Below are 68559 nucleotides of genomic sequence, written 5' to 3' on the forward strand. Positions count from 1 at the left end.
TTTTGCATCATTTTACTCAGGGAAATTTGATTCAGAAACATATCTTAAGTTATTTGTTTTTATATGAGCAACTAAATTTTTTGTCTTTGTTCAATAGATGTGCAGGTGCAGGGCATCTACGAGATGATATTCTTTATTATTATAAAAAATTTGAAAAGTTCACGGACGGTGATGACGAGGAACGTGCATATCTTATGGATATGGGTATCAAGGCTTTGAGGTAAACTTATCTACCTCATCCACAGTTCAAATTTACTTCTCTCACTTCACTTTCGACAGACATTATTCAACAATAGTGTTACTTTTGCTGCAGATACACCATTCAATAACTCAACAGAAATGATTTTGGCCAATACATATATAATAAAGTTATTACATAGATCTTGCATGCCAAGTTTTAGAAAGTTTGAACAATAATAAGGATATGATCATATGACTAATACCTTAGTTTCTATAAAAAGTATAATATATATTAATGGCCTAAATATGTTTTTAGTCCTTCACTAATTTTTTATTTTCATCTGTCTAAAATTTTTTTGTAGTTTTGGTCTATATGTTTATGCAACTTAGGTGTTTTTGTTGCTCTCATTGACATGGCTGCCTAAATAATCAATTATGAGGTAACCTTTCTGTTGGTCACGTCATCATTACATAATCATCCATTAGGGACCAAAAATGGTGACTTTGGAGAAATCAAGGACTAAAACCGTAGAAAATTTAGATAAACTAAAACTGAAAATTGGTAAAATTCTAAGTATAAAAAACATTTTTAAGCCTATAAATGTTGTACATTTTAATATAATAGAAAACAATGCTTGATTATGTCGTTTGTTAACTGGTGCATGAAAAACAGTTATTGTTGAGCATGATGTACATGATGTAAAGTTCAATCCAGTAATGGGTTTTGTAAGAAATTAATGTATGAAACTTTTTAAGTTTCATTCAACCCTATGTATATTTTCATTAACCCAAGCTGGTGAATGGTGACTTTTATATTTGTTGGATGTTGATGTAGGTCATATAATTTGTTGTGGTTTATGTTTCCCCCCATCATTTGCAGGCGATACTTTTTCCTTATCACGTTCAGATCTTATCTTTACTCCACCTCTCCAGCCAATATGAAATTTGCTGCATGGATGGGTGCAAGACCGGAGCTTGGTCATCTATGTAACAATCTTAGAATTGATAAATAATATAACAATGCTTATAATTATATGTCGATGTACAGTTAGCGGTTCCTGTTACAGGTTGTTCAGCAATACCCTCTCCGCCCGCTACCCCTTGTCCCTTGCCCGCCCAATGCCCTAAAATGTCGCCGTCATATGCTACTTTGCAAACTTCTGGCTCATGTGCAAACGACGCATCCTTTAGTCATTGTCTTTCTATCCTGTTCGTATGTTACGAGAGGCTGGCTCTGACATGGGACACAAATATGGTACATATCTGCCGAAGGAGCAATATCTGATTGCTAAATCAAGAAGTCCAGAGGACAATAATTTAGTGTTCGCTGGAGTCATCAGGCATTAGTTATACATTATGTATTGTATTGTACTCCTATTTTAGTGAGATTTGATTATAGGATTTATAGGTTTAGTTCATTAGATTAATTACGAGGTCCTCCTTGTCTTTGATTTCTAGTTTCAGATCCATCACACTGTAGAAACATTGAAACTAATTTAGGTTGTAGTTCTGCCCATGAACTTAGATATCGTATGAGAAGAAATGATTGTTGGAACGCTTCTTCCAATTCAAATTCCCTAGTTAAAATGAAATGAAATGAGGATTCTAGATTATTCTAATTATGATGATATGGATGCTATTCACTTAGATATTAATTATTTTTATTAATTCAGATAAAAAAAATTGACAATCTCATTGGATCTTACTTAGAAGTTTACAAATCATAATAAATTTTTTTATTTAATATTAATGGTTAGGCTATCTTGGATCAATTATGATATGAAAAAAATTGAAAACTCATGTCGGTATTTATTAAAAATAAGAAAATTCTTCAATTTAATAATTTTTTGTGTTGATAATTTTGAGAAAAATTATACTCAACTATTACTAGCTAAAATTGAAAATGAATCTAACATTTTTTTGTATATACAAGGTGATATTTGTATACCAATACATCTATTATGTGGACTATTTAGATATTTTATAATTTTAATTGATGTATCAACTAAATGATTATATGTTTATTTGTAGTCAACTTGAACTCCAAGAAAGCTTGCTTGCTCAAATAATTCATTTTTTTATTATCCAATTAAGAAAATATATTTTGATAATATTGACAAATTTACATCTTGAGCTTTTAATTATTATTGTACATATATTAGAATTGATATTGAGCATCATGTAGTATACATACTTAAAATAGACTTGTTGAATTATTAATCAAGCATCTAAAGTTAATTGTAAGATCATTACTAATGAAATCAAAACTTTCAATTAGCTTTTGATCAATAACCTCATATTTTTCATCTAAGAATTTACAAATATGTAGTTTATGTTCCTATTGCTCTATCACAATACACTAAGATGGGTTCTTAAAGAAGATTAGGAATATATGTTAGCTATGAATCTTCATCTATAATAAAATATCTTGAGTCAATGACAATGGATTTATTTACTGCTCGATTTACTTATTACCATTTTAATGAATCAATTTTTCTTACTTTAGGGGGAGGGGGGGAGAGAAAATAAGCATTAGGAAAAGGAGATAAGTTAGAATAAATTATCTTTATCTCATATTGATCCTCCAACAAAACAATGTGAAATAAATATTCAAAAAATAATTTATTTGTAAATATTAGCCAATCAACTACTAAATGTGTTTACGGATCCAAAAGGATGACTAAATTATATGTCTCACTTGTTAATGCCTCCAATCAAAATTAATGTCTTAATTGGGCAATCTATTATTGCAAAAAAGTTTGAAACACATATGAAGCATGGTAAATGTTTTGCTTCCAAAGATAAAAATCTCTAAAAATGAAATAGAGCTAAGAATCAAGGTGACCAAATCAAGAATGTAAAGATTCTAAAAGAGTAATCAGACATAATTAATATTTCAATTTTTAAAGAAACACAAGTATCTGAAAATCATGAAAATAAAAAAATCTCAATAAATCATATCATGAATAAAATATAATGAAATCAAAATGAAGTCAATGTTGATAATTTTTTTTTTTCATTTAACATAGTATTGGATATGATAACTGATATAGAATTGAGACAAAATTAAGTTGAAGTGACTAGCAATAATGAAAAGATTCAATTGAGACAAAATTAAAGTCGCTTACAAAACGTCAAGTTTTTGGACATATTGTTGGTACACCTAAAGATGTAAAGCCAATTGGATCAAATGAGTTTTTGTGTAGAAACAAAATGAGAAAGGTAAAATTGTGAGATATAAAGCACAACTTATTATCCAAGATTTTTTGTGAAGACTTAACATTAATTTTGAATAAACATATTGACCTATAGTGGATGCAAGTTTCGATACTTAGTTAGTTTAGCAGTACATGAATGACTTGATTTGTCTTTAATGGATATTGTTATAACATATTTATATGACTCACTTGATGTAGACTGTACTAGATAGGATATTAGTCGATTTTAAAGATAAAAGAAGAAATCTGAATATCCCTTCGATCTCAGCAAGATAACTACCCCATCAGTCAGATTAAAGAATAATTAAATCAATTAAGATAAATAATTAAATCATTATTTACTTAATTACATGGCTAAAATCAAGGCTGATTCACAAAGCCCATTAGCCCATAATATTGTCTATAAAAAGAAAATAAGAGGTACAAGTAAGGGGTTGACTTTTGAATATTAAATAGTATTTACTACCTAACTTCATCATTGGAGTACCTTTTGCATGTACACCTCCTACGTCAGATAAGGAAAGACTTATAATAAAAAGGAAGACGTCATCTTATCCCGTAGTAGAAGGATATTCTGAAGATTGATGTTTTCTTAACAGGAATATAGACATTTATACGAAACTCCCTAAATATTTTAATTTGTCGAAAGCATAAAATTCAAATTATAAAGAAGGTTATTTAATTAAATTGAATAAATCACTTTATGAATTAAAGCAATTTAGATGCATGTGGTATAATTGCCTTAACGAATATTTGTTAAATGAATGATATAAAAATGGTCTCATTTGTCCATGTATTTTTACCAAAGATTTGACAATAGTTTGTCAAAATTATTGTTTATGTTGATGATTTAAATATCATTGAAACTTCTAAAGAGATTTAAAAAATAATAAGTTGCTTCAAAAAAATTAAGATGAAAGATTTTAGAAGAACAAAGTTTTGTCCAGGATTATAATATGAATATGTAAAAAATGAAATTTTTATGTATTAAGAAGTTTACAAGAAAGGTGTATCATTAAATGTAGACAAAGATCATTTCAAATCTCAAGAAAATGATAAAAAAAAAAATTGCTCTTGAAGTACCTAATCTTAGTGCAATTAGAGCACTAATACTTCTTACTTGTCAGACATAACCTAATATATCATTCACTGTTAACTTATTAACAAGATATAATTCTTAACTTGAAAGAAGAAATTAAAATTGAGTTAAATATATATTTCACTACCCTAAAGTATGATGGATGTGAGTTTATTTTACTTAAATGAATCTAAGTCTGACTTGAATGGTTTAGATAAAAAAAATATGTTGTGATACAACCATTTTATGGAAACCCATGAAATAAATTGTAATGATTACACCATCTAATCATGCATAAATTATTTTAACATTAAGGCAAGTCAAAAATGCATCTAATTGAGCTGTGTAATTTGACATGTGCAAAGAACTTGTAGTTTATCTTTGAAAAAAATTACCCTAAAAATTATATGTGAAAATAATATTGCATGTATTACTCAATTGATTAAAGGAGATACAATAAAGTATATTTCTACAAAATTTTCTTTTACTCATGATCTTCAAAAGAATGACGATACAAATATTTAATAAACTCATTCATGTGAGAATTTAGCAAATATTTTTACAAAGTTATTATTAAGTAAAACTTTTGAACAACTACTTCTTAAGAAAGAGAGAATTAAATATATTTTGTACTCTTTTTTTCTTATCTATTATTTTTTCTTATTGGATTTTCTTGACAATATTTTTAATGAGGCAGTATCTAATAACATATTAAAGGATAATGTATTTTTGTTCTTTCACTAAATTTTTATCATGTAGAATTTTTCTTCTAATAAGATTTTATGAAACTTATTCTCAAATAATAGACATCTAAGGGTATAAATTACCTGTTTGGATATACTTGTGATAAGTCCTTGTATAAAATAATATAAAATAATTAAATTTTTTTCTGTAAGATATAAAGAATTTATCTTTTTAAGTTTTAGATAAGTAAAATGAGAGTAGCTTTTAAAAAATAAAGTATAAGATAAATTTAACTTAAGAAGTTTTATTCATTTTTTTTATTTTTACAAGAATTTATCTATAAGTCTGCCCAAACTGGACCTGTTACTATTTATTTAATTCACTTCTAAAAAAATAAATTTTTTAAATTATAAATTTAAACTTATAAATAAGCTATCTCATTTATTTTAAAAATATCTCTAATTTTATTTTTCTTTTATTTGACTTTTACATTAATTTTATAACATATAATAAATCTTTTTAGTCTCATTTATTTTTGTAAATCCAAATCAAATTAATAACTCATAATCGAAATTCTCAATGTCATTTGGCTAAAAGAAATTATTATTCAAATAACTCAAGTTTCTTCTTTTATTTTATTTATATACATAACATGATATCCTTTTAATTAAAATAAGTTATTATCTAAATTAATAACTTTTTTTCTATAATTTTTAAAAACAATATATTACCTGATCAGGTCGTGATGGTAGAAGGCCCAAACCTATAGTATCTCTGCGTTTACCTTGTAATATGCTTTTTCTTTTAAAAAAAAATAATAAAAATGAAACCCCTACTCCAGTCCGTTACGAGAAAACGCGCGCATTTCAAAATCCGCCACCAGAGATGTTTCCTTTTGAAATCCAAATAAATAATAGGGCATCTGATTCTGATTGCCTCTACGGAATTGCTCTTTTCTGTGCTCCGATCCTTCTTTCCCAGTTTTGACATTCGAACAAACAAGCAACACCAACGGTATAAACATTTTTAAACTTTGTCGTCTTCTTCGATCTTTTTTTTTTTGTTCTTTTTCTTTTCTATGAGTTTCTGGCGATTAATTGTATTCATGCTAGTTGCTACTCAATCAATCACTACACAAACCTACTGCTTCCTAGCGTTTTTTATGTCTTCGATTCGGCTATTGCGTTCTCACTCAGTTCAATATTATGTTATTTGTAGCGGCTCTATACTGAATGATTTTACCTTGCCTTTCTAGTTTGGAACCTTCAGATTCAATCGCTGTGCTAGGGTTTCGCTCAAGTTAATTGCAATTCAGTTTAGTATATGCTGATTCTTTGTTCTTAGATGACTTTTATAAATGTTTTTGGTTATACGCATAAATTCGTTTTTAGATTTAGAACACGAACTTCATATACTTGTACCTGTAGGCGTAACCTATGTCAACTCAAAGGGAAAGCACAGAGAGCAGAGCTACGAGGAAGCGCATGAAACCAGCGGTATTCGTTTTCGTCTTTCAACCTTTTTTCTGTTTCGTTCTTTACAGCATCCTTTACCGTTTCATTTTTTTTTTTTTTTTTTGGTCACAATAAACAGGTGGAAGAAAAGGCAGGAGATGAAGCAGAATCCATAACTGAACAGGAGGAAGAATTTGAGACGAACATTACTGGACTTGAAGAAATGGAACTCAGTATCTCTCTTATTCTTGAGAAGATTGAAAATTATACTCAGAGGGTAGCTCTATATAGTTAAACATCGTGTGAGGCTTGGAAACATACTGTATAAAAAATTCAACTCTTTGATATATGATAAATGATGGATCGCATGCAGGTATCTGAGCTCCTAGAATCAGGGAAAACCATGTTTAAGGAGCTAAGCAATGAATTTGAAGAAAAACTGATTATGTGGGATATGAAATTACCACTTCTTTCTTTACTTTTAATATTGATGTTATTTGTTTTTCTGTGGTATGATCCTGTTAACTTCCTAATGTGCAGGATTCATAAGGAGCAAGTAGAAAAATGGCAGGAAGAAATCAAAGAATTGCGTGCACTTGATGCCTCAAACGAGGAAGCGAATGCTCTCTTGCTTAATGCTCGATATCTTCTTCAGATCACTCGTAATGATTAGTGAGGGTAATCTTCTAATGTCTAAGTGCATTCGTAAACATAATCGATCACCCTGTGTTGAGGCATTAGGAATTTAGGATTGAATTAAATTGACTTGGACTGTGGTCATCATCTGATTAATCTTATTCTGCAAAATATATACTCATCACAATTGATTAATCTGGTCGTGGGAACGGTAGAAATTTTAGTAGTAATACCAACGACACTCAACTCAAGCTAATCGGTAGCATTTCAGTATTTCAGTTTGAGAGATGGCAATTCAAGAACAGGAAAGGTGGTGTTTAAAATTTTCGAAAAGTGCTGCATTGTAGAAAGACGCTTAAGTTCAGTCCTTTTTAAATGCATCTTTGCTTTCAAAGTTATTCTTAATATGTTCTTTTTCTTTACACTAATAACATTTTATCCTTTTTTTTTTCACATAATTTAGAGTGTGAACGATTTCCTGATTTTATGCTCCTATCTCTGTTAATTGTCATACTTATATAATTTACAATAGAACTATTATGGTTCATCTTCTGTTCTTTAGATTATATATTATCTTTCACATCATTAATAATAATGTTATTTTTACCCCCACCGTACAGTATCAATAAAATATTCAAATGATTTTAATAAAGAATATAACAGAATGATAGTTTGGTCTTTATCATTAATTTTAACCTTGACACTCTGAAGATTCAAGATAATTCGATTAAAATTATCAAGATAATATTTTACTAATATATTCTTGTACAACTACAACATATATAGACGTTGCTTTTAAGACAATCAATTAGTTAAATATTTCTTTTGAAATCTTTCTCGTTTTATATTTCCAAAATCATTTTTTTGTCAACTACTTACAAAATTTCATTAGTTAGCTCAATAAAATTATACTATACACCTTTTTTAATATATCTTTATTTACTTTATTTGTCTCAGTTGCACATGATTTTTATTCACTATCTAATGCTATTGTAGTTGTACATCCTTGATATGCCAAAATTGTCTTCATCTTCAATTTTTACAAAGTAAAATCATTCAATCCATTAAATTTCTCAACATTGAATTTGTATAAAAACATTATGATCACCAAATTTGGTCCTTGAAAAAAAAACAAGCTTTTAATACCGGTTGTTACAAGAGAAACAAAAAAGCGTAATATGAAAAATAAAAATACTCTAATTCTTGAAAATTTTCCATTTCTTGTTCCTTAGAAGTGTTTGGAGGGAGAATTTTAGAATTCATTAGAATTTGACATTAATAATTAAGAATGATTAAAATGTGAATCAAATATGAGAAGAATTATGAATGATAATTACAAAAAGTTAAATGTAATAAGTTATTTTAAAAAAAAAAATTTCTAATGGCATGTCATTTAAAATTCTTTATACTTGGCATAAAAATTCTCTAACTAAAATTCTGAAGTATTTTATAATTAATGTGGTTAAGTCAACATAAATTAATCTATAATCAATGGAACTTATGAATAAAAGTGTTTTTTCAACTTTTAAAGTTTATCTACATAATAATTCATAACTAACAATAACAATTCATAACTCTCTCTTACAACCTATTAAAGAGAACATTAAGTAAATGAAGAGAATGCATTCAAGAGAAAGAGCTAACTGTCTTTAATTCCTTTCTTTGTTACTACTGCTACTAAAATAAATTCTCGATATTAGATTCCATCTCAAGAACATACGATGCAGCAATTCAAGGCCTTCAAATATTTTGCACCATTCCTTACTATGCTAATGTAAGCGGTTCTTCTAATTCAGTATTTTCAGAAAAATTGAAGTTTTATTTTTCCGGGAAAAAATATTTTAAATTATATAGGAGGGTAAGTAATTCCCATTCAACAATGACCACCGTGACTCTCGTGTGTGAAGGAGTAGTTTGGTGAACATGGCAAGGGAGGGATGCCATCAGCCATGTGCTGTGAAGTAGCTCCACGAGATAAGGCATAATATATGGCATATATTCTTGGGCATTTTTATAGCTGACTTGTTCATGTTTGTCAAAATTTTGATAGTTGCTAATATAAAAAGTTTCCATTTCCTGATAAACAAGGTAAGACCCTCGCACATAATAAGGCATTGCACGTTACTACTGCCACTGAAGCAAACGTTTGTAATCATATTTTCTTCAACTATTGCGTGCAAGAATGGACTTCGGGTCATACAAAAAGTAGCAATATAATTTTTATTACAACTTTTGTTATTAAATAAATTTATATCATTAAATAAGGCGTTAAACTAAATAAAAAGTGAGATTCACTTCATTTCATGATACTTACCAAATTTTTATCTAATAATTAATAAGGTGTCCAGAATTGTCTCGAAAGGTATGTCATTAACATTTTTCTTTCTAAGATATATGAGTACAAGAGAAATAAAAATGGGTTAAACTTTTAACATTAGTGCTTTCACGATTAAGTGTTGACAAGTTTGATATCTTAAAAGGACTTTTCCTGAAATATTTATTTTAGCTTTGAGCTTTCAAGATTACTGTTTTAAAAACTAAGTCAGGGTTAAGCAAGATTTTGAGGCAAGGGACGAATTGAGGAAAGTACAAGCGTGGGCCAGATTCCTCTATTTTTGCAATTTTTTAATATATAAGTTGATTATGTATTCTAAAATTGTAATTGTATAATTTATAAATATTATTTTATATCAAAATTTGTTCACTTATAATTCTTCCCTCAAAGGTTTTCTCGATCTATCCTTGTATATAACTCTACGTTGCGGTTCAATTGTAGTTTTTAAATACTATTTAAATAGTTGATTTTTTGACAACGAGAATGGAGAAGAATCTTCTATTTGCTAGTTTGTCATTAAAAGAGTATTATTCTGACAAAATTCACACAATTTATGTAATGCATGTTCCTTCAAAAAATCAACTATCAACTATTTTATGCATGTTCTTTTAAACAATACAATTTACTTCGAAGCAATCTGAGCTGCAAATTGAATTTGATTGTACCAATTACGTACCACGGATTCTATGACCGACAAAGCATGTTCCTTCACTGCACAATGAGGCTAATCGAACCATTTGAACAAAGTGTAAGATGTAGAATTGAATATTAATCTAATTACGTTTCAAGCGCGTGTTCAATAGTTAGCATCCATCGTTTCATATAATTTAGATGGGTCGAGTCTCATTCACAGCCACCTATCCAAGCCTAACTCACTCCCCTATTTCTTTAATGCATGTATCACACACTACCTCTTTTTATGATAAAAGACCGATTTTTTATCAACATCACATTTTTTGTTAGAAAATATGATTTGAAGTCAATTATATCTATGGGCTAACTAAACGTCCCTAACCGCTGTTATAAATATCCCCTCACAATCTGTCATCTTAAGCAGCAAATTAAGAAAGTCTTTGTTCAGAAAGAGAGATAGAGGAGATGGAGAAACAAATTTTCAATGCTCTAATATTGCTTGTGGGGTTATTCACCACAGAGCTTAGAGTAGTATCCGCAATTTGGCTGCAAGCTCATGCAACTTTCTATGGTGGAAGTGATGCCTCAGGAACAATGGGTAAAATGCATCTACATTTAGTTTTAAGTAGAAAATAAGAACAATGCAATTTCCACATGATATTAATTATGAAACGAGTAACTTGTTTGTACTTGCTTTAGGAGGAGCTTGTGGGTACGGAAATCTCTACACAGATGGTTATGGAATAAAAACATCTGCATTGAGTACTGCTTTGTTTAATGATGGCAAGTCATGCGGTGGTTGCTATCAGATAGTTTGTGACGCAAAGCAAGTGCCTCAATGGTGCCTCAAGGGTACTTCCATCACAATCACTGCTACAAATTTCTGCCCCCCAAACTATGCACTCCCTAGTGACAATGGTGGTTGGTGTAATCCTCCTAGACCTCACTTTGACATGTCACAACCTGCTTTTGAGATGATCGCCAAATACAAGGCTGGCATTGTTCCGATTTTGTACAGAAAGTATGTTATATTATGTTATATTATTTCCTAACTCAGTGTTCATTTATTTTCTAATAAGTGAAAATTATTTGAACTTATCAAAATGATTAATACAGCTAGCTAGCTAACCAATAATGTTGAAATTTGGGGTGCATCTATGCAGAGTTGGGTGCAAAAGGAGTGGAGGTGTAAGATTTACCATCAATGGGAAAGACTATTTTGAACTAGTGCTTATAAGCAACGTGGGTGGAATGGGAGAGATTTCACGAGTTTGGATCAAAGGGTCTAAAGTGAGTAACTGGGAAACCATGTCAAGGAATTGGGGAGCTAACTGGCAAAGCTTAAGCTATCTCAATGGTCAGAGCTTGTCCTTCAGAGTTCAACTCAGCAATGGAAGGACTCAAACAGCATATAATGTGGCACCTTCCACTTGGACATTTGGCCAGTCTTTCATCAGCAAGGTTCAGTTCTGAATGGAACAATAAATATAAATATTATTCAGCAATAGCATTCTTCTACTTCATCCCTTTATAGTTATGCCCTTGTACTGATTGGATGCTTTTGAAGGGGTTGTGGCTAGATAATTTTAGCATTTTGCGATGGGGTTGTGGCTAGATAATTTTAGCATTTTGCGATGAAGTCCACAGACTTAGGTAATGTGTTTCTTTTTTCTTTTAATGTAAAAAGAAATTGGGCAAATTTGTAAGCTCAAACATGTGAAGCTAGTTACATACTTGAGGATTGCAATGATATACCTTGTAAAATGATCTGCACACCTCGTAGCACTTTTCTTTGTTAGAGAATGAAGGCTACTTATTCAGTTCAATCGCCCCTTAAAAGGCTTTTAGATCGGATAAACTGATAAAAATATACCCGCGAAGCAGAACATCAGCCTGTTCTAATTGTTTTTAATCGCAACATGCCCACTGGGCCTGAATGTTTTTCTGTTTGTAATGTTCCAAACGGAGTTTCCAGGTAGCATGAGAGATACTTGACAAAAAAAAAAAACGGTAGCAAGTGATAATCACCATCATCCAACTTCATTGTCGGTGCATCAGAATTCGTGTAAATTGTTTTCAACGAATAAACAAACAAGCACCTTGCTTGTTTAAAATTCTTGTAGGTTTTTTTATAAGTTATTTTAGATTTAATTGAATTGAAAATGATACTTTAATCCTGATAAAAAATAATATATAATTAATAAAGTAAAATTATATTCACCTTATTAACAATGAATGCAATTATTAAACATTCAAAAAGAGAACTTTATCGTTTATAATAATAGACCTACCGAAACAGAATTACTTCCGGCAGTAAAAAATAGCTATGATATAAACCAAAAAAATATTCACCTTTACAGTAATTCATTTTATCAACATCAATTTTATTCAAATTATTTTTGAGAATCTAAAATATAAACCCAACTCCTTCAATTGGTTACTTTAAAAAGTGATTTTGGTTGGGCAAACATAGCTGTTGACATTATGAACGACTAACACGAAACTTTCCAGTGGGAAAAAAAAAATACTTTTAGGTTTCATTATAATACATGCAGATCGGCCTACAAGGAACCTGATAGCAGCATCACCACTTTGGCCATTGCCAAAATTGTTCATACTTACAGGCTAACAACAAGTTACCGATGTCCAACCAAAAAGATGTGCCAAGTATCACAATTCTCTAGTTGCTTCTTATCATAGGCCACTTAATAGTCAGACTTGATGCTGGCAGTGGCTAAAATAATACATTCTTGTTACTTAACAGTTTTTCTGAAAAAGAAACGACAACCAACAAAAATTAACGCTGGAGCAGCTGTACGATCTTCTGCTGCAATTTTAACACTGAAGAAATTGGTGCAAATCAATGGCATGCCATTCAACAGAAGTTGGGGTTCTACCAATCCTTGATGGTATGTTTGTAAAATATGCCAGAAAGTATAGCCTTCATGTCATCTTCGCATTACACGGTGACGTTCTCGTTTCCTGAAGCGCTCTAACATGAATTCATCTGTTGCAGCCTGCCTCCTTACTGCTCCAGCTGCATCAGTGCTGGAATCATTTTGTTTGGATCCAGAACTGTCATCCTGTACACTTCTATCTTTGTACAACTCTGGATGTTCTGCAAATTAGTTGCTTTTAAGGTCAGTAACTGGAATGCTTTAAAACAATTGAAAGTAATCAACTAAGTGACAGAACTTCATCCATAATGGCAAATGCCACAAGACGAATTAATAGATAACTAAAGCAAAGCTGACTATGGCACGGAAAACAAGCAAAAACACGTAAGTACTCTAAAATGACAGTATCAAGAAAATGAAACCTCTTCTAAGTTTTTCAGCATAATCCCGGCCACGCTGGAAATAGTCAGCACTATAACTTGATGGAATGCTGAAATCCGATTTTGTCCGACCCAAAAGCTTCTTTTCCTGTAGAAGCTTCTTAGCAGCCTCTGTTTCTTCAATATTTTTTAATTTATATCTGCATACATGAAATCAAACCCCAAGAAGACACATCACCCATTTACTTCCTCAATGTATAAGTTCATAAAGCAACATAAGACAAACACCAGCACGTACTAGCAACATATAAGAGAAACTATTTCACTTTAAAACCAATGAACCAAGTACAAGAATAAATCAACTGGAATGTAAATCATTTAAGAATTGAACTTTCAGCCAACAAGTTGTAGTCCTTAAAATCTGGTTGTTTGTTTCCAATTATAGGCACTGAGGTAGTGTTTGGTGTATAAACAGAACAAAATATTCTATTGTGTTCTCCTTGATTCCACTCCTTTCACTGGAACAAAAAATGTAATACAACATTCTGTCCATGTTCTATTTTTAAAATGCACCAAGCATAGAACAAAAGTTATATGCTATGTTCTTGCCCACTTTAACATGCCTACAAACACTACCTGACTACTTGTACAAATCAATTAATTAGTATGAAAAAAAAAAACTGCTTGAGTTTTAAATGCCTCTTCAATAAATATTTCAAACTAAATACACAGCCCATTGCAAGAGAAACGAGAAAGCATACTCGATTGGAAGCTGAACCTCAGCAATACCAGTAGTCCACTGAGTAGAGCTTTCTTCTGAATTTCGCCTTTTTACCTGATAGGACATAATATTTTTAAAACAAGAACGGAAAAATAAAAACAACCATTAGACGAATCCAACAAAAGACAACGCATATAGAGGAGTACGATGAAGCTACACTATCAGACACTAACATCATTCATATCCTTAACAGTTCTGTCAGCTGCTATAAACTAAAATGGGGGGAGGGGGGAAGCCAATAAACTGAAGGTTGCAAAACAAAATGCAGCCACTCACTTTAAGATGCTCAGGGATCTTGTACAGTTCATCCTCAGCACGTTTCAACTCATTTTCAACTTGATCTGCGGCATCAATTGTCCTACCCCTCTTCTTCGCTAACTCGTGCTCAATATACTTGACCCTGTTCAAGTAATAAGTAGCAGTAACATCAATAAACACATCCAAATTCAGAAACCTCAGCACAAACACAATACATATACACACGCACATATTGGGGTCTTCGACCATAACAGCGGTCTCTTGAGCGAAGGTGTCTTGAAGAACGAGCTCGTCCTTGTCACCACCGTCGCCGTCGTTCTTGTCGGAGGCTTTCGCGGCTAAACCACCGGTAATTCCAGTCTGCACTAGCAAACTAGGGTTTGCTGGAATTCCCGATTTCCTTTCCCTCTGCTTCTGGAGAAGCTTAATCTCTTCCAATGCCATTCTGTTGCGTCAATTATCATTGGATCAATAAAAGGAAAGGAAACCCTGACGTGAATTCAGCAATCGGAATTGAGAAAAGGAGAGAGAGAGAGAGAGAGAGAGAGAGAAACCTTCTTTCTCGTTCGTCGTCGGATTCATTGTTTTGCGACTGTGGGAATTGGTGTTCTTCGTTTGAAGCACTTCGCTTTCGGTAGTTCTTCTTTCGCTGCTGCTGCTGCTGTTGTTGTTTCGAATCTTCCATCGTTCCTCTTCTCAGCGGTAACGCATCGATCACATAAGAATGCGACGCGGAGTTTTAAACGCAACGTTTTTAAATTCAATCCCACCACTTCTCACTTCTGGAAAGCCGTGTTTGAAAGATTTTATGAAAAAAATTATGAATTTTTTAAAAATTAGTATTACAATTAAATACATAATATGTACTACAAATTATAGTTATTAATTAAATTAGTGATTGAAACATACACTTGTAAAAGAATTATGTAAATACACGTGCGTGGAGGATGAAATTATATTACTATAACTTAAAATTCAATCTTATAATTTGTATGGATTTACTTGTTGAGCTATAACGGGATGTTATTTAAATTATTTATATTAAATTTTTTCAAAATAATTAATTATAAGAATGTAACTAAATATTTTTATTTTTATATATTTTAAAATATATATTATGTTAATTTTGATATATAAAAATAAAATATTAATAAATTTTAGATTTATTTAAAATTTTAAAACTATGATTAAATTTTTAATTTAAAAAATACTTTTAAAATTAAATTATCTAATAAAAAATTAAATAATATAAAATAAGTTTAAGTTATACTATACAATTTGATCAAATTATACAAATGTAAATTATCCATTCATACACTGCTTAATAATTTTTTTATGAATAATTTAATTATTAAATTAAAATTTTTAATTATATAGATTATGATTGCAAATTTTAAAAAATTCAATATAAAATTATTTAATATTTTATTTGTGTACATCAAATTTACCGAAATATATACATTAAAATAACTTGATTACTTCGGATTCTGAGATGTCTGCATTTTACCATGTTGATTTAACAGGTAACCAACACGGAAGAGAAAAGTGAGGAGCCAACGGTCCAGTCTTTATTCAGTGTTTACAAAACCAATTAATCCCAAAGACAAGAAATAAAACTATACCCACGTAAAAGGTAGCAGGTTCTCCCTTAGAAAATTTGCATTATTCTTGACACATACTAAACAATATCCGCGATATAATTCCACACTCGTTACCACATCGATGAGCAAAATGCTACACAATAAGTGATTCAATGATCATTAAGCTCTACTTAAATTAACTCTTCTTAGGAGCAAGCTTGGTCTTGATATTGTCAACCTCTTTAATATCAATCTGGAAGGCCTGAGCAAGCACATTATCTGGCACAGGTGGTGTTGAGGTAAACAAAGCTGCAGCTATAGACAAGGTTCCAGGAAGTTGGCTGTTGAAGGCAGAAAGCACAGAAGCAGGTTTATCTCCATTGTTCTTCTGATAGTGCACCAAACCTTTTGGGAACACAAAGACTTCACCTTTCTTAATGGACTTTGAGATGAGCTTGTTGCCTGTGGTAATAAAACCCACATCTAATTCACCTTCCAACACAAACACAATCTCAGTTGCACGAGGGTGTGTGTGAGGTGGGTTAAGTCCCCCAGCTTTGTAGTCTATCCTTGAGAAAGACAGCCCCAGTGTGTTAAGACCTGGAATTTTTTCCACATTGGATGCAGTAACCACAGATCCAAGTGTATTGTTGATAACACCAGGTTTAGCTAGACCATCAAAGAAGAAATCAGCTTCTGTGATATTTGCCTCAACCTTGCAAGCAAACCCATTAACCTTAACACATGCAAAAAACATATTGTACTAATTTTCTAAACACAATTTTGGTACTACTATTTGAAGTATATTAAGGAGCGGAGGGAGAAATTAAAATGGTAGCTGATAATGTATATTATTATTGCCTGAAGAAGGAAGTGCTACACAAAGGTCTTGAAGTGTGTCAGGGTCAGAAGAGAATGCAAAAGAAATGGCATAGCAGAAGAAGGCCAAAACTGCCAAAGTGTTTGTTGGCGACATAGTGTGGAAGATAATTGTATTAATTGCAAGAGTGAAGTGTTTGAATGATGAGTCGAATAGCTAGGGATAAGAGAGGAATGTTGTGCTGGATGATGAGGAATGTGGCAAGTTGTGCTCTTTATATATGCATAATTTGTAAACGTGCAACGGTTTTGGGTAGAGTAGATGGAACTTGTGAAGGTTAAGTATTAGTGAATTTATTCCTTCAACTTAAATTCAAAGCAATTGTGAAAAATGGCTTAATGGGAATTATTTGAAGTCTTTACTAGAACAGAAAATTATTCATGTGAATAGAAATCAACGTATAGATTAGTTTGTTTATTGCTGGGAAAATGCCATAATTGACTATCCAATGAAGAGGAGTTTGGTGAGAGATGTAAGGTGAGAAATAGAACCATGCATACTGATTAACTCGAGAGCTCGTCTTCTGTCTTTCTTTCCCCTTTTTTCTTATTTCTTCCACCAAATTTAGTTCGAACGGTAAACCAATCATTTTTTTTTATTTGATTATTTCTTATTATATTATTTAGTTCAACTATGATTAAATTATCCTATTAGTCATCTAAACTAATATGATATATCAATCATGTTTGTGGTTCGATTGTTTCTTTGTTATGCTATTGGGTTTAATTATGACTAAAGTATCAAATGATACTTAAATTAATGAAATTACTACCTAAAGATATTTCAAATTCAATTTTTTATTTGATTATATTTATATATAATATTATATTATCCTTGAGTGGGTATAAAGAGAAATTGACTTTGAAGATTGGCACGAAATACGAAATCTGAACAACCTTGGGAATAGCTAGCCATTGCTTCAGTTCTCCAGTTGCGTTCACTGTTATACTTTTGGACAGATTATGAATGAATTAAGGGATATAAAGGAGTGTTTCATAACATAATTCATACTTAGAAGGGATGGAGTCATTTTTTAAGTCAAATAATTTGGATGTGATATTAGCTATCTTGCAAATGCTTTTTCATTGGAAGTGCTTCACCTGGATTTGCAAATTATGGATAACGAGCTTTTATTGTCTGAAAATAAGGAAGTTCTTAATACATTACTTAATAGTTAAATATTAATTAATTTCGTTATCATGTTAACTAGTAATTACTTCACTATATGGAATGTTCTTGAAATGGCATGAAGTCGTGGAATTTGGGAATTATTATATAAACTTTATTATCAAGGATCCAAGTGAGAACTTCCACCATAGTCTCCTTCAACGTCAGTAAACGGTTTCCATCAGGCATCGACCATGAGAACTTCCAGAACCCCATTTCCGTAACTTTCTTGTTTCTTGTTAATCATTTTTGTTTAATTTATTTATCTATATTAAAAAATAAATGTGATATCAAAATTAATTAAATAATATCACAATACTCTATTAAACGATAATATAACTTCTTTTTTAGTACATTTAGTGCATCAAAATTAGGTTTTAGATAATTATCGGACAAGTGATATTTATACTTCATTTTTACCATTATATAAAAAGGGTTAAAATTTTACAATTTATTGATAATCAAACTTGTAACGTGACACAGTAGTCACATATCAAACAAGACAGTTAATTTAACATTTTCAAAATTTAGTTTGGAGAAAATAAGTTTGACCAAATTAATTGGATACTTCTATTAAATATAATTAACATCTATATTATAAATGAAAATGCAGTGAGACATTGAATAGATTTATTATTTTCACAGTTAATTATGTATATTTTTTAAGTTTAAAATTGACAAAGAATAATTATAAACTATACTTTCTCTTTTTGTAACTGATTTTTAATTTTTACTCTCTTTTCTTAATTCCATTCTAACTTTAGAGTTAAAAATTATTACTTAATTTTTCTTATTACCTTGTATAAATTTCTAAATTTTTTATAAAAATTTATGTTTACATTTATAAAAAAAAACCACTCCATGACTATACAGTAAAATAAAATACACATGCATTGGACAAGCTTCTACTAGTTAAGTTAAATTGATATGATCACTTATCTCATCACGTAATGTTTTTAGAGGAGAAAACAGTAAAAAAAGTGCAAAGTTCACCATAAATACATGATTATCTTGTCTTTTCTTTTTCCAAATTTTACATGATGAAGATTAAAAAAAAACAAACAAAAATCTACTCAGACAAATAAGAGCTCAAATCTATACTTATTTTTTTAACACCAGAGATCTGAATCTTAAAAACTTTTTTAATATATAGATTGCTAACTTTTTTATTTAAATAATACATTTTTAAAAATAAATTCTTAAAATAAGGTTTATGCTAAATTATTTCTGTGTCTGGGGCTTTTTTTTGCCAGGTTGGCAGTAGTATCGGACATACATAGACCATAGTAAATTTTTATTATTATTTTAATAGAGTATCGTTCCAAAATTACCGATACTATATCAGACACAAACACTTGTCAACATCGCACGAGTATCGGACAAAGTGAAACGATAACATATTTTTATAATTATTTTAATATATTATTGTCGTCCAGCATTCGAAACTCATATTTTTTTAATCAATTTTAATACTATCGTTGCAGATTAACCGATACTCAATATTTCAAAAAGAACGAAAAATGCCTTATAAATCAATTTTAGAGAGCGGTTCAATTTGAACCGCTCTCATAAATCTATTTTAGAGAGCGGTTCAACTTGAACCGCTCTCATAAGTCATCTTTAGAGATAATAATCGATTTCAATCTGTAATTTAGGACCCGATATTGGTGAACTGGAATAGTTGTTGTTGCTGCCGGCATTAAAGGTTAGAATTCTATATCAAATGCAGTTTAACTTTTTTTTTGTAAATTTTGTATCAGATTTTAGTAATTATATGTATGAAATGAAAAATGTGAAAGTTTGTATATGTAAAAACTGTGCATTTGACTTAGAACCGAAAAAAAATAATTTTTAAGATTGTAATTTAATTTTCCAAATTTGTTTTTAAAGTGTAATTTATAGATATATATTAATTTGTTGAGTGTAATTGATATATTTATTAATTTGTGATAAATAAATTATATATAAAAATTGATTGATATAAAAAAAATAGATATATAAGTAGTGCTATTTTGTTATTGGTTGATATATGTAATATTATGTTTAGGGAAATCATATATAAAAATCAAAAGTCTCTAAAGATGACTTATGAGAGCGGTTCAAATTGAACCGCTCTCTAAAGGTGACTTAATTTGAACCGCTCTTTAAAGATGAGTTACGAGAGCGGTTCAATTTGAACCGCTCTCTAAAATTTAGTTATAAGTCATTTTTTGTTCCTTTGAAAATATTGAGTATCGGTTAATCTGCAACAATAGTATTAAAATTGATTAAAAAAAATGAGTTTCGAATGCTGGACGACGATAATATATTAAAATAATTATAAAAATATGTTATCGTTTCACTTTGTCCGATACTCGTGCGATGTTCACAAGTATCTGTGTCTAGTATAGTATCGGTAATTTTGGAACGATACTCTATTAAAATAATAATAAAAATTTACTATCGTCTGTTCGATACTACTGCCAACCTGGCAAAAAAAAGCCTCAGACACGGAAATAGTTTAGCATAAACCTTATTTTAAGAATTTGTTTTTAAAAATGTATTATTTAAATAAAAAAGCCTAGATTGCTTGTGTCAATCATTGGAATTGTAATGATTCACATTCGAAATACATTAGATCCATTAATATTTATAAAAATCCAGATGCCACGTCTATCTATATGGTAAAATATTAAAAGCACGTGCTACCATTTTTCATAAACTGGATCTCATATTAAATTCAGTTAGCGACAGGAGAGAAATATAATTTCCATTTCAAAATATATTTCAGAGACTAATTTTTATTTCTAAAATCATTTTACTCTTGGCCCAAAATTGTTCCAGCATCAAGACAACATGCAAATATGAAGGCACTTAACAAAAAATTAAAAAGAAGCATTTAGAGAGGGGGCAAGGAATTATCCTGATGATCTCCAAATCCTTCCCTCCAAAGAAACCACCATAACAGATACATCATCATGATATTTACGTCGATCTCCATGAGGAATATCAAGCAATTCATGAAAGTCCATTCCTGCAAGAAGTATATAAAAAATATATGTTTAAATGGAACCAAAATATATTCCAGTGGACAAGAAATATCAGGTGATAGGATTCAGGACTTGGTCACAGATATGCAAGAATCTGCTCAGAACTAATAATTCAAGAATCAAGAAAAACTGAAAAAAGAAAACCTTTGCACCCGTAAAACAGTACAAACAGATAATATCTTTAAACCAAGCACAATATAGAAAAATTATGGTAGAAGCTACATTAGATCTGTGAAGTTGGAAACATTCAACATCACTGACCCAATATGGCAGCTTAAAAGATGAGTATAACAAATGGCAATTAAAACTTATTGCTTTCAGCATTGTAGAGTCACCTCGGTAAAGTTGGTACTCTACTGAGAAAAATATTTAGTATTGAAGGACTGGATATTAAGAAAATAGAATGGAAGCAAAGTTGAGAATTTAAATGGAAACTTAGATGCAAATATTTACGTTAACTCAAGAATATCCGAGGGGCTGGGAATGGAAAGCAACTGACCATTCTTTTTAGCAGCACAAAGAAGAAGCTCTGCGATAAGGTATTGTGCAGGATCACCTCCCGGGACATTTTCCATGAACCATGTGACATGGGCAACCACCTCTTCATTGCTGAAATATTGGTAAAGCCCATCAGAGGAGAGTACCAAGAACCGATCACTTGAGGAAAGTCGGTGATGAATGACAGAAGGAGTGCAGCTTAGGTAAGGTGTAGTGTCCACATAATCAACTTGAAACACCTCCAGTAGAGCTTCGTTAAAAGATGGCTAAACAAAAATAATAAAGGTTAGAAAAGGTTTGAATGATTCCACATTAGATAGATTAAATAAAACAAACAGTGCAAGTTGTTGTTGGTGTCAACATAAAAAATTAGTATAATGTATGCAAATGATCTGATTTGTCACTATTCCTCTACCATGCCTCAAGTAGCTAGCACTCCAACAATGTACGGGTGGGCCATCTAACTCCCAGCACAAAAATAAATAAATAGATTTTTCTCGCATTTAATTCCCTACTATTCTCAGCCTGAAGCATCAATGAATCTTCACAACTACAAGTAATGGTCAATTGGAAATGTGTCTGATCCAATGTAATAATATAATAACATACCGCACCAGATACTCCTCAAAGCTTAGCCTGCTAAAAAGTAATATTACTACCAAAAATCCAGCCTGTTGATCCAATGTTCCATCCTTCTTTCAACTGTTTCCGTTCAAACTAGACTAGACTTCAGTAATTAAAATGTGATTAATCCACCATGGACTATGTCATCCCTTACTGGCCGCTGACATTTTCTAAGTTAAAAAAAGAAAGATATCATTACTTAAATAAGAGGGTGAGAAAAAGCGAGAGAGAGAAATGAGAACCCTCTAAATGGATCACCATAGATATCCTTTTTGCTAGAGAACCACTACCAAGAGGGGCTTATAAATCTGTTTATACTTTATACAGTTTGGATCCTGAATTGTCAGGACTCAGACTACCTATATTTTAGGCCACTTACCAAATCAAAGTGTTAAGAAATAAATAGCCAAACATTAGTGGGTATACACAATCTTGTGGACCCAGATTCCAAGAGTGTTGACAAAACAAAGTCGTGTCCACTTGTCCACAACCACATGATCACATGATACAGGGAATTTACCATCAGGCCCTTATCTTTGATTACTCACTCCTTCCACCTGATATGGTTTCACTATCACACAGTTGAACCCAGCCCAACAAGGTCTTCAAGATGTACTTTCTACCATTCTTCTCTCTTCTCATCATATATTAAGTATCACTTCTCACAGCCATCTTCAAAATTTCTCCTAAATTTTATTTAGTTTTCCTTGCTTGAAATAGTGAAACCACCAGGACATGTACCATTTACTCTAAAACATACATACTAAATACTCCTCAAATGTGAAAAGCTGCAAATAAATATCTGAGGAAGAGAACAGAATAGATAGATAAATGGGGAAAGATGCAAAGCAAGCATTAATTGCTAAATTATCCTCTATGCTTTGATAGATACATCATTTATAAATTCACTTTCAAGGTGATAAGTGGAATCCACACATTCAAACACACACACACACAAGGAGAGAAGAGATTGAAAAAAGAATGTAAATTGATCAGTTTGGTGGTTGAATTTGTAATGAAGACACTGTTATATATATGAGTATGGAAACAAGTAGATTCCCTACTTATAAACTATAGACAAAAAGGACTGAAGCAAACTAAATTTATATAGGTCCAAGTCAGAAGATCAACTGACCCTCTTCAAGAACCCAGCACCAAATGCTCTGGTGACTTTTAAATGCCCTTTCACACGATCATTGAATATGGCTTGCTTATCATCAGGGTGTTCTGCTTTTATCCTAAAAACTTCCTGCAGGAAATAGGAAATTTTGAAAAAAAATCAGTATAATAATTCACAATAGTGTAGCTGACAAATTTTGAAACTAGACAAGATGACCATAATTTATTAATATTACTAAATAAGCATTACAAAAGCACAACTACTTGATTCACCATTATACAAAAAAAGGTTGGGGAAGGGGGGGGGGGGGACCACACCTCGTCAATACCAGTGCTGTGATCTGTGGAAAGCTGAACAGCCCTCATTTTTAATCTGCAAATGGATATCTCTCGATTTTTATTGATCTGGTTAACATGATTATTATGATTATGAATAGGGGACTCCTCCGATATCCTATCCAACTCCATGCGTACTAATGACTCCCTAGATTGATTTCTATGCCTCACATCATCCTTGACAAAACTTGGATTAGGATGACGATCATTTGGTCTTTCCTGTGCCAAAATCACACGACTATCTCCAAGGTTCATGATATAAACATCTTGATCCTTCATCAGCATCACTAAAACACATGATCCCATTAAAGCAAGCTCAGGATTTTTGTCTAGACTATGCTCCACCATTTCCATGTATGCCTCTTCTGCTTTTTCAAGAGCACGAGTCATTGCTCTTAAAACTACGTTATGATCTACTCCAGACTTACACTTTCTAATTGGTCCTGAGGCTTCCAACATTCTCTCATCAACAAAACTTTCCCCCCTATGCCAGTCATAACTCCAAGGAAAAAGTTTCTTATACAAGGACTTTGGCTTCTTGTACATTTTTCTAATTTTTGTACTGATAACTGACTTTCTTGAATTCTGCCTTTGTCCTGAAACAGAAAAAGCAGCTTTTGGCTCATGGTTAGTTGAATCAAACCTAGAGCCTCCATGTTCTCCTGATGTAGTGGGACCTTCATGTTGATGTCTACAGCTATGTTCTTTTACACTAGACGAGCAGGGTCTCATTCGGCCATCTAGTGTTGATTCCCAAGAAATAGAAGAATTTTTACAATGTTCTGAGACTGACAAAAAACCATGTTCATCCCAGGATTCCATCTGAAGTAGCTCATAAAGCCGCACACTTTTTCTACCTTTTCCAGTCAATTGTCCAAGTTGAACAGATGCTGGAACAGTACATGTGATACCAGGTAACTGTTGCTCAACATTCACCTTAACTACAGCATTTTCTTCAACTATCTCACTGTTAGCGGATTGATCCTTGATCATTATTGGACTGGAAGACGCTTCTAAACTTTCTTGATTTGAATTAGTTAGAGTATCAAACATTTCATGTTTACTGGATTCTGGAGGAACCATAGGTTTTACAGTTTCAGGGGCTATAGGTTTATGTTGACCTACAGGAATATCTTCATACTCCCAAAGTAAACCTTCCAATTCCTTGTTTATAAATCTATATAGATGGCTCATCAGAAAATCAGGCGCATCAGGTCCACTGAAACCATCATATATCCCAATAAACAACCACCCTTGTTCTTCAGAAAGCACCACATGAACTCTATCTTCGCCAGCCTTGCCATGAGCCCACTGCAAATTGTGCATATGTTTATACTCCCCTTCAGGTGGTTCAACTTCAACACAGCTCCTAGAGACTTCTGGTCGAAACTTTGGATCTTTGGAATGCCAGGCTAGTTGAGTCACTGGATGAAAGAATAACCTTTGCATCCAACTGCCACCCGCGGAATGCTTAGAGAAGGTCCGAGAAAGAGTGTTCTTCATTGGTCCACTTACACTTCTCATGAGATGTTGCAGTCGTGGCCTTTGACGACCACGTGCAAGTGGTGCCGAAAAGTTGGATTTGTCAGTGGCATCAAGAGGACCTGACATAACTCCCTTCTCTATTGGCCCAGACATGAAACCGCCACCCCTATCCAATGGACCTGAGCCAAAACCTCTCTCCAGAGGTCCAGACATGAAACCATTCAAGGGTCCAGAACCACGGGGTACAGGCTGCAAAGGGATTGCAGCAAATGAAGCAGTCCCCTCAAATGATGCAGCAGGTTCCAGGACGTCACTGGCAAACAATGCGCTCTGGTTACCAGTCCTCGCAGTTGAAACATTAGCACTAACAGAAGCCCCCGAAATCGTTTTGAATGTGGTTTCCGGAAAATTCTTACCCGACTTATGCATGCCAGAAGAATCTTCTATGCTATCATGCCTAAAGGATCCACTCAAGGTTTCAGAATCAAGGGTACTGGAATCAACCGTAAACCTACCAGAGTTTGATGGACTAATGGCAGGGGATTCAAAAATGGATGGCCTCACATAACAGAAGGAATGGCCTAAACCTTCATCTAATGGCTCTAGAAACTCCAAATCAACCCCACTTTTTCCATTGAATGGCACCAAACAGCCAACAACACGAGAAGTGCCGTTACCCATTATCACATACAAAACAACCTCAAACACCTAAGATGCTGATATATGATTCCTGTACTTCAGCACCCTCAGCAAATACAGATACAAACGAGAAACCCAACTCCTTGAAAACCCAATAAACCCCACAACCACCCCATCATCACTCAGCTGACCATGCATCATCATCAAATTCCCAACCCCAAAGCTATGCAAGCCATATGTTGTTTCCAGCAAACCCAACATAAAATGAAGTCAAAAAACACTCTTTCGCCCAAAGGGTACGAATCAACGAAATCCTCCACCGAGCAAATGTGTCAAACAGTGCCAAAGGGGTAAAAGCACAAAAAAACGAAAACCGCAATTTTACGAACACGTGATGATCTAACCTTGTGGCGTATCTATACGGGGGGTGGATCGAATGCACTCGCAAACAGATCTAAGAGCACCAGAAACAAAGTCAGAAATCCATTTCACAATTTATATGTAATATTTCTTCTTCTTCTCATGAAATAAATAGGAGAGAACCATACCCAAATGGATTCGACCCATTCATTCGGGCATAGCCACTGCTACAACCTTGACTTGAGTGTGAAATTGAGAAGTGAGGAGTGTGCTGTGTTGTGTTGGATTGGAATAAGAGGAAGAGTGAAGCTTGAAGACAAAGGCAAAATGTGGGTTTTTGGTTGCAATATTTAAAATTGAAATCCCAAAATAAAAATATTTAAAAATAATTGGAGATTTGGTTTGATGACGAGGAATCAATGTTGAGTTCATCAAGGACGGTCTCTTTCTAGGGGTTTTCAAATGGTTTAGGAGGGTAAAAAATAAAAGTATTTTAAAACAAAAAAAAAAGAGAAGAAAATACAAAATGAAAATTGATTAAATAATGGTAGTGAGTTGAAAAGTAGAAACTGTTGAATATGGGTTTGGTCATTTTCTCCTTTGTTTATGTGAATTTCCCTGCGAATGATTGGTGTGTTTTTTGGTGCTGTTGAAGTCAATAAATAAACCCTACCCCATCATCATTCTCATCAATGAAATTGAATGGTGGGATGCAGTGGGCCACCACCGTTCCCTAATTTATTTACCTCATTTTTACCAGTTTTGAAGCATAAAGATTATCTATATATCCACTTTGACATAATACGAGAATAGCTTCCAAACTCTGGTCATCAAGAAAGAAATCAAAAGGCACAAATGAAAATAAATCATCATTATATTCCTTTCTCCCTTTTTTCACCTATCTTCTAGCTTTACACGATTAGTCTTCCAAAATTTATGTGTAATTGTATTAATATTTTAAAAATTAACTATCAAATTATTTGTTTAAAAATGAAAAAAATTGCAATATTAATGCTTTATTTTATAATTTTGTTAATATTATTCCTTAAAATTGACTTTAAATAATCAAAAGTATAAGTATTATATTAAATTTTTATTATAATTTTACATTTTTAATAAAGAAAATATACAAATTACTTAAAATTAGTCATAAAAAATATATTAATAAGATAATTTAATTTATCATTTAAAAAATTGTCCATTATAACTTATGTTTTTTATTTATTTCAATTATAGTTTTCAACTTTCATTATTAACACAAAAAAGTATCGATGTAAAATAAATAGATGGTTAAATTATTAGTTTTATTTTATTTTAGTTTCTTAATTTATAATTTTTAAATACACTTTTTTAGTAAAAGAATATTAATTTTATTAAAAAATTATTATTCATCTTTTTTTTTTTTAACTCTAACCAAGATATAGTATATTTTGAAAAAAATTGTCGTTTTTTGTTCTTTTCTTATTTCTTGTCTACATGCTCATAAAAATTATATTAAAGGTTAAATATAAATAATATAAAGGAGAAAGAAGATGAATAATTATTTTTCAACAAAGTTAATAAAAAATGATTTATTTAAAAAAAATTAAGTTAAAGGTTTGAACTAAGAAGAAAAACAAGTTAAAAAATTAAACTAAAATAAAATTAAGAAATAAGGAAATAATTTATTAATTTAGCTTGGATAGATTAATAATATTTTAAAAATGTTTTTTTTAAATAGTTATTTATTGTCCATTATTTTAATCTTCAGTAAAATTGAACTTGGTAATATTTTTTTTTAATAATTTAATTAGCTTTCTGTTATAAAAAATTTGTAAAAAAAAAAAAACAGATATAACTTGGAAACTATAGTTGAAGGATTAATTTTAAAGAAAAGGCCCACAATCTCAGATGAATTGGTTTCCTTTCTTAATCCCTAATTTTGTTAACTTTTGTTTGTGTATTTGGCTTATTACTCCGTAGGGTTTTCGGATTTCCTTTTTACCTCTTTGGCTCTTTGTCAATAATACCTTGGCCCCAAATGTCGAGCATGCACTTTGTCTACATATGGAGACGTAGATATAGATGTACGTGTATATTACTATTAGGGGTAAAGACCAAAAGTCAACTCGATTCTCTTTTCTGATTTGATAAAATTAACTTCAATGTTATGATGAGAGAGAGAGGGATACGCAAGTGTTTATCTTTGTTTCGTTTGACTTTTAGACGCCTTATTGGAAGAAGGTTGAATTTTTCGCCATCACCATAAAAATTTTAAAATGTAGTGAACTATGCGGAAAATTAATTGCATGTAATTTCGAATATTTAACAATAAAAGGCCAAGTCGTCTCTTATTAATGATGTCTCTCCTTGTAATAATTCACTAATTTGCTTCCCTATTAAACACGAATGTAGTCCATTGATATAGTAATGTATAATAATGAAAAACATTATTCAATATAATAATAATAGTATTGAACACTTGAACTTTGATTTCATACTCAAATATAAGAGGGTATATATCATCAACATGTAAATCAAAGTTATTTTAACTTGATTAATAGTTTCACGTTTTTATAAATAAATTTGAGTTTAATATTTTAAAAATATTATTTATAACAGTCTTATTTAATTTAAAAAAATTGTGTCATATAAAAAATATATATAATGTAAAAAAAAAAGATACAATTGATAATTACAATATCATTATCGTTAAAAAAAAAAATCAGAATTATTTTCTTTAATAACTGTATATCTTTTTCTATTTAGTGTGATAAATTCATTTGGTAAGTATCGTAGAATTTCCTAAGCACCATGAGAATGTGACCTTTTGAAGACTTATGCTTGGCAAGACTTTCAACCTAATTTTTTATTTATTTAAATATTCAAAGGTTCTTATATTAAATTAGATTTGTTTAGTAAATAAAATTATTACAGTAATTTGTAACGTATTTTGGTAGTATTTTTTACAAATACTATTTTCATGTAATATTTATAAGCCCTTAAATTTTGTTTTCTTATCTTTTTATTTTCTTATAATTTTTAAATATTATTTTACAGTTTCAACTAATTTAATAATTAATTAAATTAATCAAAAAAAATTAATTTAATTAATTAGCTTATCCATTTTTAACTTTTAATTAATTTTTAGTTAATTTAGAAACTATTTTGTCAAGCCATATGTTTGCATTTCCTATATTTTTTTACACTTATATTAATAAAAGGCAGAGGGAGATGTAGAATTAATAAGTAAGGGAGAAAAAAAATACAAAGTTGAAAAAAAAAAAAACAGTATATATGACAAAAAAAATAAAATATTTTAAAAGTTTTAAATTTTTTAGTAAAGAGTATTTATTTAAAACGTTTTAATAGTTGAAAATTTGAATTAAAAATTTTAAAAATTAAGGGATTAAAAACGTACAAATTAAATGAAAAAAATAATTTGTTTCCTATCTTTCAATGCGAATCCTAAAAGCTAGGATTATAATTTCAAGCAGTCAATTGATGCTTTTTAGATAAATATGAGATTCTATTTTGGTAAAGTATTTAAATATTATCGTTCATTTACATACCGTCTAGAACCTTGAGGTTGCCTGCTTAAAATTCCATTTTATGTTAATATTAAAAGTGATTATTTTTGTCGCTTAAAAATTTTATTTGCATCAAATAAAAAGTGGATGAGCATCACAAAACCAAAAACAACTAGAGGGGCATCACTAACATTTTAACCGAGGTTTAAAGAAAAAAAAATTGATTTTATATTTTTACAATTTTTCAATCTTAATCCTTCTAATTTTTTTTCTCTGTTTTCATTTTTTCCCCCTTTAACTCCTCCTACTTTGTTACACTAAAAAAATTGAAACATAAGAGTCTTTCATTTAATCATGTCAACGGAAAGAACTTCAAAATATAAAAGTCAAAACTAACAAAAATATAGAGAGATTAAAGTATGAAAATATAAAAACTAAAAACATATTAAAAAAAAAAAAAGTAATGTTGCTCCCTGAGTTTGACGTATAACTTTGAAGGAGTAGAGTATAATGTCCATGGGTCATTACCATTTGCCAGAGTAATCAATGATGATGAAACTTAGTTAACTTAATTGACATTAATGTATATCTGCCTCCAAACTTTGCCCTAGCTTTAAATGCTACCTTGTCCGTTTCGTTCCTGTTAAGGAATGCTTCAAGAGTATGTAGATTAACATTTTCTACGTTATTAAATACTTAGACTTTTTTAAATGGCCCTTTTTTAATGAGTCTATTGACGTATATTGTTAAGATATATTGAACATTATATGTTACTTATTATTAAAGTTTTTATTTTGTATTTTTAAATTATATTTATTTATACTTGTTTTAAATATTTTGATCACTTATTATGAACAAGAGAGTATAAACAAAAGAGAAAACATAATGGAAGTAATATAAATAAGTTTTTTAAAAATTTAACATAAATACAAATATTAATTATATATTTTAATATAGATAGATAAAAAATAAGGAAAATAATAAAAAATTAAACATTAAATGATTTTCTAGATGAGAAGTGACTTGTAAAACAATTCTTCTAGACTATGCGACCTATAAAACAGATGAGGATAGAAATAAATATTTTTTAAAAATATTTTTTTTCTTAAAATATATTTATGAGTACAAATTAAACAAACATTACTTTAAAAAAAAGTGTTAAATAGCTTGTGTACCTAGTTTCTGACCCAAACATGGGTGATACAATTTTTTTCCTGTTTAATTTAAAGTCAAATAAATTAAATAATTAAGTAAATTAATTTAAATCCTAAGTTTTTATTAAAATAAAATATGTATTTTTTATTAAAAATATAAAATCGTTTTTGAACTATATATAAAAAACACTTGTGTCATTTAGAGGTTAAATTGTTGGCGTGGGCATGGCGTTTGATCTGATCTTGTTAGCCATGAGTCACTAATGAGAAGTGGAAAAACAAATAAAGGTGAAATTATGAAATATCGATATTTTCTTTTCCTATTTTTCACGTAAGGATTTGCCACTACTCTAATAAAAAACGCTGCGTGGTTATTGGATTTTAGTGAATCATTATAGAAAGTAGTAGATACAAAATATAAAGAGAATTAAATGAAATAGAAATAAAAAAAAGTCCAGAAAAACAAAAACAAAAGCAATTCCGTAAGCACCAACTCCTTCAAAATGTTGACTAACGAAACATGCACTAGAATATGAATATGAAGATGAGGCAAACTATAGATGTGGTCCCTACTGTCTTCTTTTCAACGCTGCAATGAAAAATAAAATAAAAAAGAAAGGCACGACTTTAGGTACGTATAATATTATGCAATTAAGATATGCGGAGGGAATAATAAATAGCATAGAGAGTACATATTATATATCTGAAGTGGGCATCTTCCACCATAGTCTTGGCCCAAAAGAAATGTTAATTAACATGGGAATAAGAGGCAAGACAAACAGATATGCAATGAAGCCCTCCACGTGAAACCAGCACCATATGCTAATTGTTGTATATAAAAGAGAAAAAGGTCAAAGGTTTCAAAATGGAGCAGCTAAAGGAATATAGCTGATGATATATCATATCCAAACCCACTCACCAATTAATTAAGAACCCGCTTGTCCTCTCTTCACAACTGACCTATGGGGCGTAGGTGAAGCAGTTTTAAGACTTGTAGAGTTCAAATATGTGCCCTTCTTTTGGGATTCAAGTTTTGATACTCCCTATCCCTATCCCTATCCCTATCCCTCTCTCTGTTCTAATTTCCTCAATAAAATAGAATACTGTCACATTTGTATTCAATGCCTGTGCCTGTGGTACACTCTCTCTCTCTCTCTCTCTCTCTCTCTCTCTATATATATATATATATATATATATATATATATACCCACAACTTTAATTATTGCAATTCTCAATTTTGACGCTTGTTTGGAATTGCACGCGCATACTCATCAACTAGCCCTTTTTTTCCGGATTTGTTTAAGTTATAGAGTTTAGGGTATCATTTTAAAATTTTAATAATATAGGAAATAAAAATGAAAATAAATAAACAAATATAAGATAAGAACGTTTCTGTTCTTAATAATTAATAAAAATTAATTTTGAAAGAATAAAATAAAGAGGTTAGACTTTTAAACCGATAAGAAAATTATGAAAATAATTTGTTTGAACTAAGAAGCATGTCACAATTTCAAATTAAGATTGATTGAATTAAAATATATCTTAAAAAATCGGTCATTTTAAATGATATGGTATATCAATCTCTAAATTTTAACTGAAAGTAAAGTTAAAGTTAATTAAATTTCAGTGATCATGTTTAAAGTAATAAAAAATATAAAAATAAAAAAAATTACTTAATGAAAGAGAAGTTATATAATTTAATAAATGAAATATTCTTGCTTTAGAAAAGAAAATCTCAAGTATATTAATGTAGATTTTTTTTCATCAGAAAATGAGGAAGGTACAAGTCCACTTTGTTAGTTGATGGTTACATGCCTACGAATGATAGGTATGACAAAGTAGGTGCCTCAGTCTGTTTATGATTAACTCTAAATATTTCTAAAGCCACTCCTTTATTGAGTTGATATGTTTGTCGCATTCAATGACTTCCCATTCTTACGCTTCCGCTTCCTGTCATCAAGAGTAAACAAGACCCATTTGTATTAGAAAAAAAACTTACAAAATCTCCATAGATTTGTTATATAATTATATTTGTAGAGTGATCCGATATGATCTGCGTGAGTATCAGCAAACTTACAATCCCATGCAAAACCTAACAAGGATTACAATTTTATTCTATCACACGTGTGGAGATTTATTCACTTTGTGTAATTTATTCGAAACAGGTATGTTAATTCATCTTTATATAACATCTCATTTTGATAAATCTACTTGTTTACTTTTAAGTAATTATTGTATTTAGCATTTCAAATTTTAAATAATTATTTTAAATTAATAGAAAAAATGGTAAAAGTGAGAAAGAAACTAAAATAAAAATCTTAAGCTTGTTTTTAGGTAAATGTTTATTTAGTACTTAAAATTAAAATTAAAATTTTAAAAAAATAAATTACACGGTAAAAATTACACCCACTCTTATATTATTAAATAACTTTTTTATTAGATAATCTATTTTTAAACCTAATAGTTAAATAAAAAATTTTAATCACAATGATTATATTTATAAAATTTAAGATCCATTCAAAATTTCATTTGATACCTTATTCATATTCATCAAATTTATCATTGTATACCTTTGAAATATGAGAAATAAGAATATTTTGATTCCAATATTATATTTGTTCAATTTTAATAAAATTTAATACAAATAATTTAGGTAATATATAAATATAATTTAATAGTTGGATTTATGAAACTTATTTTTTATATTAAGTTATTGATAGTATAAGAGTAAACGTAACTTCTACCCTTCTAATTTAATCTCTCTGTAATTTTATCCCAATTTTGATAGAATTTTAGTTGGCTCAAATTATAATTCACGTGTTTAGCTTGTGTAAAGAACTAGATTTATTAAATTTCATCTTCAAATCAAAGAAACTAATCTTATATTCAGATAGTGCAAAACTGCCTTGAGGCAAGTCTGACTATTCTTTACCAAGTTTTACAAAAAAATCAATCAATTATAACGTAGGTACGAAAAGAGTGTTAGATGATATTGAAAGCAGCTTGATTTAAAATTTGTTTTTTATTTTTACTTTTGATTACAAAAATGCCACCTTGTTTTTTATGTTAAAAAGTTCATATAAGAAATAATGAAAAAAAATCCTTACAATTATTCTTACACAAATCTTTGAAAACAAGAAACATTAAAAGATAAGGCCAAGCATGCAGCTCTACAAAGTGAACTATGGTTACTTGTATTCATTTTTTCTATGATCCACAATATATCATTAATTACATAACTCAATCGAATTGATGTGTATGCACACTACTATTAGTGCCCTTTTGAGCTTCGTCCCTGATGGATGCAAGGTTCATTTTTATCTCATTGCAAAGTCTACCCTCTATGAGACGCACTGGCAACCACAGCTTTGGTTTAACATCAACAATGTACGAGAGAGTAGTACTAACTTCTCCTACTTGAGACTCCTCACAACTTCCACTGTTGAATTGCTGCAAAACCATCATTGTCTATGTTAGCATTGTATTTGCATGTCAAACCCCTTGAAAATAAGGTTTTAAAATCTTGTAAATTTCGGTATCTTTCAAAATAAAATCAATGAACATATTGAAAACTGAAGGCTGTGTGAGCTGTCTATGTGGAAAAAGTCAAGCCAAAAGCAAAGGAGAACCTTTTTTTTCAATAATAAAGCTGTCAAGTTTCACACAAATCATATTTTCAACTGGGTCAATAGCATAAATAATTACAAAATTATATACTCTACTTCTAGTAGGCTAGCCATGATCCATTTCATAATGTCAATTTTAGAAACAAAAAGTTCAGCATTTGGGAAAAAAATACTTATGATACAGAAAAGTGCCTCAAATTCTAATTAATGCCAGGTAGAGTCTTTTTATTTTTTGCCACAATTCCTGTATTCTTGTATTCCAATGCACCGCCAACAAAAAGTGAAAATTTTAGCTTCAAGTAAAACTGCCTAAGGAAATGGTATTGCAGTCGGGTGAATTTAAAACAAACAGACTGGTATATGATATATTATGCTGGATCCAGAAGAATTCTAAAATCAAGAGAACAAATTAAAATCCTACCTGCAAAATAGACCATTTTCCTTCAAAGAGTTGAAAATCTCCTTCAATCATCTTGAATTCAATTTCACGCTTCATACCAGAAGGAAGAGTCTCCAATTCCTTCTCAAAACAATCTACAATTCCTTTAGCATTAAATTTTATCCCAAATGCCAAGTTCTGCTGGCCAATCTGCTCAGATCATGTAACAACAATAAATATAATTCAAGCCAAATGCATGGACATGGAGAGAACCTCCAAAAGATATAAATTTAAAGTTCAGGTCAGAGGAGAATATAAAATACAGTAGCATTGAAATGGTAAAGGTAGCAATGCAGAAAAAGTAAATTAGGTAAAACCACATTTGGCCTTACTATAATGTAATCGCATATGAAGCTTGATTTTAACAAGGCATCATTCAAAATCATTTACTGTCACCAAAAGTAATACAGTAATAATATAAGCATAGCATCACACTGACTCTCTTCAAAGTAAAATCTGCAATAACTCGTGTGGAATTTGTATAATTCATTGACATCGGTACTCCCATACTTTGAACGAGTAATTAAACATGCATCATGGCATCATCATCATCCACAATTGCTTCTTAAAGGTGCATTTTGACTTGCTAAAGAAATGAAGCTTGGGCCAACACAAAAACAATTGTTCTATCTTTGATTATCATGGAACTACATAAAAGAAAGGATGAAGTACAGGACAAGAGTATCAAAGTTTGTTACTCAGTAAATCAAGGCCAAGGGACAACTTTTTGTTCCATACACAACATTACCAAAGAGTCATAAACACCCGACCCAGCCCTTTCTTCCTCCCTCGCCAATCCCCTTCTCTTCCTCGCCAAATTACTGTGCAACACCGCAACTAAATATTCACTCACAAATTAACTAAAAAAACAAATAGGAGAAAGTGCTGTGAAAGAGAATTGATCAGAAAATGGGGGAGAGCACTGTTTGACGTCTGTGGAAGAGAAGGAAAATCAGAGGGTTAAAAGCACACTATTTTCTCACTGAATCCCAAGTCTGGCATTTCAGATAGCTACTTCGTTTTCTTTGACCTCCTTGTTTTCGCATATTGTAATTTTCAATTGCTTTCTTTTTTTATTTTCTCCTTTTCTCTTTACTTTCCTGAACTCTGAATTTCGTACAAGTTATTGTGTGGAATTGTATTCTAAATCTATGTCATGTTTTTTCAATTTTTTTTTTTTGGATTGAAAATTTACTATTTTGTGTCCGTCGATGCAGAACATGGTCAAGAACACATTCCACTCTGGATTTCTTTCCACAAAGGCTATTATAGTGAAATTTGCATTACTTTGCCCATAACTTATGCAAATCAAATAATGTAGAGCACAAAACTCATTGCCCTGTGCACTAACCATCAAACGAGCAGCAAATAGAAGGAAAAAGTGTGGTTTGACTCAGGTAATTGTATTGTGCTATTGGGCTTGTGAAGTCCCTCAACTTATATCAAACACACCCTAAATGATTTCCATCCAAGTCATCTGGGAACGTCAAACAGCTCTAATCAAACATACAGCACGGTCATATATCATAAAGCTGGATGCTCCACATTTTAAAACCAAAAGTCACTTTTGAATATAATTGCATTAAAAATTCTCGAGTTTCGAAAGCCTCTCAATTAAGTGTCATTTCTTTGCATTGCAATTTTCAGCAGCTAGGCGATAAGGACCATAAGTTTCATCAGAGAGAAGCAAAATCAACTATCAAGTAAAGGAATATCCCTATAAAGCATTAGCAACACAAAATGTAATTAAACTTCTACATACAAGTCCTCATGAGGATTGTCCTATACAAATAATCTCTAATATTCTTACTTTACGTCGCCCAATTAATAAAGAATAATGGAATTAAGCCCAAAACAAGCCTAACACATTATTTAAGACTTGCCAAATCAATAAAAGGCACCGTGAAACATATTGCCAAAAACATACAACAAACATCATAAAAAAGCAAACTTTAAGATGCCCATTCAGAGCATAGGATGAGCGATGAAAAGGAACCTGCAAAAGACGAGCAAAGTTGTCACCCTTTTGGAGCAATTGGCTGACAGCAAGTCCAGGAATGAAATCAGCCAACCTTTCATAATCGGTCAAGATGGTCCAAATGGAAGCAAGAGGAGCTTCAATGGAAATCCTTGATTGAATTCTGCATGAGTTCTTCTCCAGCTTCATCACTTCTATGTACACCCCATCTTCAGCTAAGGATTCTCCTGACCCATCATCCTCTGCCACCAACAAATTCCCATCATCATCATCATCATCATCATCCAAAGAGGTAGGATGGGATTTGGAAGCACTGCAGAAGAAGGGTGTGACCTTCAATGAGCATGGTTTGGGAGAAGGTGGAGTGGAAAGGGTCTTGAAATGAAAAGGGTGGAAGAATGAGAGGGAGGAGTTGGTTATGGCAATGGAATTAGAACATGAAGGTGTTGATTGAGGGAATAGGTAAGCCGAGTGTGACTCTGAGGAAGCTGCAAAGCCGCGCATTGTGTCGTTGTCTTCTTTTCTGTAGTGTTCGTTTCTCTTAACATTTTTTGCAACTACACACAACACCAAAGGTTCAAGTTGTAACCAACACAACAAAGTAACCTTACAGTTTGACCCCGGCCTAGTTTCCTAATTTTTATTTGGGTAATCCCAAATTAGTGTTCGATAATAGATGAGCGATGTATGTATTTAGTTTTTGAATTGTTTTTAAAAATTATTAGTTTTTACTTTATAAAATGTTTTTTAATTTTAACATAAAATAACACTCAAAATAAAAATAAAATTTAGCAGAAGTTTTTAAAGTATTTATTTTAAATTTTAACGATCATCATTTTTAGTATTCTAAGTGAGAGCACTAATAATACAATTTTTTTTTATAAATATTAAGTTCAATAAACTCGACTATTAAATTGAATTTTATTATTAAATAAATTAAGTTCATAAAAAATAATATAATAAAAAATTAATTAATTATTAGATAATTTATTTAAACAGTTAATATATATTTTAAATATAAACAAATATAAAATAAATTTTTTTATATTTATAAATATTTTATTTTATTTATCTAAAATTATGTTAATATTCTAATATTTAATGATTAAATTGATAAAATTTAATATTTATAAAAAAATATTAAATGAAATAACTTAACTTAATTCCATTTGGATACCACAATTTGTTAATAGTATATTTTTGAATACCAAACAAAACCTTTGAAAATAATAAAATTTTGTATAGATTTTATAAAAAAGAAAATTATTAATTAGTGTCTAAAAAATATTATTATAATTTTTAATTACAATTTTATTTCGAATTTTTAAATAATATTATCTTAAGATACTAATTAGTAAGATGTTACAAAAAATAAGAAACTTTTGAATCGAAAAGGAAAAAAAAAATTGGAGTAAACACATAACAGTTAGTTATCCTTTTAGCCTTTAGGTAGCCCTGTGACTGTGTGGCCACGAGTCTGCAGCTGAAGCAAAGAAGCTAAAGTGGAGTGTGTGGGTGTGTGAGAGAGAGATTAGCGTAGCGTTGGTGGGTGATAGACTCAGAAAGTGTTGGCCATTAAACTTGTTGCTCATGGCATCGTCATTCTCAACGCAATTGCTGCAAAGTCAGAACCTACTCCCTCGTTTTCATCATCATATTCAGGTAGCTCTGTACAGTCTGCTCTGCTTTTAACATCACCCAAAAGTAGATATTGCTTCTACGTTAAAAATGGAATTTTTCTTGTTTTTTATGTCAGGGGAATTTCGGCCAAGATGTGTCAAAAGTTCAGAGGCCACGTGTGGTCTTCAGCGGTACCAAATCACAGCTTGGTTACAGCAAAACATTGGCGTCAACATCTCATTATGCTGCCAAATTTTCTGTTTCACCACAATCTGATGCTAAATCAATCACATATAGAAGAATGTCATGTATTAATTCTATGGAAAATGTAAGTGTGTTATTGGAAATTTGTGGTTTGGAATTGAAACTTCGTTTGCAAAAATTTCTGGGCATGTGGGACAGGGGAAGAGTAGAGGGATAGAGCTTTGAGATCTCTAACTTTTACTTTGGGCTTATTTCTACCCATTTGGGATAGTAGGATAAGTTTAAGCAACAAGGCCTGAAATATGACGCATTTGTTGATCATAGAATCATTTAGAATGAATAGTGTTTCGATTGCCCATGTTTATATTGTGTTGCTTTTACTGGAAAAGTTCGTGGCAATCCTGGATAGTCATTCCTGCTGTGATTTATGTTATTTGTTTATTATCTTACATGGTTTTGCTACTTCTAGGCTCTAGAGGTGCAAGCCAAAGTGACAAACAAGTGTTTCTTTGATGTACAAGTTGGGGGTGAACCTATTGGCAGGATTGTTTTTGGTCTATTTGGAGAGGTTGTTCCCAAAACAGTTGAGAATTTCCGTGCTTTATGCACAGGCAAGCTGTCAATTTTTTCTACAGAATGGTTTTTGTTGTGCTTGTGAGTTTTGATTATTGCTGTGAAATGGGTTGCGACACGGCATTTTATTTATCAAGTTGAATAATCTCTGTACAGGAGAGAAAGGATATGGCTACAAAGGATGCTACTTCCATCGTATAATCAAAGATTTCATGATTCAGGGAGGGGACTTCACTGAAGGAGATGTGAGCTCTGTTATATTTTGTTGGTAACTTGGTATGCTTGCATATATGTGCTAATATATGCATGCCATTGCAGACTGCTATGTATATGCATCGTGCTTAGGGTGAGATTTTTTTTTCTCTCTTCAAATATGCTTTAATTGGCTGCAGGGAACTGGCGGGATCAGTATCTATGGTGCTAAATTTGAAGATGAAAATTTCGCCTGTATGTCTCTGCCGTTGCTTGATCAGTAATATTGAGTTTTAAATATTTTAATAGTAATTGGTATTCAAAATTTTGCCTTGGCTGATAGTCCAGTTTATGATTGTTTATAGGCTTTGGACTTCTAATGGACAACTGATTTATAAAAAAATTTGTTGCAGTGAAGCATGTTGGTCCTGGAGTTTTGAGCATGGCAAATGCCGGTCCTAATACCAATGGTAGTCAATTTTTTATTTGCACTGTACAGGTGAGACACGCATTGTCCTCTTTTAATATTTATCTATTGGTCCTTTTTTAATCCTTGAAGAAGTTTCAATAAACTGGTGTCGCTTTTTTTCTCCAATCTGTTTTCAGATCTAAAAATATTTTTATATGTTCTACACACTTTAGATTTCATTTGTCTGCTTATATTCCACCTATAAGAATAGACTGAAGCATATTACCGGCAATGTTGATACGCATATTTTAATGGACAACTGTTTAACTAAACTATTACACATATTTTAATGTGCATATTTTTTATTTCAAGCTTTACATATATTCTTTGAAGTTTGTTTAGATTTTGGCTTTAACAAGTAAATGGTTTGATTTTATGATGTAGACTCCATGGTTAGACAATCGTCATGTTGTGTTTGGACATGTAATTGATGGAATGGATGTTGTAAGGACACTTGAATCACAGGAGACTAGCAAGTTTGATAATAGCCCGCGAAAGCCATGCAAAATTGCAAATTCTGGAGAACTGCCTATAGATAATTGATCTTTACACTGAAGTGCATTTTTCTGACTGTCAAAAACAATTTTCAGTTGAGGAGGGGGTATGGATACCTGCAATGATTCTGTGTTTGAATAATCATTGACCTCTGCCGAAGGAAAATTTGACTGTCGTTACACGTGCATTTAGTGAATTATAATTATTAGAGATGTAAGATCCATATTTTCTATTACCAGACTGTATGAAAAATCCTCATATAGTAGATGCTTTTTTCTCTTATAAATTTCTAGTTCTGCCATTTACATTTACAAGTTTTCCATCCATTTCATGATGCCAATTGCAAGATTCATATATTTAAGCATCCCCATACTGTGGAGACAATTCCCAAATTATTGTAAATTCAGATCGAGGCAAGCTCTGCTGAGGTAGAAACTCTTGCTTTGCTTGATAAGTGTGTTAAAATATTTTATCCAAGCAAAATCCTATGCAAGGACCATAGTTTCAACTGCTGGGGTTTGGATCATTTGCTCTTGCGTGCCTTCCTCAGCCTCCCATATTTCAGGCAATGCTTCTTTGATATTATGAATGCTATTCAGGGCATGATCAGCGCCAGGCACCAGATCTGAACGGCCCACCTGCCATCAGTGTGTTATTACTTGTCATTGTCAGCTTGCATTGGATTGCATTACATGTGAACACAGATTGTGGAGTTATTTAATTTCTTAGATCGACTTATACGAGGCATAGATAGCAAATTATAGCTTACGATAACAGTGTGAAGTCCTGCTACTTTTCCACTTGCAACATTTCTAGCGCTGTCATCAAAGAAAACCTGCAGAAGATAGAAAGACTATGAATTGATTCCAAGAAGTTATCTTTCATATCACTTTCTAGGTGAGTAATGAGTCTTACCGTTTTCTCAGGATCCACGTTAGCAGTCCGAATAGCAGCTTCGAAAGCTTCCACAGATGGTTTGCAAAGGATTTGAGAGTGGGAGTTGAAACATCCTTTCTCTGTTGAATCACAGGCATTATTTAATGGTGTAATATCTGGGAACGCATAATTATCATCCATGCAACTACTTTGTTTGGGAGGATTAAGCGTTTCAAAGCATATGATGCCCTCAAAACAATCTTCCAAGCCCAATCTGTTGAGAACTTTAACTGCATGTGCGTGATCTGCATTGGTGAATATCTGCAAACGATATTTTCGAGTTTATGAATATTATGAAATGCTCTTTGCTGAACAAACTAGTACCGAAGTTGACCTTTATTCCTAACATACTATTTTACGCTGGGGCATGGAAAGCAGAAGGTTCCTTAATACTGGATCAGGCTTCAGTTTCTCGTATGGTAATCTTCCATGTATATAAGCATGAAACTCGTCATTGTCAAACTCATAACCAAGGACCTGAGAGAAAATTAAAACTTACATAAACTCATTGATATTACATCATTGACAGTGAATCAACATTTCAGAAGAAAGTGTGATGACGAGAAAATTGAGGGCAATACCACAACCTCATCATACCTTCAATCCTGCCATAGTTGTACCATATTCCCCATATAAATCTAGGCACATCTTTGGTACTTCACTCTGTTCAATATGCAAGTGTTCTAACATATACTCTGTAAACAAGATTTAAATACAGTAGTACTTCTATCACGTATGAGATTATCTGAACACAAGATTTAAATACAGTAGTACTTCTATCACGTATGAGATTATCTGAACACTAGAACACACGTTTTTATTATTGTGGTGTTTTATGTTTGTACCTTGTATGTTCTTGCAACATGACAAATTGAGACCTGAGCTCAATGGGTAGAGTGTGTCATCCACATCTGTGACCAACATTCAGAATCAGAACTTAATATCATTCCCCCTTTTCCTCTTTATAATTATAGTAATAAACATGAGTGTGTTTGCTTAAAACTTAAAAGAAATGAGAGAAAGATGAATGTATCCTCTCCCGTGTTTAGCACAACACATTCCAAACCACTTCTCCAAGTTCCTACTGTCTGAAAATTTAAGAAGGAAACGCATCATCGTTAACCTTGTTTTTTTCCTTCTAATTTGAAACTCTTCCTTTACTCTTCTTACTTTATTTCGAACATCTAAACAGTGAAGGAGAAAATAACAAATTGAGTTCCTTATTCCTTAACATATAAAACTGAGCCAAGATTTCAATGACGCAGCAGAAGGAAGTTAAACCAAGAGGCAGAAAGGTCATTGAATTGCACTAATCATACCAAAAAGCAAGCACTCGTACTTGACTCCAACGATCCTTTGAGCGGTATCCATCTTAGAAAAATTGCAAATCTGCAACAAATTTAAATAGTAGCTTAATGGGCATTATATTTGTAGCAAATTGATGATCATAGGAATATGGTCACCTGAAAAGTTTGGGGCATTATAACATGCATAACAAACTTGTTTGAAATAAAAAATGCAAAAGTTTAATGCATGCATTAACACAAGAAAAAACATACCTGGTGATCGCCTAATACACCACCGATCAAGTAGATCGGAGGAGTATTGACACCCAAACCCAAATCTTGAATTTTTAATTCGATACTCTCCACCCGAATCTGCCTGATTTAAAACCACTAGATTTAGTATTAGTCATTTCATGGGTTCTGATAAATTCAATGCATGAAACAAGCCAATCAATGTGGACCACATAAACTTACTTAAAATAAAATAACATCGAGACTTATGCACACTAACAGGTCATTAGTGAACGGTGAAAAGAAACAAGGATAAGTGAGACAAAACTAAATGAAACAATATCTGGACCCAAAACTATAGTATTTGATTGCAAAAACATGCTCGTGGCTCACAAAACCTATTTATACTTGCTTATGAATTTGAAGGAGGACCCACCAGTAGGCAAAATGTGCGAAGTGACGAGAAAATTTTCTGAGGTGGTGAGCATTGTTATTTTTCAATTGTTAGAATTCGCCACGTATCTTTAGTTTTTGGGTCACTTTCTGTGCCATATTGCTCCATATTTCATACAGCATTATGTCGATTCCTATAGTTAGGAGTTGATATTTTTATTTAATTATAACTTTATGCTCCAATGCATGTTGACAATGGGTTATGTTATCTCTACGGGCACCACTTGAAGAAAAGTAATTAAAGGAATGGGAGCAGTTTACGCTGGCCTTGGACCTTCATGCCAAGGGAAAACGGGAGACATATTCTAGAGATTGGGTTGTGGAGATGAGGTTTATTCTTTAAGCTATGATGGAATAAAGCTATATAATAAACATCGTTGGTTCTATCTAGGATTATAAATAAAGCATATGGGACCATTGAAAAGCTTATTATTTAATGCCCTTTGCGTCCAAATCAGATGCCACCGTCCCTGTTATGCTGCATCTAGTAGAAACCCAATCATCATCGCTAACCATGCTGGTTTATATTGCCACAGCAACATGGAATAAGCCGGTTGCTTATCACCTCACAAATTTTACTTGATCCTCCTCTCGTCGATCGTAAGACTGTTTATCTTTTAAACTTTGAATACTTAGACTCTCTGGAACATGATCACGTGTTTCGATATCTCTAAATTTATGTTAATTTTAAACGTTACAAATTATAATTTTTGCGTTAAATTTATGTTTATAGGTAATTTAACATGAATCCAAACGCACCAGACAAGTTGCAATGGAACGAAATCATCACTTGTCTCTTTTCGTTTTCCATATTGTTTGTTCAATTAAAAAGCAGGTTATATTGTAGTGGTTTAACTCAAAAACACTTTATTCTTGTGGTATAGAATTTCGCTTTTTACCTCGTGTTTTGCTTCATTTCAATATTGTCTCAACCTTGATACTGTTTCAATCATTTTTTGTTTCTAGATAACACTCAGTATTGCGTATTTGTGTTCATGTTATCTTTTTAAGTTCATTTGTATTGTAAAATATATTTTAACTTTTAGTTTAATATTATGATTTAGTTATACATGATGTTGAGACTAATATATCATGCTAACAAATCAAGTTGGTTCAGTCCTATTTCATATATTATTGAATCTTAACAAGATGGATTTTAAATTTAAACAAACGATATCGTATCAAAATTTCAAGATAAATAAAGACGAAAATAAATACATGTCAATTAATCTTAACAACACCCTTAATTAATGGAGGTAATGGTTGAACACCAGACCCCAACAAAGGTGGCCGAAAGAGGATGTGAATGATAGTAACGGGTGGTATTAGTTGAAAAATGCTAGTAGGAGCAGAAATGATGGATTAGTGGTTACGGGTTGGCGGTGGAAATGTGATCAACGACAATAACCATTAATTGATTAACCATGATGATTGTTCACGATAGTAGTAATTGTCAAAGTATATGTAAATACACACACACACACACAACAAAAGCAATAAATAACAAAATATAAAAACTTAAAAACCTGATCAAATGTTTTTCTTTTGTTTTTCTGTTTGGTCGAAAGGACCAAGTGTATGGACAAAATATATTTCGTAGACTTTGAATTTTGTTGGGCTTCAAATTTAATGATAATGGGCCAAACTTGCTCCATTTTTTATATTTTATTAAAATATAAAAATTACGATAAAATAATAAAACTTACCCAAATTTATATTTAAATATCATAAATTCTGGATTTTGTTGGGATTGAAATTTATAAGTATTACGGGGGCAAACTTGGATTTTGTTGGGCTTGAATTTTGATATTTCTTTTAAATGACAATTTCTGTCAAAGAAAACAAACCTACTAGGTCTAATTCTATCTTTAAATATAATAATTTTGAAATTCGTGGGCTTGATATTTTAGAGGTAATGGCTCAAATTTGGGCAATTTATGGCTCAAATTAAATTTACCCAATAATTGTCTCCTGTTACTGTATGATAAATATTTTTTTTATCCCAAAATGACAAAATTGATTTTTTTTCTTTTTTACAAATACAATGTATGGTATTCTCAATTGAAAAGCACTCGGGTTTAATTGAATCCAAACATATGCAAAAGAACCAACAGTTCTTGTCTTCTATATATGAATTTGATTTCGATCATGATCATTTCAAAAAAATTAATAGAAGGAATAAAATACAATTAAATGACACTTTATACCTAAGAAATTAATCTTCAACAGTTGTTTAACATACCTTAAGCAACTGAAAACTGAATAATTAATTGGAAGTTTAAAAGTTGTTTGATTGAATTAAAAATATTTAATAAAAATAGTCATTGAACTAAATAATAAATAAAAATAGTCATTGAACTAAATAATAAGTATAAAATGAAAAAATAATATGTTTAATTATTTAGACTTTAACTTAAAATTTCATAACTATATTCATTTCTAAATTTTCTTAAAATTTAAAAACATATTTTAAAATTTTCTTCATTTTAAATTATATTTATTAAATAAATGAGATTATATATATATATATATATACACACACACGCACACACTTTTATATTATACTTTTGATAAATCTATATTATAAAAAATTTAAAAAACATGATAAAGAATGTCTGTCTAAAAATTTGTAAAATAAAAAAGATAAAAATTATAAAAAGATAATAAAAATAAAAATACTAAAATAAGTTTAAGGAATTAAAATTTCAAGCTTTACGAGTTTTTATAAAACATTGCAAAAAAATTAAACTCTCTAAAATAAAAACCTATTTCATTAGGTAGGTTTAATTTGATCAAACGGTTTTTCAAATTAGTTAAAATTAGCTTATAATAATGATAACAGAGAACTTGAATAGCCCCTCTCCTTCCTTTCCTATTTTGATGGAGGAGACAAAGCCCACGTCCCCAGTGCTGACTTTCAGACACACCAACTCAAAACGAATCACCAATTTTCATTTTGCATTGCGTTCGGTCCTTCGTATGCAATACAACAAAATGTGAATAAGTGATTCTGAAAATAATGGCTTCTTTAAAGGACCTCGCAAGGCTCTTCAACGGCCTCTCCTTAATCGCAAACGAATTCGTAAAACACTCGTCACCCCAAACCCTAATCAAGACAGCACTCCTCTCCGCCACCGACCTCTCCGGCATCACCAAAGGAAAGCTTCACCAATTCTCCAACCCTAAAACGACGCGCCACGATGCTACTGCTTCCCATTCCCTTATTTTTCTCACCGATAATCCTTCTCCTCAATCTCATTCAACATCGCCACCGACAACCACAGCGGTAACAAACAATCACGATGCTGCCCCTATTTCCTCTGAATCAAATCACCGACAACATTCTGATGTAATTGATTGCGCCGCGGCGGCGGAGAGAGTCGATGAGATTCCGAGCTCTGCTGAAACGGTTAATGAATGTGTGAGCGAGGAAGTGGCACCCGCGCCGCCGTTGAAGAAACGGCGGCCCAGGGAGAGGAAGGTTCCGGCAACTCCGTTTTCTAGGGCTCTTGGGTTAGTTTTGTTTTCTTTGATTTATTTTCATAACTGTCATATGATGCAATGCATTGCATTTAGTTGTTGTGCTGTGAATTGAGATCTATAACTATACGCATGCCATTTACTATCCCTAAACAAAGCGTTTCTTGTCATTACCGAAATGTAGGTTTGCTGGGCTAGGAGCTGGTCTTGCGTGGGGAACACTTCAGGAAGGTGCTAAGAGGCTTGCCTTTGGCACACCAAATTTGCAAGGCAATCAATCTGCACTTTCACCCTTTTTGTCTGAAAAAAATGCCGAACGATTAGCTCTTGCACTTTGTAGAATGCGTGGGGCAGCGCTCAAGATTGGGCAGATGTTGAGCATACAGGATGAATCTCTTGTTCCTCCTCCGGTAACGTGACTTGTCTTTTATGGTTGCAGCTAAATTGCTATGAAAGCAGCTCCTCTAAAGTGTTATGCAAGGGTGTCTTCACCCTTGTAATTTAGAAGGTTAAGGTTACAATCGCTTTAAATTAAATTTAGGTTTCACACAGTACTCACCATTACTTGCTTGTGTTATTGACAACTACAAGCACATTTCAGAGGAGCCTTATCCAATTGGTATTATGCAGACACATTTATCATGAATTTGTATCTTGTTTATGTAGAGGCATGTTGATGAATAGGTAGGAATAGTAGGATTGCTAGCTGACATCATGCAATTTTAGCGAAAGATGACACACTAAGGGTGCGTTTAATTGAATTGAAAAAAGATTAGAACTGAATTTCTTGTGACAAAAAAATTGAACGATGAATTTCTTTTGGGGTGGGGGGTAGAAACAACACCACCACCCAAGCCTTTCCCACTAGATGAATCAAATGATGCTATAGTATTTTATTGCAAATGATGATGTAGATGGACAAATTGTTGATCTCTAAATTCTTCTTAATGGGTTCACCAATACTTTTTCTTAGTCTGTTTCTACCTCTAGCAGTAGAGCTACCTCGATCCGATCTATTCTCTAAATTGAAGCTTCTACTGCTCTTCTCCACATATCACATCAGGTAGAAAAAACTGAATTTAAATGCTGAAAATGTACTAAAGGAAACTATTGCTGATTATATAATCAAGGCTATTGTAAAGGATACTTATTTCTTTCAGTTATTTAAGTAAGGAAAGTGTTGCTGCTGAATACATTAAGTGATGTCTCACGAGCTTAGTGTTTTTACTTTGTTCCCCTTAACCTAATTTTTGGTTTCATTGCTGAATTGAGTTGCTAAATAGGCTCTGCCTCTAAGTCTTTGTTTCAGTACATGAACATAGATTAGATGTCATCCGCTGTCAGAGCATCCTGCTTTCAAATGGTGAAGGTTAGACAGAAAGTGAAAGTTCAGATCTTGAAAGCAAATAACTAAAGGATGCTTAGTGGATATATTCCTCTTACTGGATTGTTTTCCATGATTATATGTTCCATGGTTGGTGGGTCTTGACATGCTAATTAGGTTGTGAATCTATTATTATTTCTGCATTTTCTTTATTTTATTTATGCAGTCTCTTGAGAATAGTGGTTATAATTGTCATATTAGCTAATGATATCTCTTGAATTCATACAATTTCTGGGAAGAAAAAATAGTATTATATTCTACCCAATCAGATATTCATTTGTTACTATTCAATGGTCATCAGTTCATTTCCATTGAGGAATCAGTAAATCGCATTTGTTTATAATTTTTATGGCATTTTAAAGCTAATTTCTCAATCCTTTATCTGTAGATCCTGGCTGCATTAGAAATTGTCCGTCAAGGTGCAGATGTGATGCCAAAGAGCCAGCTTACCCAAGTTTTAAATGATGAATTAGGTCCTGGTTGGTCATCAAAATTAATTAATTTTGATTATGAACCTATAGCTGCTGCAAGCATTGGCCAGGTATGTATGCTTCTTTAGGTGTTGCTTTAGATCTATCATTTTCTCGTTTTGAGTGCTAAAGTTCTGTAGTTGTCATTTTCCATCATTTCATCTTTCTGTTTGAATTTAGTTATTTCTCAAGTAATTTTGAATAATTAAAAGTTCAGAACTGCCATTTCTTTTCCCCCTTTGGCCATCTGTTAGTTACTTTACTTTAGATGTTAAGGAGTTGTTTTTTTCCTTCCTTTTTTTATAGTTAATTTATTTTTTAAATTCCTCAAGCTTCGTGCCTTTGGTGCATATTTTTTCCCTGTGAAAAAAACTGTAAATGTTTTACATCATTGAAATTATATTTGGTTTTTACTTGTTAAAGATATGTATAAAAACCATTCACGAGTCTTCATCTAACAACTTAAGCTTTATGAGAGTTGGTCTTTGATATGGTATTAGTTTCTATGACAAAGTGGTCATAAGTTTGATCATTACTGCCTGATTTGTCTTATAAGTATGACAATTAACAAGTTGTGTTTCAGCGCTAAGTGAATCTATTTATTATTTATACTTCAAATCTGGAATATTGTGCATGTGTGTTAGAGATGTATAAAGACCATTCTTTAGTCTTCACCTTACCATTTAGGCTTTTAGGAGAATTGGTCTTAGATATTGCAATTTATTTTATATCTTAAATATATAATCATATATAGTTCTTCATTCTGTAATATTCATGTTTAATTGTTATATCAGTCATAGATAAACATATGCTAATGTAATGAGCTTTGAAAACTCAAATTCTTGCTTTCCATAAAACTAAATAGAGGTGATTTTAAACTATCTGATTCACTTTCACTTTGAATTCATTCTAGCATAAGACTCATCCTTATAAGAATGCCAAGCTTTGCTATAGTTCTGTTCCTTATATATATGTTCCATATAATTCTAACCATGACAATTTATATATGTCTTAATAACAGTATCATGAAACTTTATATCGTGACACTTCTGCTTAGTATAATAGTATTGCCTAATGAGGTCCCACATATGTAATTTAGGTGCACCGAGCTGTCATGAAGGATGGCATGCAAGTTGCAATGAAAATTCAGTACCCTGGTGTTGCAGATAGCATTGAAAGTGACATTGAGAATGTGAAGCTCCTTTTAAACTACACAAATCTAATTCCTAAAGGACTTTATCTTGACAGGGCTATAAAGGTGCATATTTTATTAATAGAATTCAATTCAATTTATGTATGCTTTCAGTTATGCATTTATATCAACATTCTAAATTCATAGTTCTTAAACCCACAAATTTTCTATATTGTCTGTAGGGGTTTGGATCCCTTAGCCCCTCCCTCCCTCCCTTTCACTGAATGCTATGCCTTCAAATTTATCAGTGAGATCCTAAACCATATTCAATATTTAATCATTTGATTTGTATATAGACTTGTGAAACTCTTTTATCATTACCTCTCTCTTTTTGCCTCTTCACCTATCAACCCATCCATCTAATGTTCCATTCGGATTATGCAGTATGATAATTATCTGTGGTCGATATTGATCAGGGGTCTCTTACCTATCATATAGAAAGGCATTGGCTCCATAATTTGGCATATATATCTGTCTATATGATAGACTTTGCATTTTTGCCTAGGTGGCAAAAGAAGAATTGTCTCGCGAGTGTGATTACAAGTTGGAGGCAGCAAATCAGAAACGGTTCCGAGATCTTCTTGCTGGCACAAATGGATTTTATGTTCCAATGGTTTTGGATGATATTTCAAGCAAAAGAGTATTAACAACTGAGCTTGTTCACGGTAAATATAACAAATTTCAGCAGTTCTTGTGATACATTCTGTTGATACATCCTTAAGTGGAGCTTTCTGGGATCACAACTTGCATAGCTTATACACTTAATTCAAAACAATAAAAAAGCCACATGGTGTTTCTGCAGCTGCAGCTGCAGCTGCATCTGAGATTAATTGCCTGTAAGATTCTAGTGTACCAAATTGGATGGAAGATTTGTTCTGTAAAGTTTTATGCTTCTCATTTATTGGCCATTTATTCAATTATTTCATTTTGCATGTTTTTAATTTATTAAAAATGGAAAGAAGGATGTGCTGACTATAAGAAACATTATCAAATTCATTGTATAAATGTTTTGAAAAATTCTGTCTCCTTTAATCAGATAGTTTTATGAAGAAACAAAGGTTGTACATGATGTTTTTATTCATTGTTGGCTCAAGTAATTCTTATTTTTCAATGAGAACGGTGCTATTTGTCCTGTTTATTAGAATGAGGGATGCCTAGTTTTTTTTATCATTCTGTTGGAGAAAAGAGTATTCAGTTTAATGATGAATTTGTTTACATTATTTATATTAAATAAATAGAATGATATTCTACTGGAATTCAATGTTTTGCTTGTTTTTGAACATGGGGTGGCTTTCTCTTGTTACAGGAATTCCAATTGACAAAGTGGCATTACTGGACCAGGAAACTCGTAATTATATTGGGAAAAAGTTATTAGAACTCACATTGATGGAGTTATTTGTATTTCGATTTATGCAGGCATGTTATTCTATCCCATGTTTATATTACACTTGTAAAAATTATTAAATCCGTTGTTGACAGACTGGGTGTAGCATCAGTATTCAGAGAACTCTGGTCCAAACATATGAATTTTGAAATGCACCTGACAAATTTTAGTTTAGTAATCTAGTTCAGGTGTTGTTTAAGTCAAGTAAGCACGTTCATTCTATTTCTTGTATAATTTACATCCTATATCCTATAATTGACTAGGGCTGCTATAGAACCAATGCCCTATAATATGATAGTATAGGTTATACCATTTTACAAGGACTGGTTGAATCAGTTGCCTTGCCAATGCATTATGGTAGGGTCCACTTCCATTGTTGATACACTTTTAGGCTACTAGGGCCTAGTTCGTGTATTATCATTTTTTATTTTCAAAATACCAAGTATCTAAAAAGATAAATACAATGTGATCATAGTTGTTATAGCAGCTTACATACTTTTTTTGTTCATGAATTTCACTTTCTATTGTTTTGTTGCTGCATCCCTTTCAATGCTAAGTGTTAGCATGAAGTTTTCCTTTAAATCACTAGCCTTCAACTCTGATTTTCTGGTCTTTCCTAATCTTGGAGGATGTTCTTTATTGCAGACTGATCCTAATTGGGGTAATTTCCTATTTGATGAAGCTACAAAGACAATCAATCTGATTGATTTTGGTGCAGCAAGGGATTATCCTAAAAGATTTGTGGATGATTATTTAAGAATGGTTGGTTCTCTTCCTTTCTAATTTATATTTTTATATCAATAACTAAGATGAGGTTTGAAATCTTAATTTGGTTTGTTGTTTTCTCTGTTTAATTTTTGTTGGGATATGGATATTCAAACTAGATAGATATATATGTCAGTTCTTGACTGCTGCTATTTGTTTTTCAATATTAAAATAAAAACTTATGACATTAAGCTGACTGAATTTTGAATGGAAGTAATCAGATTCTCTTTTGAAAATTATGTAAGGTAAATTATTGCTTTAACTGAAGTTAATAAATAAATATAGGGAAGTAGAACATGGTGTATATAATAAGGTTATGTTTGTCTCTGTATGGAATGATCTAAATTTTAATGAATATACGGAAAATAGAATTAAAATGCCATTAGTCATGTGGTTGCAATATTTTAAAACACCAATTGATAAATTAGTGAATTTTATTACTGAATCACAATTCACACAATACAGAAAAGGGTTGCTGTCCCAGAGTCTTATGACTCCTACAGAGATTATTCTGTCCAAACTAACAGAATCACAATACTCAGAACTCCCAGCCCACACAGTTATACACATTTAATAATACATTACTGCCCCTAACCTGTACCTACATTACAGTTATTATTACACTTATGTCTAATAATACACAGGCACAAAGCTGTTCATGACAGTTATTATTGGTTCCGTCATGATAACTAAGGTTATAAATCATTCAGTTGTAGCATTTATTATGGTAAACAGACTTAACTGCCAGTACCCCCTTTTTAAAATTCAAGTTTTTCCTATATGTTCTCATGTTATAACTTATTACTATTAGCACTTGATCGTTTGAACTTTCCACTTCAACTTGGTAGGAGGCATTAAAGTTACTTGACTATTTTACCCTTTTCTTAAACTCAGCAGAAAAGTCCTCCGAATTCTTATTGTTGTTATTTTTGTTTATGACGCATAATTGATTAGGTTCTAGCATGTGCAAATAGTGATAGCAATGGGGTCATTGAGATGTCCAGGAGACTTGGGTTCCTCACTGGAATGGAATCAGATGTGATGCTAGATGCTCATGTCCAAGCTGGTTTTATTGTCGGTCTGCCATTCTCAAGACCAGGAGGATTTGATTTCCGATCAACCAACATTACTCAAAGCATTTCACATCTTGGGGCAACAATGCTGAAGCACAGGCTCACTCCTCCACCTGATGAAGCCTACAGTCTGCATAGAAAGCTTTCCGGTGCTTTTTTGGCATGCATTAAGATTGGGGCCGTTGTCCCTTGTCGGGAATTATTGCTTGAAATATACAAGCATCATAAGTTCAGTGAGGTAGATGAGATATTATCCAGTGGTTCAGTCCCTGCGTAGATTAATTATTTTTGTCCAATTAAATTTTGCCAATTATAATAATTGTGGGGGCTAGTTTTCATCCAAGCTTCTTAACAAGAATATTTCAATTTGATCCACCAGTAGAGTTTTGGGGGACAATTTCCCCTCTTCCCATGTATAATTTAGCTTCCTGTAGAATTTTTTCCAGATGGATTCTTTGAAAGGTGATTGATTCCTTAAAACAATGTTTTTGGATATGTTTATTTTCCCGTCATCCTGAACTGAACTTGAAATACGAATATTCATCATCAATCATATCGGCATGCAAGTGCCGGGTGGGCTGTGAAGAATTTCTGAAATAATATTTGTTTAACCTGTCCTTGTGCGACCAATCTTTATGACTTTATTATTATTATTATTAGAGTTACTTGAGTTAAAAAATTTATTTTTAAATAACATTAGCTCTATACAGTAGTAATTTTAAGTTTTTGTAATCTGATAACTGGTTATGCATCACCGTCGTGAATTAATCTGTCGTCACTATGCTAGTTCGATCATCTATCTACTCATAATTTGCGAATTGAGCTTTGTGTTGCGTCTGATTTGTACATTTTTCATCCTTGTGAATTTTGGCAGTGTCGCCAATAACAACTAGTTAGCACCAACTTACTAATACATGGTTCATCAAAATTTTTGAAGATGGTGCCTTTAAAAATGTCATAATGTCTTTGATTGGATAGCGACTCATTCATTATAAGCACAAAAGATAAATATGGTAAAATGGGTGGAAAACTTGAATGATAAAAGTTATTAGATATAAATAATATCTAATGTATATTTGTAAACCATAAATTAATAGTTTATGCTAAGCCAACGCAAAATATTTTAAGCCTGTGTTTAGTTTGCAATTCGGCCAATGGAGCGAGATTTTTCACATACATGAATTATTTCAATATTTAACGTGATTTTATTATATTTTCAGACATCTTTCAGTTTATAAACTACGAGACACTTTTTAGAAGTGAGAATTTTTCACTTTGACTAATACCGTGTTAAAAATGTTGGTAGATGTGCCTTATTGTAGAAGTAGGATTTCATCCTACTTTTGCGAAGAATCTATTCCCGCGATAAGTGGACAAGGCAACCTTGCCCACTAGACTGCTTTTACCCCGGCTCCACCTACCACTCACAGAAAAGGTTAAGCTAATTAATTAATACTTTACTTGGGCTTGTAACTATTCTATATTCCCTTAAAATTATGTCAGTTAATTCTATATATTAATCTGAGTTCTTTTTTCTATTATAAGGGAAAATATTTTTAAAATTTATTTTAAATAAAAGTACTTTTTTAGACTTAATTCTTTTATTCATTATATTATGTGACTTTTTTTTATTAAGAATTAATTTTTTAATTTAATTTTAATTTTTAGGTTCAAAATTTCATAATTTATTTCTCAATTTTAGAATTTTGTTATTTTAAGTAAGTTTTATTAATATCATATCTTGTTTACCGTCGATAATATAAATATTTATTTTTTAATTTATCAATTTTAAAATAATGATGTATATTTTTTTTAAAAATTTGATTTAATAATATTCATACAGTATAAAAAATCACAAATAACAATTAAATTTAAGTGACACCTTTTTGAATTTTAAAATAAAATTATTTTACCGAATTAAAGCTTAAAGGTTTTTTTTTTTCCAAAGAATTTATATAGATAATCAAGATATTTGAAAAGAAAAACAGTATTTATCTATATGTTTTGGGAGAAGAACATAACGATTAAGAAGAGATATTATGATCTCTCCTTTGGCAAACTGGAAACAGGAGGGGAGGGGGTGACAAAGGAGTTATTTTTAATTTTTAATATAATGAATCATATTTTGTAAAATAGAAGGGAACTGAAAATTTATGATAGGCTATAGATACAATTTAACGTGATTGGCTCCGTCAGTGTCTTCAATTAGGCATGACAATCATTGTATTGTAGCCCTTCAAAAAGAGAAGTTCAACTTGATGGATGGTAACAAGAAGCTAAGGAGATTTGATTTTGATAGCCCATCAACTACATAGAGAAATGGGGCAGAAAAGAAATTGATTTATATGATGGGGTACGTGGCCATGGGTAGCACTAGGAATCACTTCATAACGAACATCTTTGCGTAATTTCTACGACATCATAGATTAATGTCGTAAATCGTGATTATTTGTTAAAAAACATGATAACAAAGAAAAAAACACTACAACAAAATATGACAAGGGTCTATCTGTGTCCTTTCTAGGAGCAAAGAAAGAAGAAAGAAAAGCATTGCTTCGTCCACGAGAGAAGAAAAACGAACAACGGTTTTATTTAAAGCATATTAATACCGAAAAAGAAGAGTACACATAAATTGAGTTAGTGTGGAGAGTAAACATTGTCAGCTTCATAAACATGAAAACGAAGCTGCTTTTGGTAGCCATTCAATTTGCATGCTTCGTTTCTGCAATTTTCTCCTTTGGATCTGAGACACTGTCCGTACTTTCTTTCATAGAAAAAGATGCCGTCACAGCAAAACCTTTCTCCTCACCTCAACCTCTTATGGTGGATCTCACTCTTGTTGAAGGAGCCGATTCTAAAGGAGCTGGTCACTCTCTCTCTTTCAATCCTCTCTGAAAACTACATTTTTGTGATTATTACTGTTTAAATATGCCTCATATTTGAATGGAGCTATGTTTGCACTTTAAGTAACATAATATGATTGAAGGATTGAAGTCACTATTTGTGAGCTTGTTTGAATTGGTTGAGCTTTTCCATAACTGATGGCACAACCTATTTTGTTAGTTTATTTGAAACCTGGCAAATAAGTTTTGTATTTCTGTCCTATAATGTCAGTGTGTTTGGATGGAACATTGCCTGGTTACCATTTAGATCGTGGATTTGGATCTGGTGCAAATAGTTGGCTTATTCATTTGGAGGTAAACAATGTTTTCACGGTTTAATAACAATACTTTCAAGGTTTAATAGCTATATAAAGAAGCTGTACTTTAATTTTTTGAAGTCTTTATTAAACCATACTAACTTTTGGTCATGCTATTAGCCTATTACTGATAATACTTTTCTAATACCTGCAGGGAGGAGGATGGTGCAACACCATCAGAAACTGTGTCTATCGAAAAAATACTCGTCGTGGCTCCTCTAAATACATGGAAAATCAGATACCATTCACTGGAATATTGAGCAATAAACCAGAAGAAAACCCTGGTTTTTCCCTTTACCCTAAACATGCATGACCTTTTTTTTTTTTTTAATGTAACCTTTTGTTCAATAAAATTCTGCCCTGCTGGAGGCTGCAGCTTATGTCACTCAAGTCTTTGTTCTGTCATTTTTCTGGATGTAATCTTCTATGCACAGATTTCTTTAATTGGAACAGAGTGAAATTACGGTACTGTGATGGGGCATCTTTCAGTGGAGATAGTGAAAATGAGGTCAGTGAGAGTAATATACTGCAATTTATTTTTTTTCAATTTTATCTAATAAATTGCAATTAACAGCCCTTCATATTTCCATGGAAAGCTGAGTTGTTGTTGCATATACATCCAATCAATGTAGCCACATAATAAGATCACTAATTTCTGATAGAAAAGCTAGTACTACAAACTTGTGGCCATTAAAATAACACAACTCTCTGTTCTGTCATTGATTTGACATACTGTTTCACAATTTTATTTTTCTTTTTAATCTAGCATTACTACATCTCTAAGGTGATAGCTAGGAGATTCTTTAAGTCATATATGTCATGGTTGCAACTTGTGCAGGAACCTATTGCAATATAATTTCTCATGGTAGCAGCATCTTAAACTCTTCAAAATGAAAAATTTGTGATGCTTTGCTGGCATGGACAACATATCTTTTCTAACGAACAAGTTTCTCTGATATATTGGTGCTGTTTGAGTTAGTTGTTACTTGTTATGGAAAGATCCTTTTTTTGGGAATTTGTTGTTGCATTGATATGTGCATTCGGTTCTTTTTTCAGTCTGCACAGCTTCAATTTCGAGGACAAAAAATATGGTTTGCTGCAATGGAGGATCTGATGTCCAAGGGAATGCAGAAAGCTGACCAGGTTTCCCACGTCTCTTTATATTGTCTTTCATTCTTTAATATGCATGGATGCTAATCAACAAATGAAAATCAGGCCCTTCTCTCCGGATGCTCTGCGGGTGGGCTGGCATCCATAATACATTGTGATGAGTTCCGTAGCTTGTTCCCAAACTCTTCCAAAGTGAAATGTTTGAGTGATGCAGGTTTTTTCCTTGATGCGTAAGTTTTATATTTTTCTTTAAATTACTCCCTCTGCCCTGTTCCCTTGTCTAGAAACTTAGATATAATTGATGATCTGTTCAATCATGTTAGAATTGATGTATCTGGGGGACGCAGCCTGAGGAATCTGTTTGGAGGGGTGGTTCAGTTACAGGTAACATTTAATTTGGCTATGTCGCACAAAAAACTTTTGAATAGAATGTAGCATTATTAGATTTATGCAGTTATGCTTATCGTTTGATAAAATGCAATTTAATTATCAATGATGGGATTAGCAAGGACCAAACTATTGTCAACTTAGTTATAGGCTTTGATAGTTTCAAAAAAGGCCTTTTAATTGTTTAGATAAAGACACATGAATAATTTTATATTACACAACCTAAGCAGTATACTTTTCACTAGTTGTTTTACTTCTTTGATGTAAGGTTATGAAAGCCTGTAAAATTATGCCATGTCAGTGATGTTTTGAAATTGTAGGAAGTACAAAAAAATCTTCCACAAAGTTGTCTCAACCAACTGGACCCAACTTCGGTAATTCTTATTCTGGATGTCATGCTATTCATAACTTGACCTTACTTTAGACAATCAAATTTTGATCATGCGGAGTCTCTTTCTGCAGTGCTTCTTTCCTCAGAATATGGTCAAACATATTGAGACGCCATTGTTTCTACTCAACGCAGCTTATGATGTGTGGCAGGTAAAATGAATCAGTACACTCTTTCTCCTGTATTATGGTAATGATATGCCTGATTATATGCTAATTATATGGAACACGTCTTCATTTGTCCTCATTCTGCTACATAGACACCAAGTATCTAGCTTCACTAATTTATTGTCTGAGATTGCCCTTTGCCTAATGACTCCGGTAGTCTTTTTTTCTTGTTCTCTTTTTACAATAAGGTAAAATATTTTGGATTTAACATTTCACAAACCATGGCCTTAGATTTTTATCAACCCCCAATTAAAAACGCGGGCCCAACAGTCAAACCAGGAATAATGGATACTATGATAATTGGTTTTGACACCTTTATGTTATTTCTTATAGGTGCTTCAACCTAAGATTACCACTATTTTTTTTTTTTTAAAGATGTGAGCTATGTTTTCATCAGGTCCAAGCCAGTTTAGCCCCACCTTCAGCTGACCCCCTAGGCTCTTGGAATGACTGCAAATCAAACCATGCAAACTGTAGCTCCTCTCAGCTTCAGTTCCTCCAAGGTGTTTTCAATCTCCACTATTGTAAATTATGCTCAGAAATTTATGTACCCTAATGCAAGTTATTCACAGCAAATGATGTACATCTACATCTGATTTCCTTGTAACGTATTATATCTCTTCTTTGAGGCAGACTTCAGAAATCAAATGCTAAATGACGTGAAAGACTTCTCAAGCTCATCTCAAACTGGACTATTCATAAATTCTTGTTTTGCTCATTGTCAGTCTGAGAGACAAGAGACATGGTTTGCTGATGACTCTCCCCTTCTTGAGGACAAGGTATGCTCAATTTATATTCTCGTTGTCTCTAGACCATTTGGATTTAAGAAATTATAGGAGGATTAGAGGCTTATGTTCCATTATATCTGTCCATACTCGTAGCTCTTTTTTTTTTTAATTGGTTGTGACGAATATAATTTGAAATACAATGGATATAGACTATAGAGGCTTCAAAAACATTATGCAATGCCTCGTTGCTATCACACAAGGTATGAAGTAGAACACGGCATGACAACAGTTCTACACGGTCCTTCAATGAAGCATCAAGATGTAGTGAACAATATAGACCTATTTCATTTATACTATAGCAGTTTAATTAAGAAAGGAAAGTTGGAAGCTTGTCCAACCCTTCATCAGGAGAAGGGAAAGAACCATTTTTGTTTTCTTTTGACTGCAAACTAAAGTCTGAATGTGTGATAGTACAACACGAATGACCTTTTGTGCCTTGAATTCAGTATTCACTACTCAAGCCTGATGCCCTTCCCCATTTTCTGTTAAAAATAATAATCTTTTATGATGCAGCCAATAGCAGTTGCTGTTGGAGATTGGTATTTCGATCGGGAAGTTGTCAAAGCTATTGACTGTGCTTACCCGTGTGACAACAGCTGCCATAATCTGGTGTTTAAGTGAGCAAAATTTGTTGTGTGTTACACTTTCATCCTTGTAATTGCAACATTCATTAATTATTATGGAAAGACCATTCTTGGCTGAGGATGCAATTGATTATCATCACTTTCACTGATAATATATAATTCATGTCAGTAAGATTCATTAGTAGTCACTCATCTGCTTTTGGTTAGAATATCCAAAGACGGGAAATTAATTCGTGCATCTTGTGCCACCTTTTTCTCATTGACAACATTATATTTTTCTCCCCTAATCTATGGCATTTTTTAATAGATCATACATCTCATTTTATCAAGAAATATGATAGATCAGTATAAAAAAGACAACGAAAAATTGAAACCTGATTCAACAAACGACTATATGGAACTTCCACCATGAAGTACACCGCTTGAAGCGTTCCTTAATTCTGAGTTGTCATTAGCTCTTGCCATTGGGATTGTTGATCTTGTACTTGACTCATTTGTCAGCCTCAATTGTGAGTTATTGTCATCAAGGCAAAATTAATATATCAAAATATTTTTTTTCAATAAAAAGTCATGAAGCTACACTATGGTTGCTCTCGTTATTTACGGTGAATTTTGACATCAGCTACATTATTTGAACATGAAGGTATTACAACTGTGCGAAATTACATATAATTATTTTATATTTCACTTTTTTTGTATACATGCATATGAAAATATATATTCTAAAATTAAGTAACAACTCTTTTTCCCCAAAATTTGCGTTAAAAAAATGTTTTCTGGAATTAGTCATGGGATGATAAATTAACATATCTAGATCAGTATTCTAATATTTAAAAATGCACTTAAGATAAAAAATCACGATGGACATGTAAAATCTCCCCCCCCCCCCTCCTCTCTCTCTCTCTCTCTCTCTTTCAGCTAATTGTAATTTACTTTGGATGATTCTAACGTTATTGTCATAGAAGTGACATTGCAAACCACGAAATAGAATAATATGCATTGCGAAGTGCTGATATCCGAATATGAGGACATATCTAATTTTCTATTCTACACGTCAAGAAGTGGAGGCGAGAGAGTGAGGTGAGGATCGAAATATCGATCAATTAGCAAGTATTGACAACTATTTGACTTAATATGCACCCAAATTTCCCACCTACCTACTTCTACTACTTTGTACACATCACACATTCATTTTCAAACACTAATGTACAAAGAAAATGTGACGATTCATCAAAATATTGTACTTAAACATGAAAACCCAACACTTCCGAGAGGTTGGGGAATTGACCAAAAGAAAATTTTATAACTCTTCCTAGTGAGTTATATATGTATTTACTGCCTCCATTGACAAAAGGGGTTGGGTTTAGCTAAGAGAAAATTGGCAATCAAGTGCCGTATTTGGATGCAGATGCTACTACCGCCTGTACCCACATCTTAAGCCGAGCCTTCAAATCTCTTGGATCGTCACCTTGATTGCGAAGTTTGAAGGAAACAAAAATATTAATAGAGAATTTGATTAGAGCGATCAATTCATTCTTATTGCTTATTCGTATAAATCATAATTCAGTCACTATACAATAATTAAATTGTAAAATTTGGCTTTCGTCCCATGCAGAAAAGACTAATGTATTGTACATATTCTCGTAAGACTAGACTACTGAAAGGACCATGTTAGTTTATTCCAGTCTAGTGTGTAAATAATAATAAAGAATTAGTTAAAGTGAGAATGCGGCACAGGATGTAATATGAAAGGAAAAATGATTTGTCTAAATTGGATAAATAACTTTATTTTAAGTGGACTAATGAAATTAGGATATTATTTAATATGATAATTATCAAAAAAATTATTAAAAAAAATGTATTAGTCCATTTAAGATGAAAATTATTTAGATAACTTAAAAAAATTACACCAGTAACAGAAAAAATAAGGGTGAAGAGTACGTAGTAAAAGTAGCTACGATCTTATTAATATTGTTGATGCACAAAACATACTAGGACTAGAGATGCGCCAATTGGTGATGGGTGAAGTAACACTACTCCTAGTTTCAAGTGTAGAATTGGAAAGAGAGATCGAAAGTGGAGAGGGTGTCTCTAACTCAAACCCAAGATTTCTACAAGCCTTAACTTGCTCCAAGTCCATGCACAGTGACCTCCTCCCATCTTTAAGCCTTGTTATCGTAGCCTTCAACCAACCCCCTTTGATCACTCTCCCCAATTATCAAACGTTCCTCATCTTTCTTCTAACACTTGTTCCTAGTTTTCTCTGAACCCTCCCACACCCTTGTCTCCTTTCTCATTCTTCTACACCTTTTCCTCCACGTCTCCTTCTCCTTTGTTTTGTGTTTCATGGACACATGAGCCTCACTGTCATTGGCATTGTACTTCATCCTATTCCTTCCCCGTGGGAGTGTTGCTAACAAGGGACAAAAACTACTCAAGTTCTCCTTTTTAGAGTTAGAAGAGAACCCTGTTAGGAATTGAGATTTTTCTAGAATACTTTAAGATTAGAATATATTTTTGTTTTGTTTTATCTACTACTGTTTGTTAGGTAAAAGTATGGGTTTATGCTTAATTTGAGGAAGAGTAGTTGACATAGTCAAATTTAGGTAGAAAGAAGTGTTGCTCCTTATTTTATGTTGTCTTATTAAACAATTTTTGTTAAAATCTATTGCAATATATATTCAACAAATGTAATGAAATGACATTACGCATTCTTCCTCCATTTATCTAGTTTCATAACATGGTATCGAGAGCTCAGTAGTTCTTGAAGGGCCTGTGAGGGAGTAAAAATACATGTTCAAACTAGAAACAAAAACCTACCAGCAACAAAATGGCTTCTTCTTTACCTCCACCTCCAATATTTGCAGGAGAAAACTATGACTTGTGGGTTGCAAAAATGAAAACTTATTTGAGAGCTCAAAATATGTGGGAATTGGTGAAAAATGGAAGCAACCCAGCCCCTTTACCAGACAACCCAACAATGGCTCAAATAAGGCTTCACGATGAAAATGTGGTAAAGGAAGGCAGAGCACTTGCTATCTTACATGCAACAGTACATGATGATGTTTTTATCTAGATCTTGAATCTTGAGAAAGCAAAAGAGGCTTGGGAAAAGCTCAAGGAGGAGTTCCAAGGCAATAAAAGAACTAGGAGGATGAAGGTGCTAAATCTGAGAAGAGAATTTGAAGCCATAAAAATGAAGGATTCAAAAACAGTGAAAGAGTTTTCAGATAGACTCTCTAAGGTGGTTACACAAATCAGATTGCTAGGTGAAGAGTTTAGTGATCAAAGAGCTGTGGAGAAAGTCTTAGTTTGTCTTCCTGAGAGGTTTGAGTCAAAAATCTCTTCTCTTGAAGAAAATAAGGATTTTTCTCAAATATCACTTGCAGAGCTTGTGAATGTTTTGCAAGCTACTGAACAGAGAAGGTCGTTGAGAGTGGAAAAAAATGTTGAAGGTGCTTTTGTGGTTAACACCAAAGGCAAAGCTCAAGGCAACAACAACTTTGGAAAAAAAAACCTTTTGGTGGAAAGAAAGGCAAAGGGAAAAAGAAAGAAGATAGCAACAAAGGAGGAACTTGGAAGGAAAAGTATCCATCATGCCCTCACTGTAGGAAGAAAAATCATACAGAAGATTTTTGTTGGTTCAGACCTGGAGTCAAATGTAGGGCTTGCAACCAACTTGGTCATGTGGAGAAGGTTTGCAAAAATAAAGCAAAGCTGCAAGGAGAGCAAACTCAAGTTGTTAAGCATCAAGAACAGATTGAGGAGCAGTTATTTGTTGCTTCTTGTTATTTGGCAAGTAGTAGCAAAAAACTTGGCTCATAGATAGTGGATGTACAAACCATATGACTCATGATGCTAGCATTTTCAAGGAACTTGATAACTCTTACTTCTCCAAAGTCACCATTGGCAATGGAGAATGTGTTGATGTCAAAGGAAAATGAGTGGTGACTGTTGAAACTCCTTCAGGTACTAAATTTATTTCAGATGTTTTATTTGTACCTGAGATAAATCAAAATCTCTTGAGTGTGAGACAAATGCTTGAAAGACATTATAGCTTGCATTTTGAAGATATAAGATGTACAATATATGATCTTGCTGGTTGTGAATTAATGTGTGTTAGAATGAGGGATAAAAGTTTTTCCTTAGAGTTGAAACAAACAGCTATGCATGCTTTTCCAAGTGCAGTAGATGATTCTATTTTATGGCATAAAAGGCTTGGTCATTTTAGTTACTCCACCTTGAAGCAAATGAAATCAAATGATTTGGTGCAAAATCTTCCTGCCATTCATGAAAATGTTGATGTGTGTGATGTATGTCAATATGGTAAGCAAAGCAAAATGTCATTTCCTACTAAAGTAAGTTGGAAAGCTACTGAAAAATTGCAACTTATACACACTGATGTGTGTGGCCCTATGAGTACAACATCTTTAAATAGCAGCAAATACTTTCTGCTAATTATTGATGACTTTAAAAGAATGAGTTAGGTGTTTTTTCTAAAGCAAAAGTCAGAAGTGTTTGTTGTTTTTCAGAAGTTCAAGCTAATGGTTGAAAATGAGGTTGAATGCAAAATTAAAAAGCTCAAATCTGATAATGAAACTGAGTATACAGCAAGGGAGTTTCAGAATTTCTGTGAAGATGCTCGAATTCAGCATCAATTGACTGTTCCTTACACTCCTCAACAAAATGGAGTGAGTGAAAGGAAGAACAGGACAATTATGGAGATGTCAAGGTATTTGTTGTTTGAAAAAGGTCTTTCTAAAACCTTTTGGGCTAAGGCTGTTAACACCTCAGTATACTTGTTAAATATGTTATCTACCAAAGTCTTGAAAGGTAAAACACCTTTTAAAGCATGGTATGGAAGGAAGCCTTCGGTGGAGCATCTGAAAGTATTTGGCTGTGTATGTTATGCTTTTGTTCTAGAGGCTAAAAGAGATAAGTTGGATCACAAGTCAAAAGTTGGTGTTTTCTTGGAGTATAGCAGTAACTCCAAAGGTTATAGAATATATAATCCAGCAACAAAGAAAATTCTTGTCTGCAGAAATGTTAAGTTTGATGAGTTATCTAGATGGAACTGGGAGAAAAGCAAAGCAGAAGCCTCAAGCAAAAGGCAACTTGGAGTAGACAGTGTCCAAGAACAAAATTCAAAAATTGAAGAAGAAGATTTGAAGGATGATGAAGATTTTTCGATTAGAGGCACTAGAAATCTAGCTGAAATTTATGAGAGATGTAATGTTGCTGCACTAGAACCGAAATGTTATGTTGAAGCTGCTAAACTAGAAGGTTGGAGAGTTGCTATGGAGGAGGAGATGAAAATGATTGAGAAAAACAAGACATGGCAGCTTGTGGATAGGCCAACTAATCAAAAGGTGATTGGTCTTAAGTGGGTTTATAGAATCAAACTTAATTCTGATGGTTCTGTAAAAAAACTTAAAGCTAGATTGGTTGTTAAAGGCTATCATCAACAACATGGAGTTGATTTTTCAGATACTTTTGCTCCTGTGGCAAGACATGATACAATCAGAATGCTAGTGGCATTGGCAGCAAAATTGGGTTGGAAGATCTATCATTTTGATGTGAAGTCAGCTTTTTTAAATGGTCTGCTTGAAGAAGACATCTATGTTGATCAACCCGAAGGTTTTCAAGTTAAGGGCAGTGAAAATAAAGTCTACAAACTCCATAAAGCTCTTTATGGATTGAAACAGGCACCAAGGGCTTGGTATACCAGAATTGACAATTACCTTTTGCACAAAAGCTTTGAAAGAAGTGAAAATGAAGCCACTTTGTATGTAAAGAAGTCAAGGAATGAAGTGCAGCTCATTATATCATTGTATGTTGATGATATGCTAGTCATAGGGAGTGATTCTGATTCCCTTAGACAATTCAAGCATGATATGGAGAATGAATTTGAAATGACAGATTTGTGAAATGAATTATTTTCTTGGAATGAAGATTTATCAATGCAATGCAGGAATCTTTATTTCACAAAAAAGATATGCTTTGGAGGTGTTGAAGAAGTTTCATATGGAGAAATATAAACCAGTGACCATACCCTTGGTTGCAAATGAGAAGTTGTCTTTTCATGATTCTACTGGTAAAGCAAATGCTTCTGTTTATAGAAGCTTAATTGAAAGTCTATTGTATCTTTCAGCCACTAGACCAGACATAATGTTTGCTGCAAGTTTACTATCCAGATTTATGCATTCACCTAGTGAAGCTCATTACAAAGCAGCAAAACGAGTATTGAGGTACATAAGAGGTACAACTGATTATGGTTTGTGATTTCTCAAAGATAAAAGTGTTGATCTTGAAGGATATGCAGATAGTGACTGGGCAGGAAGTGAAGATGATGCCAAGAGTACCTCAGGTTATGTTTTCTCTTTTGGCAGTGAAGCTGAGTATATTTTAGCTGCAGCAGCTGCAAATCAAGCCATTTGACTTAGAAAAGTGTTGTATGATGTGGGGCAAATACAAAATGAGGCTACTGTAATATGGGTTGATAATAAGTTAGCCATTCCAATTGCAAATAATCTTGTCCATCATGGTAGAACTAAGCACATCAAGGTGAAGTATCATGCCATTAGAGAAGTAGTGAAATCAAAGGAAGTAAGCATGGAGCACTGTAGTTCAGAGAAACAGATTGCAGATGTCATGACCAAAGCTCTCTCCAAGGGCAAGTTTGAAGTATTAAGGTCAAAGCTTGGAGTATCCAAGAAAAATCTCAAGGAGGAGTGTTAGGAATTGAGATTTTTCTAGAATATTTTAATATTAGAATATATTTTTGTTTTGTTTTACCTGCTACTGTTTGTTAGGTAAAGTTATGAGTTAATGCTTAATTTGAAGAAGAGTAGTTGACATGGTCAGATTTAAGTAGAAAAAAAGTGTTGCTCCTTATTTTGTGTTGTCTTATTAAACAGCTTTTGTTAAAATCTATTGCAATGTATATTCAACAAATGTAATGAAATGACATTACGCATTCTTCCTCCATTTATCTGGTTTCATAACAAATCCTTCTAGGAGGAGCTTTTTGCCATCGGAAAATTCACCATCAGCATCACCATCATCCATTTCTATGGACAAGCCTGACATGCAGATAACCATGGCATCATCAACATCTTCCTCCTTGTAGCCAACACTACATATAGCAGTGTTGTTGGTACAAACAGAAAGCTTGGACAAGTTTTGGGGATGTGGATGGTGATAATGATGATGATACCTATCATCCACATCGTTGTCAAAGTCATCATCTTGCAAAGAAGACTGAACCTAAAAGGTCTTGGTGTCATTGGAAGTCACAGACTACGGTATACTAGGCTATGTACGAACAAGTATTGTGGTTGTGTGTGAGAGAAGAAAAGAAGAAGGGTTGTATGTTGCTGGGTATTGTGAATCGTATGTTTTTCATTTGATGGTAAGGCATAGAAGGGAAGAGACAAGCCTATTATTAGTATATGCCTAACCTTCATATATAATATAAAAGAAAAGAAAACTAATTATGAGAATCTCACGGAACCTTCTTCTGCGTCGTTAGTGGAGTGGGAGATAGTGTTTGTGTTTAACATCCAACCAATAATTATGAAACCACAATAGGTAGGGTATTTACCTGTTATACGGGTACGGGTATGAGTGTGGGTAAAAATCCACAAAATTTAATGGAGATGGGTGCGGGTATGGGTATCTAAGTATCCACCCCGCCCCATACTCGCATATATATATATATATATATATATATATATATATATATATATATATATATATGCTTGAACTTATTCTACAATTATGCATTGAATTTTTGTATTATTATATTACATATAAAATTAATATAAAAATATATTTAATAATAAAATAAACCAAAAAATTTATTTTGGTTTATATTTTTAATAGAACAATTTATTTACTATTTTATATCATTTAATTAGGCTAATATAATTTAATTATTACATAGTTAATATGAGATTGACTTTTTTAAAATATTATTTATATATGACACACATAAAATATTTTTTACACAAATATTTTTGTTAATAAAATTATATTGATGTTTAAATCATAAAGTGAATGATAAATAATAAATATATTGTAAATATTTTATAAATTTTACAATCACCTATTATTACCATAAACTTATTTTTTATTAATAATATTTAAATTTTATTTTTTATATTTTAATTTAAAATAATATTTTTCTATGCAACATATGTATTACAAGCACAACTATAATCTATTGAATCTAAATAATATTATTCTTACTATTTATTCACGTTTAAAGAAGTTTTTGAAAAGATATAAATATAAAAAATTATTGTTAATTTTTATTTGTTAATTTTTTTTAATATATACGTATATTTCTTTATTATAAAATTTTATTGTAACTATTTATCTTTTTTCAAATTCTTTCTTTTAAAATTTATATACATTATAAATATTTAATTCATTAAAATAATTTTTCAAAACTTTATATTTTTGATAATATACTTTCGTATAGTATATGAGTTAAAAATACTAGTATTAATATATATATATATATATATATATATTAATTATATTATATTATTTTAATTAAATCTATTATTTTTCTTACAATTTCAAATTCAAAAGTTAAAAAAAATATTTTATGTATCCACTTTCTGTTGTTAGTATTGAACTTCTCTACTCTAACTCGATTCTCGTTTTCAATGTTTGTCTTATTAAAATCTAACAACTATGAAACATTATTCATTAGAGTTAGTTGTCAATGCCGTCACAAGAGGTCACCAAGTGATCCCACACAAA

At 32.0% G+C, this 68559-nt stretch overlaps 11 protein-coding genes and 1 pseudogene across 19 annotated transcripts in view; 7 read left to right on the plus strand and 5 right to left on the minus strand.

The window, feature by feature from the left end:
• Positions 1-3397, plus strand: part of LOC113872395 (paladin-like) — a 13330-nt gene extending 9933 nt beyond the window's left edge. For 3 of the 4 annotated variants that reach the window (XM_027509918.1, XM_027509919.1, XM_027509921.1), the window contains 2 exons: positions 98-220; positions 1061-1796. In XM_027509918.1, the coding sequence (XP_027365719.1) occupies positions 98-220; positions 1061-1193 (256 nt within the window). In that variant the 3' untranslated portion in view covers positions 1194-1796. Of the gene's footprint in view, positions 1-97; positions 221-1060; positions 1797-3386 lie in introns of those variants that run through there. The other variant, XR_003505869.1, reaches the window with a different exon arrangement.
• Positions 3398-6554: 3157 nt separating this feature from the next.
• LOC113873729 lies at positions 6555-7287 on the plus strand. Its single transcript, XM_027512012.1, has 4 exons — positions 6555-6656; positions 6754-6891; positions 6988-7061; positions 7155-7287. Exons 1-4 carry the CDS (start codon positions 6597-6599, stop codon positions 7285-7287), a joined length of 405 nt encoding a protein of 134 aa, XP_027367813.1. The 5' UTR covers positions 6555-6596.
• Positions 7288-10683: 3396 nt separating this feature from the next.
• Positions 10684-11691, plus strand: LOC113873571 (putative expansin-A17). The gene is made up of 3 exons (XM_027511739.1): positions 10684-10816; positions 10918-11239; positions 11382-11691. Exons 1-3 carry the CDS (start codon positions 10684-10686, stop codon positions 11689-11691), a joined length of 765 nt encoding a protein of 254 aa, XP_027367540.1.
• A 1039-nt stretch (positions 11692-12730) lies between these two features.
• Positions 12731-15297, minus strand: LOC113873568 (protein COP1 SUPPRESSOR 2). Its single transcript, XM_027511734.1, has 6 exons — positions 15089-15297; positions 14764-14979; positions 14553-14676; positions 14257-14330; positions 13538-13695; positions 12731-13336 (listed from the first exon to the last, which is right to left on the minus strand). Exons 1-6 carry the CDS (start codon positions 15217-15219, stop codon positions 13167-13169), a joined length of 873 nt encoding a protein of 290 aa, XP_027367535.1. The 5' UTR covers positions 15220-15297; the 3' UTR covers positions 12731-13166.
• Positions 15298-16310: 1013 nt separating this feature from the next.
• LOC113873572 (germin-like protein subfamily 2 member 4) lies at positions 16311-17090 on the minus strand. Its single transcript, XM_027511741.1, has 2 exons — positions 16976-17090; positions 16311-16858 (listed from the first exon to the last, which is right to left on the minus strand). Exons 1-2 carry the CDS (start codon positions 17088-17090, stop codon positions 16311-16313), a joined length of 663 nt encoding a protein of 220 aa, XP_027367542.1.
• A 3821-nt stretch (positions 17091-20911) lies between these two features.
• LOC113873564 (protein phosphatase 2C 32) lies at positions 20912-26881 on the minus strand. Of its 2 annotated transcripts, XM_027511728.1 has the most exons (6): positions 24743-26786; positions 24568-24685; positions 23750-24507; positions 23448-23561; positions 21690-21954; positions 20964-21174 (listed from the first exon to the last, which is right to left on the minus strand). In XM_027511728.1, the coding sequence occupies exons 1-6, from the start codon at positions 25931-25933 to the stop codon at positions 21059-21061; spliced, it is 2562 nt and encodes an 853-aa protein (XP_027367529.1). In that variant the 5' UTR covers positions 25934-26786; the 3' UTR covers positions 20964-21058. The 2 variants fall into 2 exon arrangements, with proteins under 2 accessions (XP_027367528.1, XP_027367529.1); XM_027511727.1 differs by having other exon boundaries at positions 20912-21174; positions 23750-26881.
• Positions 26882-33982: 7101 nt separating this feature from the next.
• LOC113873569 lies at positions 33983-37561 on the minus strand. 2 transcript variants are annotated; one of them, XM_027511735.1, is made up of 3 exons: positions 36976-37561; positions 34962-35129; positions 33983-34364 (listed from the first exon to the last, which is right to left on the minus strand). In XM_027511735.1, the coding sequence occupies exons 1-3, from the start codon at positions 37459-37461 to the stop codon at positions 34155-34157; spliced, it is 864 nt and encodes a 287-aa protein (XP_027367536.1). In that variant the 5' UTR covers positions 37462-37561; the 3' UTR covers positions 33983-34154. The 2 variants fall into 2 exon arrangements, with proteins under 2 accessions (XP_027367536.1, XP_027367537.1); XM_027511736.1 differs by having other exon boundaries at positions 34107-34382; positions 36976-37523.
• Positions 37562-38365: 804 nt separating this feature from the next.
• LOC113873570 (peptidyl-prolyl cis-trans isomerase, chloroplastic-like) lies at positions 38366-53403 on the plus strand. 3 transcript variants are annotated; one of them, XR_003505951.1, is made up of 8 exons: positions 38466-38619; positions 38714-38905; positions 39251-39392; positions 39511-39599; positions 39747-39801; positions 39960-40045; positions 40400-40616; positions 53394-53403. XR_003505951.1 is itself a non-coding variant. In XM_027511737.1 (7 exons), the coding sequence occupies exons 1-7, from the start codon at positions 38548-38550 to the stop codon at positions 40556-40558; spliced, it is 795 nt and encodes a 264-aa protein (XP_027367538.1). In that variant the 5' UTR covers positions 38366-38547; the 3' UTR covers positions 40559-42206. The 3 variants fall into 3 exon arrangements, 2 of the variants coding, with proteins under 2 accessions (XP_027367538.1, XP_027367539.1); XM_027511737.1 differs by lacking the exon at positions 53394-53403 and having other exon boundaries at positions 38366-38619; positions 40400-42206; XM_027511738.1 differs by lacking the exon at positions 53394-53403 and having other exon boundaries at positions 38747-38930; positions 39258-39392; positions 40400-42206.
• On the minus strand, positions 40969-42835 carry LOC113873573 (uncharacterized protein C24B11.05-like). The gene is made up of 8 exons (XM_027511742.1): positions 42766-42835; positions 42292-42357; positions 42044-42141; positions 41798-41923; positions 41596-41707; positions 41426-41520; positions 41280-41345; positions 40969-41148 (listed from the first exon to the last, which is right to left on the minus strand). Exons 1-8 carry the CDS (start codon positions 42815-42817, stop codon positions 40996-40998), a joined length of 768 nt encoding a protein of 255 aa, XP_027367543.1. The 5' UTR covers positions 42818-42835; the 3' UTR covers positions 40969-40995.
• Positions 46323-53676, plus strand: LOC113873565 (protein ABC transporter 1, mitochondrial). Its single transcript, XM_027511729.1, has 8 exons — positions 46323-46929; positions 47081-47306; positions 48669-48821; positions 49850-50008; positions 50448-50607; positions 51249-51358; positions 51972-52088; positions 53046-53676. Exons 1-8 carry the CDS (start codon positions 46436-46438, stop codon positions 53439-53441), a joined length of 1815 nt encoding a protein of 604 aa, XP_027367530.1. The 5' UTR covers positions 46323-46435; the 3' UTR covers positions 53442-53676.
• Positions 53196-59913, plus strand: LOC113873567 (pectin acetylesterase 2). 2 transcript variants are annotated; one of them, XM_027511733.1, is made up of 13 exons: positions 53196-53206; positions 55978-56030; positions 56279-56361; positions 56518-56647; positions 56798-56871; positions 57420-57506; positions 57579-57703; positions 57797-57857; positions 58181-58234; positions 58323-58400; positions 58813-58918; positions 59049-59194; positions 59717-59913. In XM_027511733.1, exons 2-13 carry the CDS (start codon positions 55985-55987, stop codon positions 59822-59824), a joined length of 1098 nt encoding a protein of 365 aa, XP_027367534.1. In that variant the 5' UTR covers positions 53196-53206; positions 55978-55984; the 3' UTR covers positions 59825-59913. The 2 variants fall into 2 exon arrangements, with proteins under 2 accessions (XP_027367534.1, XP_027367532.1); XM_027511731.1 differs by lacking the exon at positions 53196-53206 and having other exon boundaries at positions 55685-56030.
• Positions 59914-62683: 2770 nt separating this feature from the next.
• Positions 62684-65714, plus strand: LOC113873732 (annotated as a pseudogene).
• Positions 65715-68559: the final 2845 nt, after the last annotated feature.

Source organism: Abrus precatorius, unplaced genomic scaffold, assembly GCF_003935025.1.
Source record: "Abrus precatorius isolate BTA unplaced genomic scaffold, Abrus_2018 Scaffold7, whole genome shotgun sequence".
NCBI lineage: Eukaryota > Viridiplantae > Streptophyta > Magnoliopsida > Fabales > Fabaceae > Abrus > Abrus precatorius.

Excerpts from the sequence above, each read along its gene's own strand:
- LOC113873729 (XM_027512012.1), top strand. The coding sequence starts at position 6,597 with ATGTCAACTCAAAGGGAAAGCACAGAGAGCAGAGCTACGAGGAAGCGC. Across the intron at positions 6,892-6,987 it reads TTGAAAATTATACTCAGAGG|GTATCTGAGCTCCTAGAATC; the intron begins GTAGCTCTATAT and ends GATCGCATGCAG. Across the intron at positions 7,062-7,154 it reads TTTGAAGAAAAACTGATTAT|GATTCATAAGGAGCAAGTAG; the intron begins GTGGGATATGAA and ends CCTAATGTGCAG.
- LOC113873571 (XM_027511739.1), top strand. The coding sequence starts at position 10,684 with ATGGAGAAACAAATTTTCAATGCTCTAATATTGCTTGTGGGGTTATTC. Across the intron at positions 10,817-10,917 it reads TGATGCCTCAGGAACAATGG|GAGGAGCTTGTGGGTACGGA; the intron begins GTAAAATGCATC and ends TACTTGCTTTAG. Across the intron at positions 11,240-11,381 it reads GTTCCGATTTTGTACAGAAA|AGTTGGGTGCAAAAGGAGTG; the intron begins GTATGTTATATT and ends GCATCTATGCAG.
- LOC113873568 (XM_027511734.1), bottom strand. The coding sequence starts at position 15,219 with ATGGAAGATTCGAAACAACAACAGCAGCAGCAGCAGCGAAAGAAGAAC. Across the intron at positions 14,331-14,552 it reads AGATCCCTGAGCATCTTAAA|GTAAAAAGGCGAAATTCAGA; the intron begins GTGAGTGGCTGC and ends ATGTCCTATCAG. Across the intron at positions 13,696-14,256 it reads GAGGTTCAGCTTCCAATCGA|ATATAAATTAAAAAATATTG; the intron begins GTATGCTTTCTC and ends TCATGTATGCAG.
- LOC113873572 (XM_027511741.1), bottom strand. The coding sequence starts at position 17,090 with ATGTCGCCAACAAACACTTTGGCAGTTTTGGCCTTCTTCTGCTATGCC. Across the intron at positions 16,859-16,975 it reads TGTAGCACTTCCTTCTTCAG|GTGTTAAGGTTAATGGGTTT; the intron begins GCAATAATAATA and ends TGTTTTTTGCAT.
- LOC113873564 (XM_027511727.1), bottom strand. The coding sequence starts at position 25,933 with ATGGGTAACGGCACTTCTCGTGTTGTTGGCTGTTTGGTGCCATTCAAT. Across the intron at positions 23,562-23,749 it reads ACAGCACTGGTATTGACGAG|GAAGTTTTTAGGATAAAAGC; the intron begins GTGTGGTCCCCC and ends TATTTCCTGCAG. Across the intron at positions 21,955-23,447 it reads GTGCTGGGTTCTTGAAGAGG|CCATCTTTTAACGAAGCTCT; the intron begins GTCAGTTGATCT and ends ATTTTTGTTTAG.
- LOC113873569 (XM_027511736.1), bottom strand. The coding sequence starts at position 37,461 with ATGCGCGGCTTTGCAGCTTCCTCAGAGTCACACTCGGCTTACCTATTC. Across the intron at positions 35,130-36,975 it reads ACTTTGCTCGTCTTTTGCAG|ATTGGCCAGCAGAACTTGGC; the intron begins GTTCCTTTTCAT and ends TGATCTGAGCAG. Across the intron at positions 34,383-34,961 it reads GAAAATGGTCTATTTTGCAG|ACAATGATGGTTTTGCAGCA; the intron begins GTAGGATTTTAA and ends ATGCTAACATAG.
- LOC113873570 (XM_027511737.1), top strand. The coding sequence starts at position 38,548 with ATGGCATCGTCATTCTCAACGCAATTGCTGCAAAGTCAGAACCTACTC. Across the intron at positions 39,600-39,746 it reads GGGACTTCACTGAAGGAGAT|GGAACTGGCGGGATCAGTAT; the intron begins GTGAGCTCTGTT and ends AATTGGCTGCAG. Across the intron at positions 40,046-40,399 it reads TTTTTATTTGCACTGTACAG|ACTCCATGGTTAGACAATCG; the intron begins GTGAGACACGCA and ends TTTATGATGTAG.
- LOC113873573 (XM_027511742.1), bottom strand. The coding sequence starts at position 42,817 with ATGGATACCGCTCAAAGGATCGTTGGAGTCAAGTACGAGTGCTTGCTT. Across the intron at positions 41,924-42,043 it reads CAACTATGGCAGGATTGAAG|GTCCTTGGTTATGAGTTTGA; the intron begins GTATGATGAGGT and ends ATTTTCTCTCAG. Across the intron at positions 41,521-41,595 it reads GCTTAATCCTCCCAAACAAA|GATGTTTCAACTCCCACTCT; the intron begins GTAGTTGCATGG and ends CAACAGAGAAAG.
- LOC113873565 (XM_027511729.1), top strand. The coding sequence starts at position 46,436 with ATGGCTTCTTTAAAGGACCTCGCAAGGCTCTTCAACGGCCTCTCCTTA. Across the intron at positions 46,930-47,080 it reads CCGTTTTCTAGGGCTCTTGG|GTTTGCTGGGCTAGGAGCTG; the intron begins GTTAGTTTTGTT and ends ACCGAAATGTAG. Across the intron at positions 51,359-51,971 it reads TTGTATTTCGATTTATGCAG|ACTGATCCTAATTGGGGTAA; the intron begins GCATGTTATTCT and ends TCTTTATTGCAG.
- LOC113873567 (XM_027511731.1), top strand. The coding sequence starts at position 55,838 with ATGAAAACGAAGCTGCTTTTGGTAGCCATTCAATTTGCATGCTTCGTT. Across the intron at positions 56,031-56,278 it reads AGCCGATTCTAAAGGAGCTG|TGTGTTTGGATGGAACATTG; the intron begins GTCACTCTCTCT and ends CTATAATGTCAG. Across the intron at positions 58,401-58,812 it reads CAGCTTATGATGTGTGGCAG|GTCCAAGCCAGTTTAGCCCC; the intron begins GTAAAATGAATC and ends TGTTTTCATCAG.